General features: G+C 32.8%; 1 protein-coding gene and 1 long non-coding RNA gene across 2 annotated transcripts in view; one reads left to right on the forward strand and one right to left on the reverse strand.

The window, feature by feature from the left end:
* Positions 1–401: 401 nt before the first annotated feature.
* On the reverse strand, positions 402–28,397 carry LOC136271597 (uncharacterized). Its single transcript, XR_010709538.1, has 4 exons — positions 28,252–28,397; positions 25,036–25,138; positions 6,272–6,394; positions 402–2,201 (listed from the first exon to the last, which is right to left on the reverse strand). It is a non-coding gene; the product is annotated as an uncharacterized lncRNA (long non-coding RNA).
* A 41,008-nt stretch (positions 28,398–69,405) lies between these two features.
* LOC117686352 (uncharacterized) overlaps positions 69,406–72,089 on the forward strand; it is a 7,478-nt gene continuing 4,794 nt past the window's right edge. Inside the window, exons 1-2 of the mRNA XM_066072500.1 lie at positions 69,406–69,885; positions 71,848–72,068. Of these exons, the coding sequence (XP_065928572.1) occupies positions 69,406–69,885; positions 71,848–72,068 (701 nt within the window). The remainder of the gene's footprint in view (positions 69,886–71,847; positions 72,069–72,089) is intronic.

Raw genomic sequence — 72,089 nt, forward strand, 5'->3', positions numbered from 1 at the left:
TTAGTGTGATGAACAGTAATGTACCGTAGGTAAATGTACTAAAAATATCTACTTTTAATTTCCTTAGTCCGTTTCCGGTCCTGAGACAAAATCTTTTCCTCAACGAGATACTATAACTAACAAAAACATGAACATACAAACTTTGAGGAGTGACAAAACAATGTATGAAGATATGTTTACTATGTTCTGAATGATCCGGCGTAACTTCCGGTCGTCACAGAAAGTACTCAAAAATTGACACCTCGACTTTTATTTTGTTTAACTTAGAAATAATTTCTTTGGAATTCCTTTACGAACAAGAGTTACTTTTAATTTCATTTAACACTACCGGTTGATCACACTCACCTGACTGATATATCTCAACTTTGCTTGCAGGGCAAACAGAAAACAAAAACAATTCATTAATAAAAGAATAATTAATTTTATTCAGCAATACACAATTTGTTGACTATATGGCATTATTTGTTATGAACAATTGGGCATTTGTGTATGAAAAAAAATCCAAAAATCCATTATTAAGTACAATAAATGGAACAAATGAAAAATAACAATATCATGCTGTCACGGTTAATCTAACAATTCGATGCGTCGTGAAGTTTTTCAAAGACAACAAACCTGCATATTTTGAAATTGTATACCTTTCCTCAGGTGTTATATGATTTTTCCAAAGAGATGGGTTATGTGTTACTTTTTTCGTATTTTTATACGCTGGTCATTGACACTGTCTTTACAATGATATGAACAATGTCCACACGTGTGGACAAGCAACTGACAAACATGGATTTCCTTGGGTATTCTGATTTAAAAAGGTTCAATGTCCATCACGTTTACAAAATAATCAATCATGGGATTGTAAATTGGTGTATATGAGTGACCCAAAATATTCCTGAACATTTATGTCCCATGAACATGATAATTAATTCAACAACAATACAAATCAATTAACAAAGTAATCAGTCACTGAGTCTGTTTTCCTTCCTGTGAGTGTTTCCGAGTGAAAAATGATAATTTGATTGGCAATGAAAATATTTTGGTTATTTTCCCTTTCATCAATTCCAACTATATTTCTTTCACGAGTATGTGTATTTTGATTAAAAATCCTCTAAATATTATGGGAGCATTACTTAGGACAGACTATGGATAATGTTTAAATATAACATAAAACTTAAAAGGCATACTTTTGCATTCTTATGCAATTAATCTATAGTATCAAAAATCATTGCATGAATTTTTGCATATAAATTGTCAATGAAGAACACAACTACATGTACCTGTATAATGACAGTTATAGATTATTAATTTCAAATACACATAATACAAGGCACCCTTCTTACTCAAGTAAATATTGTCTTTATCTTCTAAATATCATAATGATAATGATACAATCTTTCATTTTTCATGAATGAGAACATATTGACACATATCTAGCTACATGTTATCTTCACATCATATCTTATATATTTTGTCTGAATAAGAGGGACTAAAAGGCCAACTGTAGATGAAATGACGTTTAAGCATTATTGAGTCCAAATCCACACACAACTAGAGTAGGAAGAAAAATACATGTAATGGGGAAATATCTGAAATAAATAAAAAATGATTCAAATTTGGCTTTTCTTCAAGTTCGTCAAAATTGGAGGGAGCAAAGAGCCCTTCTCCCACTGCATTTTGCATCTATCTTAACAAAACCACCAACTCTTTGTAATGTACAAAATAAATTTGGCTGGAGTCAAAAACAGTTTATTAAATCTAAACCAAAAATCTATATTAAAAAAAAAAACCTATTTGCACAGGAACACTTAATCTATACTTGAATATGCATATCTACATATTATGTCCTTATTGAGTAATTTGATGGAAGTACAATTTAAAGGTCTCTGAGAGGAGTTGCAATGTAAAGGAAAGGACCTAGCATTACTTTACATGTATGAAATAGAAAAAGAGATGTTTCAATGGAAATATTGAATGTCATTCACATAAAAGTTTTAAATGGTTATGCAGTCCAGTAATGCATTTTCCGTAGGCGGTATTAAATGTTAACATTAGGGTTCATAGCTCTCGCTCTAATTTTTGTTCACCAACAAGGGACCCCACAAGGGACCCCTTGAATAAAAGCTCATCAAGTTGTCTCTCTCTGGTAAAAATTTCATGGTGTGAAGTCAGATTCGTTTTCTGGCAAAATGCGTCTGTATTGAAAAACTCTGAAAATAAAAGTATAAGTAGGAAATTTCACAGTTTCGGAAAGGGTGTACAAAAAACAATTTGAATTCTTTCCATCAAATGATAATTCAATTTGACACTTGCTTTTCAATTTTGACATGTGTCAAGCATTTTGATTAAAAAATGTCACATTAAATGCATATACACTCTGCAAGTACAAGAGCTATTTTGCTGAATGGCACTACTTTGTCCTACAGTTTTAAAAATAATAAAATGGATATACCCAATATGAAACAGTCATTGTGGTTATTTACAATTCTAAACTTATATTTTCACTCTATTCACAATACAGAGCCATGATATCAAATCTGGAAAAATTCAATACATTATAATGGATTTTGCAGCATCCATGATTTCTGAAGAAACAGTGAAGTCAAAATTTACATAAACAACATCTAGGTCATTGGCCCTCGATGTTCTTCATATCCCATATATTGAGAAAACGTTCATCTCAAGGATTAACACAAATGTAAAACATAAACATTCAATATTTTACCAAATTTATTTTATTCATATTCTTATTAAAAAGCTCAATGATGTCTGATTTTTTTAACTTTTATTTGCAGAATGTTAATTCTTTTTTTTTTTTGGAAGTTCCCAAATAGAAAAGTTTTTAAATATTTTGAAATAGGTAAAATAAAAAAAGTACCTCTGAATGTGTAATATTAACAGAACTTTTAATTCAGCCTAATTTCAGAAGAAATGCACCATAATTTTACCCCTTAAAGATATGTCATAGAGAAAAGTAAATTGCTAATAAGGAGGTTTTTTTTTTACTCTTGTGTATGGTTAACGTAGTAACTATTTACTTATATTAAGTGTGTCTCATTGTTGAGTTTTAATCTTTTATGCAGTTCGATTTCAATTAACATAGAGTACATGTATATAAAATGAAATGTTTTGGATTTAATTCTACATGTATCAAATACTATCCCCACAATTTGCATTTTCATGTCACAAGCACCAAATATTTAAAGCTCTCAGAGAGAGAGAGAGAGAGAGAGAGAGAGAGAAAGGGAGAAAGGGAGAGAGAGAGAACTGCACTTTTATGCACTACACATTTCTGCAACCTAAAGACCAACCTCCCTCAAACATTCAATATCAACCCCCGTATGCATCGCCAACTAATATATCTATGTTTTAATAGTAAAAATATGACAATAAAAATCGTCAATAATGAATATAATAAATAGATATGAAAAGATAAATAGATAAATTACCTGTAAATATCTACTTAAAATAATTACAGATAATTTAAACAAAGATAGGTTTTATGCATTAAGTTCTAAGCAATATGATAGGCTTTGACTTGTAAAAGTGTGAAAACGTACATCTTCATAGTTCTGTCACATGCATGACAGATTTTTTTATGCAGAGTCAAGGTAAAGTTTTAACATCAACCATTTAAAGACTGTCATAACTTTAATACAAAATGCATGATGTTGAAAAAGTTCATTCAGTTATTGATATACAATAACATACATTTCGCTCCGACAAAAAGTGATTGGGATGAAGGTTAATTAAATGATTTGTTCAACATTTGTTCAAAATCATGATTGGTTCTGAAAATAAAAATGACAGAATATTTTATTTGTAATGATTTCCAGCATTAAAGTACTATTTGTCATATACTAAAATTTGATAGTTTATTTATTAGTTTATTGATTATCATGACAAATCTATTTTACATTATAATTAAAACATTTATTCATTAAAGTTTATATTTCTGATATTTTTATCAATCTGACTTTTCTGCAAAGTTGCATCTAAATGTCATTAGCAGAATTTTAAACATGACAATCATGTGTCAAAGTGTACACAGAGATCATAAAATCTAATAAGAATCCTCAATTCAATGTTGTTACATGATATTGTGTAAAATATGATTTGTATCGAAGATTTGTGCGAAAAATTATTCTTTAAACAATTCATGAAAGTATTTCTTGAATTGATCCATTAAGTGGCACTACCTGCAGTTAATTACTGAAGAAAACAAATGAGCCTTACTTTTTGGGTGTTGATTTTAATCAACTCTCCTATGCAGTTACTCTGGCAAACCGAAAGTGAAACACTGTTTGGACCTAAGCACAAATCATCACTGCTGACAAGACTTAGTTCTTGAAATCAAAGTAATGTATGCTGAAGCATTGTTTTTTAAGGAAACTTATCAATAAACACTTTGAAAATAGTCATATTTTATGAAATATTAACAACTAAGATATTTTAATAGTCTCATGTATTCCTACACCAGAGTTTAATATAGCCTCATTCAACCAAACGCTCGGATGTCTCTGCAAATCTCTGACAAGCAGAAAGACTCTCTTGCTTGTCGGAGATTAATGGAGACAGCCGAGCGTCTGGGTGAACGAGACTAGAGTTCGATATCAATAGTGCTTGGATCCATAAAATCTTTAGAATTGCTTCGATTACTTATACATAGCTTGAAATCTTTCTTTAAATATTACACAACATGATGCATATGGGGTTTCTCGAAATTCTTGTCAGAAAAGTCTAAAATTCATATATATAATAAAAAAGTGCATAATTCAAATACAGACTAGAAACTAATTGCCATTCAAGATAAGTTGATTTTAAAATTAATGATAATCAGTAAAATAAACTCCCGTCAGTACTTCAGTACTTTGATTATTCTTTACTAGAAATTAACCTATTTTTCAAACAATTAAGGAAGCTGACTTTAGTTTTCATTTCACATGTATATGCACATTCTAGTAAAATACAATGTATTTATACCTTTTATTAATTTTTTTTTCGACATAATTTCTGAAATTGAACACAATAAACAAAGATAGATAAAAATATTAAGAATTTTTAAGGAATTCTTTCCTTACAAACAATTTTTCCTTTCTATGGTAGAAGAGTGTTGCTGTTAAGCTTTCATGACGTTAATATAAAATGAGGCTTTGTAGGAGATAACATATCAAAAACTAAAAATTGTACCCAGTTCAAATTTTACACACATAATAATGCTTTTTGGGGTTATTTTGCTTAATTTTTCAATGAATGCACTACATCAATCTACATTTGTAATACTCCATATTTATAGCAAAATTTGGTGCAATTTTACATTTTGAGATAGCTGCCACTAAGCACCAGATTGTAAAATTTAGTATTTTTTTTATATGCGAGTTAAAAAATGATGTGAACTTATGACATATTTCTATTTGAGGATAATTGTTACAGAAGTATCTTTAAAATTTGATTAGAAGAGCGTAAAATGACAGTATACATTTATATAGGTAAATATACCTGAATTTTGAGATGGTTTCCCCAAAAATTCCAGATGGTCAATTTTCTCAAAACTTTGCAAATAACCTTTAATTGGCATTAATTACATATGGTTGAAAAATAAGGAGTTTTCTTTTATTCAAGTTTAATGTCAAAAACAAAATACCAAACCCATTAAGAAATTTTTTTCAAGTCATTTTTTTAAGAAAGAGGCGTTGTACTGTATCTTTAAGTATTTCTTGGAAAGACACAAATTATGTCAATCTTTTTTTGATTAACCATAAAATGTACATTTTTACATTAACTTTGGGTAAAATGGAGCAAAGACCTACTCATGTGAAAATATTTTATTTTGAGTAAATTAACATTTTTGTCCATTTTTTGTCAACAGCAAATTATTTAATTCTTTTATTTTAGATTTTTTGCAAATTGATTTAAAAGAAAACTTTGTCATCATGGAGATGTATCATCTTCATTAATTAAAATTCATAAATTATAATAGGCATTTGGCTCACTTCATTTGCCCATATTCTTATGTTTCTTTCATTGACAACTTAAGAAAGATTTCTTTGCTTAAAGTATGAAACTGAGATTTCTTAACTTCAAATATTGACATATATTGAATGCATTAAAGAAGATGTATATACATGTATACGCTGTACAGATATGTAATACATACAAGAAATAGAACCTATATTATTTACTTTTCTGTTTAAATTATATTGCAAATACAGTTTCTTAAAGTTCCAGCAATTTAAATTGTAAATCAATTCATTATTAAGAATTTTTGTGGCATTATTACCTTCAAATTGTAGACATTTTTCTGCTCTTCAACTTAAGTACATTTCCCATTCTTTATGCAAATTTCATGTACTGCTAGGATTGCAGTAGGCATTGAGAATCTAACCCATGTCTCAATAAACATCTGTCAAAACAACAATGAAAAATATAAGTACATATGTATAACTGATATGTAAACATTGTAAACACAGTATCAATTTGATTCTCATTATCTCATGAATTTAGCACTGCACTCTTCTATTTAGAAAATCACTTTATAAAGATATTATATATGTCCTCTGAACATTGTTATGACATAGAAATTAAGTATGAAAAATTCTTTCAAATTGAAAAGGCAACATGTTTTTTAATATTGAAGAACAGGTAATCTTTTGAAAACTAAGGCTTCCAAATAAAGAAAGTATCTAATAATATATCAACAACCGTTAAATTCATTTTTTATCAGACAAAACTAAAAATTATCCTTGTTTAAAAAAATGTGAACTCAAAATCAGTTTGAACCTTTTTATTTAGTTCTCACATGAATTTCAATAGCTTCATGATAACTGAAATAAAATGACACTTTGTGTACACAGGTTTTTAGAGGGTCAGTTACGTATACATGATCTAATATTGTTCCACCCTCTGTTGTGTAAAAATGCACTAATTGCATAAATCCCATTGATTCTAAGAAACTCTGTATGGGTCCTTGCATTTTGGCATCTTCATTCATGTCACCTATAATAATCAAGTTGCAATAACGTCTCTTAAAAAAATCCACCACTTTTTGTAATGTGTCAAGAAAATTGTTCACAGGCAGTAAACTGGGCCGGTAGAGTGTAATGATCGCAATGTCTTCCTGATGTATTTCTATAGTTATTCCCTCTATGTTCTTGTATTCCAAAGCATTGATCAAGACTGTCTCCTTTGTTTTCTTTTTGTACACTCCAACCCCACCACCTTTTGCTTTCCTCAGTCTTGTCATCAGATCTTCACTATCATCATAACACTGGTTACGAACAACATGGTGAAAATCAAAGCCTGAAATTTCAATATCTTGAATGTCCTCCTCTTCTTTCAACCATGTTTCAGTTAAACAAACAAAATCTGCTTTCATTAATCTGCTGTCGCAATTTATCTCCTGAAAGTGTCCTCTCAAACTCTGAACATTGAACAAAAGAATTGTTTTGTAATTTCCATATTTTGCTACATTGCATTTCCAGTCTTCATCTAAAATGTATCTCTCCATACTATTAAGAGCTAATTTCACATCTAAATCTGCATATATTTTTTTCTGTAAGACACTTTCATCATTAGTCTCAATGAATAGACCATCTTTTGAAGTTACGCGACTGATTGCTACGTATGCTTGCCCAGGAGAAAAAGTGCGATCTAAATTGACAACAACACTTTTGGTAGTCATGCCCTGAACTTTATGTGCTGTACATGCCCACGAGAGTTTTAGTGGAAATTGATGTCTGACAACACTCTTCACATTTTTTTCATTTATCTCTTCTTCCACTCTTTTAATTGGGACCACATTCCCATTGGGAGTCATCTTTCCTTGGATTTTACCAATATTTGCACTATCAAAGATGACTTCAACTACTTCTACTGCATTTACAGGCTGTTTGCTTTTAAACACAAAATTTGCAATATATCCCATTGCACCATTCACTAGTCCATCCTCAACACTTACATTTCGTGTTAGCATTACTCGTGCATTCACAGCTAAAAGTAATGAAGCAGAAAGGCCATCAGTTCGGGAACTAGTCAAAGGTTTGTCACGTAAAGTTAATTTTCCTGTTGTCTTGTCTTTCTGATAATCATCAGCTTGCACTTCTATTAATTGTTCACAATTCCTATGCAACATTTTGAGATTGTATTCATTTGCTTCTTGGTTTGTAGAATAAACATGTAAAACATCATCTGGTCCTTCTCTAATGCATTCTTGAAGTGTTGACAAAGCATCATCTGATATAAATTCTTCAGATGTCCTAATGCGCAGTGAATTCAAAACAGTTGCAAACGCTTTATCTTCTCGTTGTCGCATAATTTCATCCAACTCGACAATTTTAAAAAAATCAAGCCAGTAATCAATTGGATATGAACCATTTTCTTTATACAACCTCTCATCTTTTCGTTGTTTGACAGGTGGAAGTTGGTAGAAATCTCCAACTGCTATCACAGATACACCACCAAAAGGTTTTTTACATTTTTTGATTTGGACAAGTCGTTCATGAATATAAAACAGTAGCCTTTTGTACACCATGGAAACCTCATCAATCACTAAAATCTGCAAATACTCTAATCTTGTTCTTATTCCACATAAACTTTGTTCCTTCAAGGGTTGATATGGAATTGGTAAAGCTTTTGATAAAGAAAAAACATGATGAATGGTATTTCCTCCAATATTGAATGCTGCTGTTCCTGTAAAAGCTGTCAAAATCACAGATATTGCATTTGGGGAAGGCAAAGTTTTTTCAAAGAGACGAGATGCTTCATAGTGTATTGTCTTTATCAGATGGCTTTTTCCTGTCCCTGCTCCTCCAGTTATAAAAATGTGCATAGGTTCTATATTCTCTCCAGACACTTTTTTAATACACCATTCATGAACAGCATAAAAAATCTGCCTCTGTCTCTCATTCAAACTGCGCAGTAAGGGAAGCATCTCTTTTCTAGTGTTTTGGGTTTCTCTCAAATGATAAACAATGTCTTCAGAACCACTAATTTCAACTTCGTGTGTTACTTCTGATTCTGTATTCTCTGTTTCCTTTGATTTTTCATTCAAACATTGTCTTCGATTTAATTCTGATTCTGGACATAAATTTGCCCATGCATCTTCTGGTTCACCAAGCATTTCTAAAGCATCCTGAGCATTTTCAATATCATCCTCATTCTTTGAGAAGTAATTATGATTGCTATCCACAATGCTTTTCACTCTTTCTAAATCTCTGTTTGAATTCACTTTGACATATCCATTTTCATAAAAAGTCTGGTACAAATCAAATCCAGGTGGTTTCAATTGATTCAGATTGCGGTATGGAAGGAAAAGTTGTAGGCGACACTGATAAAATTTTTCAGGTGCATTGTCACGACTAAACCTTGGGTAACGTACAACAGCTGGTTTCCCTCTGCTCCTCTTTTGAATATAACCCTTTCCATTTCTCAATTCATATACACCATCCTTTTTGCCCTTTGGAATCTCAGATTTACTAAGTACTCTGTATTCTGAACAGAATTCAGCAAGACACATTTCATGGAAAAGATTCAACTGAGGTCGGTTTTCATACCTTTCCACAATATTTGTCATCCATAAACTGTTTTCTTCATCATCATCATCATCATCATCCATAATCACATCATTTTCACCAATTTTGACTTTCTTGTTGTTTGTTATTTGTCGAAGAGGCTTACTCAGTCGAGTTGGATTTTCTCCCACAGGAATGAAATTGACTTTTCTTGAACTCTCCTTCATTTTAAGATTGCACACCCTGTAAACTGCTTCCTGTGCACTAACTTCTCTATGATTGAGATAAGCTGACCCTACTCTCTTAATGGTGTCATGTGCACTCAAATTCCCCTCTGCTGCTTCTATTTTAGTTTGCTTAAGTAACATTCCCATTTCCCTTTCTGATTTTGAAATATATGAGATAATATAGACAATGCAGCTGAAAGGGTCCAATACATATTGTATGTCCATGTTAGCATCCCAGCTTTTGAGGAGGCATGGATTATATTGATTTGTCCACATTTCTGTTGGATTTCTTTTCAAAATACAAGTGGTTTTAGAGGCCAATACTCTATGTGCTTTTTCATATAAATCCTGTGATAGCTGCATGTTGCTGAATATTTCCTCTGTTGTTCTACACATATTAGCTTCATTAGTTACTTCATTCCATACCTTCAACAAAATCTCCTTTGCCTGTGGACAACTTAATTCATTACCTGAATCATCCAAATTTTGTTCCAGTTGTCTTGAAATGAATGAACGCTCAGATGGTGGTCTAGGAAAATTGAACCTACACTCTGTTCCTTTTTTTCTACACGATTTTGAGTGACTTTTGCTATGTTGTTGTACATCCAGTACAGTTTGTCGAAGTTCTTGGTCAGTGTCTTCTGATGGTAGAGCACATGTGATATGCCTATCAATAAATTGACAAATACTCTCCTCACTGTCTTCATCTAATTTTGGGGCATTCTCAACCCAGTACAAGCAATGCATATGAGGAGAACCTCTCTGCTGAAACTCAACTCTTACAAAATAATCTACAATATTTCCAATCGGTTTTGCTGGGGACATAATTACATTTTTCTGGAAAATATGGAACCTATGTTCAAACATCCTTCCAACTGTAACAGGATTGCTCCTCAAAATTTCACTTTTCTCAGTCCAATCTAAATCAGAGGGATTTCTGTTGTCATTCATTTGTAACATAATTGAACTCAATATTTCATTCCACCTGAATTCTGCAGCGGAAAAAGAACAGAACCATGTTGGAATTCCAAGTTGTCGAAGCATTGCAAAAAGATCTTTTTGTGCAGTTGACCAATAAGCAGGTGTTCCCCTAATTGGTTGCATAAATCGCAGGGCTTCGTCACTCCTGAGCAGTTTTGCAAGTACAACAGGATTTTGTAACATTTCTGTAGTGACTGGTATCCCTCCATCAAGTTTTGATACAGACTTGCGAATTGAAATTTGTGTTTTCTCAATGACCTGATTCAATTCAGATAGATATTGACAAAAGAAAATGTAATTTGTATCCTTTGCAAATCTATTATCTGCATTCATCAACCTGTTGTTAAAATATCGAGAAAGTGTTATCCTTACATCTCGACTTTCATTCCATGAATATTTTCCAGTTGGAAATAAGTGGGGAAATGTCTTTGCTTCATTGCCCTCCTCTTGCAACATTCTTACTGGATTTTGTCCTTCACCTGGAGCTATATTATAAACATCATCAAAGTAGTGATCTAGGACTTCTTGTGCAATATCAACAGGTTGTAAACAAGTATCTGTAGCAATTTCTTCAATTTCATTGTTCTGTTCTTCAACTATTTCTTCATTGTCAAAAACCTCTGGCTGGCTGAACAACATACTCTGGTCATTATCTTTCTCCCATGTTCTGTTGATTTCAACATCATGATACCACTGATTGTTTTCTTTCAGGTAATTGAGGGCTATTCTAATGTGATTTGGGTTTACAAACTGATATTCATAATATCCCTTGTAGGACAACTTTCGCTTGAGCTTAACTCGTAACAAAAGATTTTCATTTCCATCCAAAGGCAAACTGCTCGTTTTCTTTATGTTTGATGGCACACATACAACAGGTCCATGTACATTTTGTTGGCCACCTTTTGGAAGCATTGTCACTTTCATGAAAGGTATATGTAAAGCAATAAGATGCTGTTCAAGAGTATTTAAGCTATTGAGTTCTGGTGGAATATCTTCCAAACACATTTTGTTAAAGGCTGCTTCAGCAGGAACATTTCCATTGAGAATTTTTCTATGGCATGTAAAACAAATCCAGGTACGTGATTTGGGACAATTCTCAAAACACGCAGATGTACAGCTATGAACATATTTCTTATCAATGCACAAATTTGCAACCTGAGCTGCTTTAATACTTTTTTCATACATTTCAAATGAACATCCTTGTATCTGGTTTTCAAACAAAAGACGATGGCAGCAGCAACATGTATATTCCGGTCCATGTCTAGTGCAATTTTTAAATGATTTCACCACTTCATCAGTATTTTCAAGCATTTTGTTCAGTGCATTTCTTTGTTTTTTCACAGAAACTTTTTTCTGTATCTTTGTTTCTGCATTGGAATGATATTTAACTTTAGCAGCTGTTTTTACATTTTCTTTATGTTGTTCATCTGTTTTATACTTCTGTACACTTCTTTGTTTGACTTCCTTTTTGAACGACTGATCTGTTTTATATTTCTGTATGCTGCTTTGTTTAACTTCCTCTTTGAATGATTGATCTGTTTTATATTTCTGTCTGCTTCTTTGTTTAACTTCCTCTTTGAATGATTGATCTGTTTTATATTTCTGTCTGCTTCTTTCCTTGACTTCTTCTCTGTGTAGCTTGTTTGTTTCATACTTATTTTTGCTTTTTTCTTTCATCTTTTCTTTGTGCAGCTGGTCAGTTTTATATCGTTGAACACCGATTTGTATTAAATTGTCACGATAGTGTTCATCATTTCTGTATCTTTTCTTTGTATCTACAATGCATTTTCTTTTGAAGTCTAAGTCTGTCTTGTACTTCATGTTTTGCTTGTGCAATTTATTTTCTTTAGCACTAACATCTGACTTTTGAACTTTGTTTCTTTCATTATGGAATGAAACAGATTCTCGTTGTTGTCTCTTTCGGTTTTTATCTGCAAATTTCCTACTGTTTTCCTTCAAACATGATAGTTTCTGTGATGTTGTTGCGGACACATTTTCTCCCAAAGTAATAGACGTAACAACATTATAATGGTTCTGATTCTTATGATCCAAATAAATGCCTCCCAATGATGTCATGTTTTCCTGTGAATCTACCATTAACCCAGAAAAAGTAACCCATTTATTCTCCGAGTATGTATGAATTTCAGTTTTCAGTAAATGGGACAGTGCAAGAATCTCTATTTCCGTTGCCCATTTCCCATCCATGGTCATGTCTGATGTAGAAATGTGGTTCTCAATAGAAGTTTGACCTGGCCTTAAGAATGATGTGAAAAGCAACGCATTTTCCAACAGATGATAACATACTGCTAAACGTATCATGTGATGATAGTCTTGCTTTCCTGTTAAACAGAACGAGATTGCTCTGAAGAAACAATTTCCATCTGGCTCAACTGGTACAGTGGTCATAGGCACCGTTATTTCCTGTCCATACTGATGTTGATTTTCACATTTCTGCATTGAATATGGTATTCTTAAGATTTCACAATGTCTTTTCTTTTGTTCATTAGAAAGAGGTAAAAATCTAATCTGATGCTGCTCACTCCCAACAAATTCTACTTCATCATCATTATCTTTTACACCAGTACTACTAATACTGCATTCAAACTCTGCAGGTTTCTTCACTTGATATTTTTCATCACTGATTTCCAATTGTTTTTCAATACCTTCTTCTATACCCAATGAAAGCTGTGTAACTGAGCATTGCACTCCAGTTATTTCACATTCAACTGCTTGAGAATAACCCATTGACAAAGCAAGAGACAAGACATGATTACATACATCTTGTACCGATTCATACAATACTCGTGTACTTCTACCATTTACACATTGAAATCCTGCAGATGACCTTGAGTGGGAATCAAATGTAAACAATTTATAGTGGCATTTCCCAATCAAAAATGTATATCCGCCAAAACACACAAAACAACCATCATTGTCATCAAGGGCTATTAGAAGTGCATCTAATATCTGATAGGCATTGAAGTCATCATAATTCAGCTCTACATCTGCCAAGTTAATCAGACTTGGTAAAGACTCATTTGCTTTAAACTCAAACATTCTACCAAAGCATTCAAAAAAGTGAGGCAATTCATTTACTAAAAGGTATCAGTTTGCAATTGTTGAACTAAACTGTAGATAGGAATACATTTCATCTCCTGTTGCCAATATCTTGTTCATATCTTCAGATTGCCATTGCTCACAATTCTTTAATTTATGGTATGCCAATGCTGTTAAAGAATTTGCTACACACTGAGTTCCAGCATTTTCACCAAACATTGGATCCCCCTGATGAAATGAACCTTGCACAGACAAGTTGACATTTTTTGAACATTTATCATAACTTTCTTTACCAGTAACTTGTGTAGTACTAGCTTTTCTATCACTATTCAGTTTATTTGCATTCATACATGTATTACCAATTTTTTCAACTTGAAATTTCTCTCCTTTTGTGTTATTTGTTTCACTTCTACCAATACATGCATTATAGTCCTCCACACGTATATCTATACCATTTCCATCATATCTTTCTAACTTTTCTGTATATTTCTTTGATTTCTCTGAATATTTCTTTGATTCTTCAATATTTTTGTTAGTTTTCTCTATATCGCCTTTGTTTTCCTTAATATCGCCTTTGTTTTCCTTCATATTGCCTTTGTTTTCCTTTATATCGCCTTTGTTTTCCTTTATATCGCCTTTGTTTTCCTTTACATTGCCTTTGTTTTTCTTTATTTTGCCTTTGTTTTTCTTTATATTGCCTTTGTTTTCCTCTATATTGCCTTTGTTATGTTCCTCTACGTGCCTTTCATCTTTTTTTAATGCCTTGCTGACCTCTTCCCTCTTGGAAGGTATCAGCTGCGCCTGACCTGCTGAATCTGACATCATCCAGATGTCTGATTCAGATACTCTCGGTGGAGTACAAACCCACGCTGGGGAGTCAGGGGATGCTACCTTGTCCTTTGTGACAATCAGACGACTTCCCCGAGGAGGTGACAACCTCGGGGCTGAGTGCATTCTCTCACAAGGAGAGGCCTGCACCCTGGCCATGGGTTTTTCCTTAACAGGAGGTAACCCATTAGAACCTTGCCCAGGAGTACCCAAGTCAGCAGGAGACTCTGATCTAATCTCATCTTGAGGGATATCATCCTGTCTCTGTTGCCTTTTCATCAACTTCTGTTTCACTCGTTCCTTTCTTCCAGTCAAAGACTTTCTCTTTGGCATCTTTAATACTAAAAAAGAACACTTAAACATGTAACACAGCTACAAAAATCATTTGAAAAATGTCCTATTACGAATTAAGACATTACCAATTTTTTCTTAGACCTATGGGCTACATTGCTCATCTGATAGCACTTACTTTCATGACTGATTCAACTAGAGGTACTGTGAGCAAGCTCACAATTGATACCCCCCGCTAAGATAAAAATCATAATGCGTGTATTTTTCCAATTATAAAAAATATTGGATGAATCTATTTCACAGTACATTATCTATAAATAACAACTGCTCTATTTTTTTAAAACTGCTGGTCATAAGCAATATTTGTGTAAAGTAAGAACATTCAATGCTTCTCCATAAGAAAGATAATGACCGGACACGAATTTTGCACTTTTTCTGCCAGTGACCTTGACCTTGCCCAAATGACCTTGGGTCAAAGTCATGACACACCCTTTGGTCCTAAGCAATATTTGTGTGAAGTTAGAACATTTAATAATTCTCCAAAAGAAAGATAATGACCGGACACTAATTTTGCACTATTTTTTCCCCAACGACCTTGACCTTGCCCAAATGACCTTGGATCAAGGTCATGACACACCCTTAGGTCATAAGCAATCTTTGTGTGAATTAACAACTTCCAATAATTCTCCTTAAGAAAGATATGGACCGGACACAAATTTTGCACTTTTTCTGCCAGTGACCTTGACCTTGCCCAAATGACCTTTGGTCAAGGTCATGACACACCATTAGGTCATAGGCAATCTTTGTGTGAAGTAAGAACTTCCAATAATTCTCCATAAGAAAGATATGGATCGGACACAAATTTTGTATTTTTCCTGCCAATGACCTTGACCTTGCCCAAATGACCTTGGGTCAAGGTCATGACACACCCTTAGGTCATAGGCAATCTTTGTGTGAAGTAAGAACTTCCAATAATTCTCCATAAGAAAGATATGGACCGGACACGAATTTTGTATTTTTTCTGCCAGTGACCTTGACCTTGCCCAAATGACCTTGGGTCAAGGTCATGACACACCCTTAGGTCATAAGCAATCTTGTGAAGTATGAACTTCCAATGTTTCTCCATAAGAAAGATATGGACCGGACACGATTGCACAGACAGACGGACAAGGTGATTCCTATATACCCCCTCAAACTTCGTTTGCGGGGAGTATAATAAAATATTGCAATACTTTAATAAGTCAAATACAAAAGTATCTGTATTATTTAGCAGACAAGCATTTTGTAAATTCTCCCCCAATTTTACAAATTCAAATCCACTGAAGAGCCGATTAGGCGAAAGCACTTTCGATTAAATTTGAGAAAAATGGAGTATTGTGTAATCGCCTGCTAAAATCATTTTTCTGTATCGTTACATGGTCTATACCAAGGATTAATTCGTTTATATATAATCTAAGCAGATTTGATCAAATCCAACCAACCTTATATCCTGGTGAACTTGCTGTATATTACTTATTTTTACATTTAAAAAAGACAAATCATTTAAAACTGTTAAAATTACATATTTTATGTTTACAATAATCCAAGTCACAAGCAATAAGTGCTTGCTATGATCATTGTGGCGTCATCGAAAAGTTCATACAGAATTAACGTTTTCGCTTTTCTATAAGTTCATATAAGGAAACAAATTTGCAAATGTAAAACTAAAAAATTACAAATCGGGTCAATGTGCGGTCAGATTGATACTACCAAGCTGCCCCATTGTGGCCCCATCCTACCCCCCGGAGTCATGATTTTCACAACTTCGAATCTACACTACCTGAGGATGCTTCCACAAAAGTTTCAGCTTTCCTGGCTAGATGGTTTTTTAGAAGAAGATTTTTAAAGATTTCATAAAAAAATTTCAATGATTCCTAATTATCTCCCCTTGTAAAAGGGTGTGGTCCTTAATTTTCATAACTTTGAATTTTGAACTACATTTGTTGGTAGTTTCATTTCTAGGCCACAAAAAGGGGGAAAAAATAACATAATAAGAATTTAAAGCAGTAACTGAAATAAAATTTTGCACGGCATTGATAATTTAGATGCTAAAATGACGATTTCTAACCAGTAAAATGTATATGTCTCATATTATATATCTTAGATGAATGATTACATATTTTATAAACTATTCAGGAAAATATTGTGATGCCTACTAATCATTAGACTTCAAGTTTTAAATAGTAACTTGAACTTTGCTTAAGGGTGCACTGTGCCAAGTTTGGTTGAAATTGGTCCAGCAGTTCTGGAGATGTTGAAAATGTGAAAAGTTTACAGACAGATGGACGGACAGACGGACGACAGACAAAATATGATCATAATAGCTTACTTGTGCTTTCAGCTCAGGTGAGCTAAAAGGCAATTGCATGGCTGGATATTTAGAGGTGCTGGCAGGAATGAAAATCTTAACTTAAATTGAATATATTATAAATATACATGTACATATACATTCTCTTAATTCTGTCTGTTGCAGCTGACTGGAAAAAATTACAAACTTTTTATTTTATTTCAAACCAGGTAGTTAGTGTATATAGTGAATCTTATCATCTTTTCTAAATGTTGTTCTTTAGTTCAATTTCATTATAATTGTTATCACTGTCCCAAATAAGAATTTCAAATACAAGACTATCATTCCAAACATAGATGTAAAGTTGGAGGTTTTGATATTGTGACTGCTCAAATAGCTAAAACATGTTGACATGCTGATATTTTAAAATAAAGAATTTGAAGTAGAGTCTGTTGCAGTTCTTATTGTCTCTCCCTGCAACTTAAACTTAACCCAATCTGTCAAAACATTCATTTTGTATAGGAACTGTAAATTCATTAATTGTTGCACTGCAGCACATTTTATAATCTTATTTCAATAGATCAGTGGACTGTGTAAAATGCATTGTACCCCTATTTTTGTCTAGTTTTGCTAGATTATTTATCATCTAATTTTTTTTTTTTTTATTTAAACAGTTTATGAATGAACACCAAAATTGTTGTTATTTATTCTTTTTTATATAGACTTAAAGTGCAAAAAAATTATGTATATAAATCTATCAATAAACATCGAAAGAACTCAAATTTTGATGAAAAAAATACTGCAATACATATCACAATACATATCTAAATATCGCAATATATCAAAATACCCAGCCCTAGTTATAAGATTAACTACCAATCAGTCATGGTATAAAAAAATGTATGTAACTTACAAACGTGTACCCATATTTTTTTATGTCATCCAAGATTTCTGCCTGAACATTAACTTGCTCTACACTTTCCGCCATGACGTTAATTACTCAACCCGCATTTTTTGGGCTCCCGTTCTGTAGAGTTCTTTCCATCAAAACTTCAATCTGGTAAAATTGGCCCAATTTTAACTACTTTTTTTGTATTAACTAAAGATGCCGTTTCAGGGTATCTAACAACAACTCTATACATGATGAACTCGTCCTACATTCTCCGTTATGTCGTTAATTAGTCAACCTGCGTTTCTGATTGCTCCGTTCTAGACAGTTCTATCCATCAAAACTAAAAGCGCAATTTCAAGACACGAATTGGCTCATTTATTCAACATTTGTTAAATCTCAGTATGTATACCCTAAATGAATTCCCAGTACAAATGTAAATATATTCACTTTTAACATATTTATTTAATATTATTTCATTGCAAGTATATATTTTGATGCAAACTTCCACTAACTTCATTCGCCAAAGTGTGTCCACCACGTTACTCTTATTTCTGCTATTTTGGGCTGATTAATTGACAATGAAAATAGATTTTTAATTTATGTTACAATAATTATTTATCAGGTAAAATTCAAATATAGTTTAGAAACATCATCTCACTTATATTGAACGAAATACCAAAGGTGTAAGCAGTTACTCTGGTGCAAGCATTCCTTGATTTATTGGCAAAACTTCTTAATTCATTAGCATGCATATATATATATATATATATATATATATATATATATATATATATATATATATATATATATATATATATATATATATATAAAAGAAGAGGCCCAGGGGCCACATCGCTCACCTGAGCACCAATTGCTTAAATTCTGATCCAATTAGCATTACAGTATCAAAATATCTTGACAACTGAGTACAGTAGATCTTGCTAAAAAAAATTGAAAATCTGCCAATTTTAATCCACGTCTTATTTTTGGTAAATACCATGCCCCTTTTGTTGTTGTACCTGTAACAAAATTTTTCTCTATTCCTATATACCCGCCCCCTCCATTTTGTGGCCCCCACTTTTCTCTAGGGAATCATGGTTTCATCAAACTTAAATCTGCATAACCTGTGCTTTCACACTAAGTACCGAGTTTTGGACCGGAAACTTTCCCAGAATATTTTTAAAGATTTTCTCTATATTTCCTATGTAAAAATTCAAACCGCCATCATGGCCCCGCCCTACCACTAGGGACTGTGATTTTGCAAACTTGAATTTACACTACCCGAGGATGCCTCTACACAAGTTTAAGCTTTTCTGGCCAAAAAGTCTCTGAAAGAAGATTTTTAAAGATTTTCTCTATATATTCCTAAGTAAAAATTTATCCCCCATTGTGGCCCCACCCCCAGGGACCATGATTTGAACAAACTAGAATCTACACTATCTAAGGATGCTTCCACTTAAATTTGAGCTTTCCTGGCCTAATAGTTTTTGAGAAGAAGATTTTTAAAGATTCTCTCTATATATATATAAACTTGAATCTACACTATCTGAGAATGGTTACACACCAATTTGACCTTTCTTGGCCAAATAGTTTTTATAAGAATTTTTTTTAAAGATTTTCTCTATATATTCCTAAGTAAAAAATTTAGCCCCCAATTGTGGCCCCACCCTACCCCCGGGGACCATGATTTGAAGAAACTTGAATCTACACTATCTGAGGATGCTTCCACTCAAATTTGAGCTTTCCTGGCCTAATAGTTTTTGAGAAGAAGATTTTTAAAGATTTTTTCTATATATTCCTATGTAAAAATTGATCCCCCAATTGTGGCCCACCCTACCCCTGGGGACCATGATTTGAACAAACTTGAATCTACACTATCTAAGGATGCTTCCACTTAAATTTGAGCTTTCCTGGCCTAATAGTTTTTGAGAAGAAGATTCTTAAAGATTTTCTCTATATATTCCTATGTAAAAATAGATTCCCCAATTGTGGCCCCACCCTACCCCCGGGGACCATGATTTGAACAAAACTTGAATCTACACTTCCTGAGGATGCTTCCATTTTAATTTGAGCTTTTCAGGCCTGATGGTTTTTGAGAAGAAGATTTTTTAAAAATACCAAAAAATTGTCAATAATTCTCAATTATCTCCCCTTTAAAGAGGGCGTGGCACTTTATTTGAACAAACTTGAATCCCCTTCACCTTGTGGTGCTTTGTGCCAAATTTGGTTGAAATTTGCCTATTGATTGTTGAGAAGAAGATGAAAATGTGAAAAGTTTACAACGACGACGACGACGACAACGACAGACAACGGACAAATTGTGATCAGAAAAGCTCACTTGAGCCTTTGGCTCAGGTGACCTAAAAAAGATCATGATTCAGTCGGCTGGAAAAGGGACATGAAAATATAATTTGGTCCCTATATCAGTTTTGTTCTTTTTTTGCTCCGTAACTCCCAATGGGGTACATAAACAGGTCAACAAAGTTACGGTCAGCTGATTTCCTATCTAGGCATTCAGGTTGCACAGACTTCTTATTGCATTGCATGAACTTTTACATTGTACTAAGTAGTGATGGGCAATCGGACCAAAAACCATAATCGATTATCGGAAATAATCGGACACATATATCGATTAATAATCGATTATAATCGTTATTTTCATCCATATTGTTAAAAGTGCATGGCTTACTGAGTATTTATTAATAAATACACCAGTTTCAATTATTATTTATTAACCTTCCTTTGATCACAGATAAATAAATCCGAATTTAAAGTCATGGAATTTAGTTCATAATGTCTCCAAAAAAGAAATGCTTTAAAACCTATTAACTATTGACACTCTCTCTATATATATGTGGTTACTAAAACTAGAGGCATTATGGGAACTAATTCAATATCCTATAATCTTCTGCAGTTTTTGTAGAGATTTAATTGAAATCACACTAAGCTTGATAATTACAAAAATCTGTGAATGTATTTGAATATTGAAATGCAAGAGTATTTTTCTAGAGGCGTGCAATTTTTACACTGTTTGTGACATGCTATCTAACTTGATTTTGTTAGGAGGGTTTATTTTTAAATCTGTAAAACATTGTAAACTCCGAGATACTTGACATTGTAACTCCTGAGGATTGAAAAACAAACCGATCTCCTTTATTTGTCAGAGAATTGTTACTGTTTCCATACACGCAATCAACTACCGCCATTTTGTTTTTCTTGTTTATAGATCGGGTTTGACATCCAGAAAATAAAATCTGAACCAAAACTAACCAAAATCCGGATTTTTTTTCTGTTAGCGATGTCGGCGACTTGTATTTTGAAATCGATTAGTAGCATCGTGGGCCTCAGAGCGATAGATAATCGATCATCGGCGACAATCGTTCCATCACTAGTACTAAGTAAAATGTTATAAAGAATAAATGAAACTACAATCAATAAAACAATATATATATACACACTGTGACTTTATATATATATATATATATATATATATATATATATATATATATATATATATATATATATATATATATATTTTTTTTTTTTTTATTTTTTTTTTGCAGAGATAGTGCTGCCTTATTTCACATGCACATCAAACACGTTTAGTACATAAAGAGTAGTTTGCATATTTTTAAAGATTGGCCAGCAGCAGTACATCCAACACAGTAGATAAATGACAGTTAATCTAAGAAAGTTAAAACATTGTTTTCATCAGTTTATACAAAACACTCCGTTTCTTAAATCCATGCGGTCATTGACATTGCTCAATCTGCCAGAGTGTGTGGTTGTGCATGTGTGATGTTATAACATAACACAGGAATACATTCAACAATTATCAGGGATTTTTTAAATATGTGTGCCTGGATTTCAGTCTGTCTTGTTTAGTCGTTCATAGTATATTTCTTACCAGTGGAGTGGTTAATTGTTACATTATTTTTGTCCAAAGGTGTTTCTACAAATCATTTGTCCAATGTAACGTGTTCAGGTGATTGAAATACCTGAATGGGGTGATCGAAGCATGAATAGTGCTATCAAACTTATATAGGGGGTGTGTAGATATGCGCAGAACAATAGAAATCGATAGTCAGAGATCAAAGGAAAATAATGCGTATTTATGAATTTAAGTCAGCTTCAACACCGCTGCAGATGTGTTCAGAATGTTTTCTTTATCGTTGCTAAGTATGTAATAAAGCCAGAGGTGCTGGAATGAAAGTTAACGAGACTTCCCCGAGATTTGTTCAGTTTGTTCTTTGATGATAATTTGTTTAAAAATGTAACTCTAAAATTAACAGTCGTCATTTAACAGGAACTTCAAATCATATTGCTACGAAAATAAATCCTACCATATAGCATTACATGTACTAAACAAAGTGTGAGGTAAAGTTTTAAGCATCTGCAGTTATTAATTGTGCAGAGAAAATATTACAGAAATTTACTACAGACAGCCACACAAAAAAGAAAAACAGTGCATTTTCTTTAGAGCAGAGATATATAGATTATTACATGCCAAATTTTATATTGCATCCTATATTAGCCCGAGGTCGCTGTATATCAGCCCAAGAGCTGTTAGGCTTCAGAGGGCTGATATACAGCAACTAGGGGCTAATAAAGGATGCGATATAAAAATTGCCATGTTATGATTTGTATATCATATAATTATAGAAAATATCAAAGAAACAATAAAAACATCATGAGTAAAATGATTATTGATTACAATTCGCTCCGTGTCTATATATTCCACCTCTAATAAACTTCACTGGAATTTTAGCGCCAGCTGTGTGTATACCAAGTTGACGTCAACGTTCTATTTGACGTCATACTCAAAGATCGGAGTTGAATGATGCATACCGAACTCTACGTCATAATAGCCGATGATTAATGGAAAGGGGTGTAATATAACATCCGAAGATTGCTAGAGAGGGGTGTGATATAAATGTTATATCACACCCCTAGGGAGGAAATTTCGAAAATGGTATATTTTCAATAAGTATACGATATGGGCTTTGTTCATATATATAACAAAAGATTGTGACCTCAGTACCATGATTATAACAAAATGGCTCACAGTAAAATTTTGAATGACCATTAGAAATGCCATACTAAAGTATTGTAAACACTAACAAGATATTTGTGAGCCAACGCTCTCTAGTAATTACCCCTGCTCTGATGTGAATATACAAAATAAGCAAAATCAACATTTAACAGAAAGGTGACTTCAAATTGGTACACAAATACCATGCCTAAAGAGAGAATGTGCTAAATTTGAAACATATCTGTGATTAATTCAGAAATTTTTGACTAAAATTTGATTGAAAATATTTAAGCTAAAAATAAATAAAGTTGTCATTTAACAGGATATTGACGTCCGATTAGTACAAAAATGGATCCCACTATATATATGGCACGCACGTATTTATGAATTTAAGTCAGCTTCAACACCGCTGCAGATGTGTTCAGAATGTTTTCTTTATCGTTGCTAAGTATGTAATAAAGCCAGAGGTGCTGGAATGAAAGTTAACGAGACTTCCCCGAGATTTGTTCAGTTTGTTCTTTGATGATAATTTGTTTAAAAATGTAACTCTAAAATTAACAGTCGTCATTTAACAGGAACTTCAAATCATATTGCTACGAAAATAAATCCTACCATATAGCATTACATGTACTAAACAAAGTGTGAGGTAAAGTTTTAAGCATCTGCAGTTATTAATTGTGCAGAGAAAATATTACAGAAATTTACTACAGACAGCCACACAAAAAAGAAAAACAGTGCATTTTCTTTAGAGCAGAGATATATAGATTATTACATGCCAATTTTTATATTGCATCCTATATTAGCCCGAGGTCGCTGTATATCAGCCCAAGAGCTGTTAGGCTTCAGAGGGCTGATATACAGCAACTAGGGGCTAATAAAGGATGCGATATAAAAATTGCCATGTTATGATTTGTATATCATATAATTATAGAAAATATCAAAGAAACAATAAAAACATCATGAGTAAAATGATTATTGATTACAATTCGCTCCGTGTCTATATATTCCACCTCTAATAAACTTCACTGGAATTTTAGCGCCAGCTGTGTGTATACCAAGTTGACGTCAACGTTCTATTTGACGTCATACTCAAAGATCGGAGTTGAATGATGCATACCGAACTCTACGTCATAATAGCCGATGATTAATGGAAAGGGGTGTAATATAACATCCGAAGATTGCTAGAGAGGGGTGTGATATAAATGTTATATCACACCCCTAGGGAGGAAATTTCGAAAATGGTATATTTTCAATAAGTATACGATATGGGCTTTGTTCATATATATAACAAAAGATTGTGACCTCAGTACCATGATTATAACAAAATGGCTCACAGTAAAATTTTGAATGACCATTAGAAATGCCATACTAAAGTATTGTAAACACTAACAAGATATTTGTGAGCCAACGCTCTCTAGTAATTACCCCTGCTCTGATGTGAATATACAAAATAAGCAAAATCAACATTTAACAGAAAGGTGACTTCAAATTGGTACACAAATACCATGCCTAAAGAGAGAATGTGCTAAATTTGAAACATATCTGTGATTAATTCAGAAATTTTTGACTAAAATTTGATTGAAAATATTTAAGCTAAAAATAAATAAAGTTGTCATTTAACAGGATATTGACGTCCGATTAGTACAAAAATGGATCCCACTATATATATGGCACGCAAAACCAAATAGTGTGTTAAAATTTCTAGCACCTGTGATGAATAGTTGCAGACTTATTTTTTGTTACAGACAGACAGAAAGACGGACAAACAGACACACAAGGATAAAACAGTATACCCCCTTCTCCTTTGTAGAGAATTGCCAAAAAATAACCATGCCCCTTATAGTACCATCTAAACAATGTTTTGCTAAAAATCTCTTAAAAATTGATTTGTTAGTGTTTACCTTATTACTGTTCACAGCTTCACAGCAACCTTGATTTTCTATAGTGTTCTCCTTGTTCTTGACAAGTAATCCTCCTGGGTTACAAGGCAGAAAGTGCTCTGCTCTAAAATTACAAAACAAAACAAAGTTCTGAATATATATACAGGTGAATCTCGATAACTCGAACTTCAGGGGACCATGATTAAACTTCGAGAGATCAAGAGTTCGAGAGATCGAAAGTTTAAAAAAATCCAGAAATTTTGGTTCCGGTCATTTTGGTTCTAAAATTATAGTAGCCGGAAATTTATATTAATTTTATAACATGGAAGGATAGTCTGACATGATTTCAATCGTATTTTCTGCTACATTACTTCCATTTAAACAATACAGAACTTACATCTGTGGTTATTAAGTGTATTTTTTCACGTTAAAAAACTTTTAAGCATATTATGTTTTCTTAATCATTACGTTTATTTTAAATAAAAAGCATTTACCGTTAATTTTAAATAAAGAGCATTTACCGTAACATTCACAAGTTGTTAAAATTAATAGATCACTTACAAATTACCTATCTACCCTTTGAAAGAAGCAAGGGGTAGTGTCACTTACGTAATCAACCAATTAACACTACCACGCTAGCCCCCAGGAGTTCACTCAACCATCCAGGTAAGGTCCACGCGAAGCTATAATTATACGCTTGATCGGCCGCGTGTGTACACAGCAACAACTTCGAGTTATCAAGAGTGAAAAACAATAAAATATGTATAACGGGACCAAGGTTTTACTTCGAGAGATCAAGAACTTCGAGAGATAGGAGTTCGAGAGATCAAGAGTAAATTTGCTTAGCATATTGTGAACATTAAAAATTTACAAATAACAAAACAAAATTGTGTCAATCCCTCCTCTCAAATTTAAAATTCTGCCTTTTTGACCGTTTTTACTGCCTCTTGATCAGGCTTAATTTTCATATTAATCAATAATCATAAATGCAAGTACAATATTCTGCTGAATAAAGAAACTACAGGTGAATCTTGACAACTCGAAATTCAGGGGATCATGATTAAACTTTGAGAGATCAAGAGTTTGAGAGATAAAAAGTAGTTTAAAAAATCTGGAAATTTTTGTTCCAGTCATTTTGGTTCTAAAATTATAGAGGCGGGAAGTTTAGGCCACATAAAATTAATTTTTAGATGTTCATCTCCGTCCCCCCTCTGAAAATGGCCCGCCCCAATGCATTTTTTATTTTTTGGAAGAAAAAAAATTGTGGGAAAAAAAAGCGGGAAAAAAATTCAATACATTTTAATAGCTGCCTTAACATGTGGATTACTGTTTGATTCCAGTCATGTTTGTTATAAGGATACAAATGTCTGCATGAAATGTTAAGTCAAAATAAAACGGAATTAAAAGATTTTAAGTGGCTTTGTGTACCCATATTAGCATTAACAATTGAAAAGAAAAGAGCTGTTGTTATTTCTAGAACAAGAACAGTCATTCACTTGATGACAATCGAGAGACTATTGTTGTGAATTTGATAAAACTTTGATTATGAAATTAGGCCCAAGAAAAAAAAATGGTTGTTTCCGCTTTCTCGACACCCTAGCCTAATACAGCCAACTCAAAACTTTTTTGTAACGATCTTTGACTGAGGATCGTTTAGTCTGGTTTGAAAAAAAGTTTACTCAAAATTTAGGTCACAAAAAAGCTTGTAGAAGTCTCTTTAACTCAAACATTTTATCTCCCCTTTAAAGAGGGCGTGGCCCTTCATTTGAACAAACTTGAATCCCCTTCACCTAGTGGTGCTTTGTGTCAAAATTTGGTTGAAATCTGCCCAGTGGTTCTTGAGAAGAAGATGAAAATGTGAAAAGTTTACAACGCCAACGACGACAGACAACGGACAGGTGAGCTAAAAAGTAGCAGGGGGTCTGGGGTCTTGCTTATAGCTACATTGTGTTTAAATGCAATGATAGCCGGGTAATTAAGGCGTTATAGGCGGGGGAATTTCCCGCCTCCCAGGTCTTAGAGACAACCCTGTTAAAATTTATTTTTAAAATCGTCCAAATGTACTGCGTAAATATCTTGGGACAGACTATATATATAAGCTAGTAGCCAATTTTTGTTAGTACATTGTACCCTTGCCCCCACTTTTGACATGAATACAGATTTATTGTCAGTCCCAAGTTATTGCTTCCATCACATTTTGATGATTTTTAATAAAAATACACATACCTGCGAAAGGTGAAAGAAGTACAGTTGAAATCGATGAAATGGAAAATATCCAAGATATCTTCATTGACAAATTATCTCTTTTAACTCATAGTTTACAGGAACGAAAGCAAAATTCTTACGGAAATTTATAATGGAAAATGTTTATCTTTTTACCATTCGGATCTACTAGGGACACCTCACGCAATTTTTTAACATTATCATCGAGGTTTATTAAAGGCTGATGCAATGCAAAATCTCTGTAGACTCTAGACTATTTTGGGTTGTATATTTAAACCTGAAGTGGTTAAGGAGACGTTTCAAAACAGATAATCTGGACACTTTTCAAATTAGTGGATGTACGTAGTTTGAGCATAAAGGTATTTATTATTATCGAAATATCAACAAAAAGTGGTGGAAGCAAAAACTCGGGACAGAGTACGGGTATAGACAAATTGTACATGAATATTAGCCAAGATGCTATATGTATCTACCATGACAGTTCTTGAAATTATAGTTCATTTCTCATTGATAACAATTATGTACTGTAAACAAATTTGTTTCATCAATCAAATATCCGTCAAACTACAATAAGGAAAAACTAAAAAAAAAAATATGTGTTATTTAATGATATCTATCAATTTATTACTTTACGACATCCAAACTTAACGTATGGTTTTCTATAAACAATGATACATGCATTTCCTTATTTTGTATGAGATAACACCAGTTTAACCCCCCCCACCCCCACCCCCAATATTATGAGTTTATAACACTACTGTACTGCAGTACAGGGCCGTTGTTCTGAGTCTCATCACCCCAAACAAAAAATTCAGCAATCATTGGAAATACCATTATTAATCATAACCTTAAATTTGGAGAAAATGTCCAAGTTCCTTTAACACAGTTAAAATATCAACTGAATAGAGAAGATGCGTCTGTGATCACAGTCTACAATAATTGCTGTACAAAATCATCTATTTTTTCAAGGAAATTTTAATGCAAAAGAAGTCGTATCAAGTGCATTATACTTACCTCGTAATGTGTAAATCTCTTCAAAGATGATAATAATAATCAACGAGCCCAGAAATCTTTCGGGTTGTTTCTAACTTACTATGGTCAGTAAAACTAAAAGTTCTCTCGCAGCAGACGCAGACGTGTGCACACTAGCAACGACGGAAAAACGTCACAAACGGTGCCTCTTTATTTCGATCCATACGTAATTCAGATCGCTGAAATACCGCCCTATCACATCATCAGGTTCATATTTTGACCTCTTTTCGCACGATTTTAAAAAAATAACTAAATAGATAACTTTCAATGATAATATAAAACACAATTATCTATTTGTTTGTTTTTTTCCTTGAGGTAAAAGTCAGAAACGAGTTTCTTTTTTATCCGGCGTTACTTCTGATCCTCTCTTTCAGACCTTATATATGACATAATCATTTTTATACTATCAGAATTTGCAAAGAGGTTTTACTCCGGTAACAGTATTTTTCAAGATACTGTCCATCCTCCATTCACCCCCGAGTCCCCCCCCCCCCCCCCCCCCGAGAATAAAATTCAGGGAGGACCACAGGTGAAGATTTTTTCAAGTTTTTATAAAGTGATATACAATGAAAGATACATCTCAGATTCTCATATATACTATATTGTAATTTCAAGTCCGTCATATATTCTTATCGTGTATTTTTTTTAAATTCTGAATAACCGCAGTCAGTGGCGGATCCAAGAATTTCATAACACGAAAAGGAGTCCAACAGAAGATAGAATGTCTAGCGGACCGTTACATTTAAATATTATAACTGTGATTCTGCGGAATAGTTTTATTTTTTATAGAATTATTATCATGCTTATTTTGATGAAAAAAAAAATAAAAGTAAATTTGCAAGTAGAAATATATTTTCTGCCTTTAAAAAATAGAACATGGTTTTTGTCTCACTCGTAAATGTAATGTAAGTCAGACTGTGGTGTTAGGCGCGTTTTTATTAACACTATAATCTATTCGGAAAATTCCGGAGTTTTCCATTGTATGAAGATGGGTATACTGAACATACTGAAGACCTGAACCAGTAAAGACCCGAATGACATGAAATTTTATATAAATGATATATTTAAATTTGTATGTTCTGCGTCAAATAAAATGACTTTTTGTGTGTATTTATTATATTTCCATGTGAAATGTGGTCGAAAGAAATGAAATGCCATCCCTATCCATTATTTACACAAAAATATGAAAAACCTAAAAATTTAAAATGACCTGCAAATATGAGCTGACCTCATTTATTTTTAATTCTTTTGAGAACCTCATGCAATTCAATAACCATGATATTATCTTCATATACTAATGTGTAGATAAGATTTACAATTCCACTTAGGAAAAAAATATCCGGCTTATTTTTTGCCTTTAAAATTGTGCAGTTTCTACCGGATGAGCATCATATGTACCTTTAAAATAATCCATTTTTTATTTTAATATGTGGTCCCTTGAAATCATATCATAGGCGTCGGAACCGGGGGGGGGGGGGGCTTAGCCCCCCCCCCCCCCACTTTTTTTGCAAAGTTATACCTAACCATTAGAAACATAGCATGATAGAGGGTTCAGCCCCCCCCCCACATTTTCTCGCAGGAAAGATTATTGTTCATAAATTAACCTTAAAAGATTGAGAAGTTGGATTCAGAAGCATACTAGCCCCCCCCCTTCCCCCCCCCCCCCCCCCCCCACGGATTAGGAATTTCATGATTTTGGGAAAAAAAATTGGGTAAGTAAGGTATTTTTTCTTTTGTAAGTATAGGTATACCCCCCCCCCACCCCCACGGATTAGGATTTCCATGATTTTGGGAATTACTTTTTTCTCAATATTTTTGAGGATTAGTCTAGCCCCCCCCCCCCCACACTTTCAATTTGCTTCCGACGCCAGTGCATATAAACTAATGCATTAAGTTTTGATTCAATACATTGCAATAAAAAAGTTTTGAAATACATAATCTCCACGAGAATAATGATGAGCTGAACTTTGTATTTGAATAATGTACAAAATTAATCAATGTCTAAGCCATTACTTCATAATATGGCAATGGTCATACAATGCGCATGCCCGCTTACAGTAACGAACTCGATTCTTAATGATAATAGTAGAATGTAGAACTTCAAAACTTAATATTAAAATAAGCCATTAAAATTAGTACAACCAACTCGTTATTTTCTTTTCTTTTTTGTCGTGTGTTTTTTATGTAAACAACCAGTGATGATTCATACAACAATCATATTTTTTGCAGCCCATTTGACGCTTGCGTCAATATGTTTTTTCTTTCATTTATTCTACATGGAATGAATATATTAGTATAAAATCTTGAATAAATTTTACTTCTGGTGAGATATCTCAAATGTCTGTAGATAGATTTTTACAAATTTGATGCCAGCGGGATTTTAGTCACTGTAAGTGATTGAAACACGAAGCTTAAACGAATGATAGATATTTTATTGAGGATGTGATCCGGTTCTTACCGGAAGGGTTAAAACAAATCATATTTTTAACAAGTTTAACTGACTTTCTTTGGTGTTTCATCTAGCCTGGTAAACAGTGATGTACTTTAGCCAAATGTATTAGAAATAACAGCTTTTGTTTTTATCAATCACTTCCGTTCGTCCGTTTCCGATCCCGAGACAAAAAATATTGTTTCAACAAGATCTCAGATTTGGCAGAGACGTGAACAACCAAACTTTGAGGGAAGACTGACTTATGGTTGTACAAATGTCTAACATGTTTTGTTTGGTTCGGCGTTACTTCCGATCATTACAGAAAGTGCTTAAAAATAATTTCTTTTTCATTCGCGTTGTTTTACAAGGAACTAATGTCTGGATATTTCAATCACAATTAGTATCATCTCAACTATTTTTTCTATGTGAGAGAAGCAATGTCTTACAGTTAAATTGAACAACGTTTATCAAAACGGAAGACCTTTTTGTTGCTTTTGCAACAAGAGTCTAGTTAAGGTCTTCCGTTTCCAACGGAAGACCTTATAGTGATTGTAATTAAGGTCTTCCGTTACAACGGAAGACCTTATAGTGATTGTAATGTTTTTTATTATTATTATTATTATTTTTTTCCCCTTTTTTGTCCACAAGATTTCTCAGAGATGGCTGGATGGATTTTCTTGAAATTTTCAGGACTGATAGAAAACGATAATATCTCTAGGCGTTTTTTTCATTTTTTCAAAATTCACTTCCTGTCGTCGGTTTTCTGTCCCGCGACAAAAAGCTATGGACAATGAGATCTCAGAAACGATAATGAGTTGAACCTCCAAACTTTGAGGGATTATAGACCTATAGCTGTAGATGTGTTTAAACTATTTTGTTTTGTTCGTCGTAACTTCCGGTCGTCACCGGAAGCACTTCAAAAATAACTATTTTTTCGCATAAAATTCATTTTCGATAAAATAAATATATAAGTATAATTCTATGCATAGGTTATCTATGCGATGTTAACTCAACAAAAAATGTCGACTTCCGGTGAGATATCTCAAATATCTCAGGTAGCTTTTTTGAAACACATTTTGTACAAACGAGATCTCAGAAACTATAAGTGATCAAAGCACAAAACCTTCATGGATTATAGACATTTGATTGAAGATGTGTTTAACCGGTTTCGTTTTGTCTTCCGTCACTTCCGGTCCACACAGGAAGAGTTCAAACAAATCGAGCTGTTTATCAGTTTAACTTATTTCCATTGATATTTGTAGTGTGCTGGATGAGAAATGAAGTACAAAGGGCAAGTTTACAAGATATATTAAATACAATTTAGATTGAGCACTTCCGTTTGTCCGTTTCCTGTCCCGCGTTGGAAAAGCTTGTATCAACGAGATCTCAAAAACGGTAAAGACTTGAACATCCAAACTTTGTGGGATGATAGACCCATAGCTGTAGATGTGTTCACACTATTTTGTTTTGTTCGTCGTAACTTCCGGTCGCCACCGGAAGCACTTCAAAAATAACTACTTTTTCGCATAAAATTCTTTTTCCATAAAATAAATATATAAGTATAAATCTATGCATAGGTTGTCTATGCTATGTTAACTCAACAAGAAAATTCGGACTTCCGGTGAGATATCTCAAATATCTCAGGTAGCTTTTTTGAAACACATTTTGTACAAACGAGATCTCAGAAACTATAAGCGATCAAAGCACAAAACTTTCATGGATGATAGACATTTGATTGAAGATGTGTTTAACCGGTTTCGTTTTATCTTCCGTCACTTCCGGTCCACACAGGAAGAGTTCAAACAAATCGAGCTGTTTATCAGTTTAACTGTTTTCCTTTGATATTTGTAGTGAAGTCGATGAACAATTAAGTAGAAAGGGCAAGTACAAAAAAAATATTAATTACAATTTACATTGAGCACTTCCGTTTGTCCGTTTCCTGTCCCGAGACAAAAACCTTGATTCCTGGAGATCTCAAAAACGGTAACGACTTGAACGATCAAACTTTGTGGGATGATAGACCTATGTATGTACATGTGTTTACACTATTTTGTTTTGTTCGGCGTAGCTTCCGGTCGTCACCGGAAGCACTTCAAAAATTTGTTTTATTCATTTTACATAAAATGAAAATATCAGTATACAGTCTTACATATGTCATCTATATAATTTTAAATTGGCAAATAAATTTTACTTCCGGTGAGATATCTCAAATATCTCTATGTAGCTTTTCTTTTTACAAATTTGATGTCCGCAATATTTTCGTCATTGTAAGTGATTGAGACACGAATCTTTCATAGATTGTTTGATAGAATTTTGATTGGGGATGTGTTTAACGGGTTTAATTTTGTCAACTGTCACTTCCAGTTCTTACCGGAAGGGTTCAAACAAATCCTGTTTTTAACAAGTTTAGCTGACTTTTTTGGAATTTCATCTAGCCTGATAAACAGTGATGTACATTAAGCAAATGTACGAGAAATACCAGCTTTTGTTTTTACTAATCACTTTCGTTCGTCCGTTTCGGTCCCGAGACAAAAAATATTGTTTCAAAGAGATCTTAGATTTGGCAGAGTCGTGAACAACCAAACTTTGAGGCAAGATTGACATATGATTGTACAAATGGTTAACAATTTTGTTTAGATCGGCGTTGCTTCTGGTCGTCACAGAAAGTACTTCAAAAATTGATTTCTTTTTCATTCTCGTTGTTTTATATGTAAGTATCGTCTGGATATATCATTCACAATAATTATCATATCCATTTTTTTTTCTATGTGAGAGAAGCAATGTCTTACAGTTAAATTGATACATGTATATCAAAACGGAAGACCTCTTTGTTGCTTTTGCAACAAGTGTCTAGTGTTTCTTATTAAGGTCTTCCGTTTCCAACGGAAGACCTTATAGTGATTGTAATGTTTCTTATTATTATTATTATTATTTTTTTTGTCCGTTTTTTGTCCACAAGATTTCTCAGAGATGGATGGATAGATTCTCTTAAAATTTTCAGGACTGATAGAAATTGATAATATCTCTAGGCGTTTTTTTCATTTTTTCAAAATTCACTTCCTGTCGTCCGTTTCCTGTCCCGCGACAAAAAGCTATGGACAATGAGATCTCAGAAACGATAAAGATTTGAACCTCCAAACTTTGAGGGATGATAGACCTATAGTTGTAGATGTGTTTAAACTATTTTGTTTTGTTCGTCGTAACTTCCGGTCGTCACCGGAAGCTCTTCAAAAATTATGCTTTTACGCATTTAATATATTTCTCGGAGAATTGAAGTATAAGTATACATGCTTACATATGTCATCTATCCGATGATTAATAAACATAAAAATTCTACTTCCGGTGAGATATCTCAAATATCTCATGAAGCCTTTTTTAAAATAAATGTTTGAACCCCGAGATCTCAGAAACTGTAAGTGACCAAGACACGAAACTTACAGGGATGATAGACATTTGATAGAAGATGTGTTTAACCGTTTTTATTTTGTCGACCGTCACTTCCGGTCCACACAGGAAGAGTTCAAACAAATCAAGTTTTTTTAAAGTTTAACCCGATTTCTCAGAGATGCATGGATGGATTTTCTTGAAATTTTTAGGACTGAAAAAGAACGATAATATCTCCAGGAATTTTATTTTCATTTTTTCAAAATTCACTTCCTGTCGTCCGTTTCCTGTCCCGCGACAAAAAGCCATGGACAATGAGATCTCAGAAACGATAAAGACTTGAACCTCCAAACTTTGAGGGATGATAGACCTGTTGTTGTAGATGTGTTTAAACTATTTTGTTTTGTTTGTCGTAACTTCCGGTCGTCACCGGAAGCACTTCAAAAATTATGTTTTTACGCATTTTATTTCTTTAACACAAAATTGAAATATAAGTATAAGCGCTTTCATATGTCATCTATCCGATGATTAATAAACAAAAAAAATTACTTCCGGTGAGATATCTCAAATATCTCAGGTACTCTTTTTAAAACAACTATTATTACAGCGAGATCTCAGAAACTGTAAGTGATCAAGACACGAAACTTACAGGGATGAAAGACATTTGATAGAAGATGTGTTTAACCGTTTTTATTTTGTCGACCGTCACTTCCGGTCCACACCCGAAGAGTTCAAACAATTCAAGTTGGTTAAGAGTTTAATTGTTTTTGTTTGACAATGTAAGACAAATTGATAGCCAATAAAGTCCTGTTGTGTAATGGTTAAGAAATACTTACTTTCATTTTCATCAAACACTTCCATTTGTCCGTTTCCTGTCCGGAAACAAAAAACCTTAATTCCTAGAGATCTTAAAAACGGTGACGACTTGAATAATCAAACTTTGTGGGATGATAGAAGTATGTATGTACATGTGTTTCCACTATATTATATTGTTCGGCGTAACTTCCGGTCGTCACCGGAAGCACTTCAAAAATTTGGTTTTTTTTCAAATATTATTCATTTTACATAAAAAGAAAATATCAGTATATAATCTTACATATATCATCTATATAATGTTAAATTAGCAAATAAATTTTACTTCCGGTGAGAAATCTGAAATATATCTGTGTAACTTTCATCTTTACAAATTTGATGTCCGCGAGATTTTTGTCACTGTAAGTGATTCAGACACGAAGCTCTCTTGATTAATAGAAATTTGATTGGGGATGTGTTTAATGGGTTTAATTCTGTCAACTTTAAAAACCGGTTCTTACCGGAAGGGTTCAAACAAATCATGTTTTTAACAAGTTTAACTGATTTTATTGGGTGTTTCATCTAGCCTGATAAACAGTGATGTACGCTATGCAAATGTATGAGAAATACCAGCTTTTGTTTTTATTAATCACTTCCGTTTGTCTGTTTCCGGTCCCGAGACAAAAACTATTGTTTCAAAGAGATCTTAGATTTGGTAGAGCCGTGAACAACCAAACTCTGAGGAAGGATTAACTTGTGATTGTACAAATGGTTAACATTTTTGTTTAGATCGGCGTTGCTTCCGGTCGTCACAGAAAGTACTTCAAAAATTGATTTCTTTTTCATTCTCGTTGTTTTACATGTAAGTAACGTCTGGATATATCATTCACAATAATTATCATATCCACTTCTTTTTCTATGTGAGAGAAGCAATGTCTTACAGTTAAATTGATACATGTATATCAAAACGGAAGACCTTTTTGTTGCTTTTGCAACAAGTGTCTAGTTATTATTATTTTTTTTTTTTCCTTTTTTTGTCCACAAGATTTCTCAGAGATGGCGGGATGGATTTTCTTGAAATTTACAGGACTGATAGAAAATGATAATATCTCTAGGCGTTTTTTTCATTTTCTCAAAAATCATTTCCGGTCGTCCGTTTCCTGTCCCGCGTTGAAAAAGCTTGTACATTCGAGATCTCAAAAACGGTAGAGACTTGAACCTCCAAACTTTGAGGGATGATAGACCTATAGTTGTAGATGTGTTTAAACTATTTTGTTTTGTTCGTCGTAACTTCCGGTTGTCACCGGAAGCACTTCAAAAATAACTATTTTTTCGCATAAAATTCATTTTCGATAAAATAAATATATAAGTATAAATCTATGCATACGTTATCTATGCGATGTTAACTCAACAAAAAATTTCGACTTCCGGTGAGATATCTCAAATATCTCAGGTAGCTTTTTTGAAACACATTTTGTACAAACGAGATCTCAGAAACTATAAGTGATCAAAGCACAAAACTTTCATGGATGATAGACATTTGATTGAAAATGTGTTTAACCGGTTTCGTTTTGTCTTCCGTCACTTCCGGTCCACACAGGAAGAGTTCAAACAAATCGAGCTGTTTATCAGTTTAACTTATTTTCATTGATATTTGTAGTGTGCTGGATGAGAAATGAAGTACAAAGGGCAAGTTTACAAGATATATTAAATACAATTTAGATTGAGCACTTCCGTTTGTCCGTTTCCTGTCCCGCGTTGAAAAAGCTTGTATCAACGAGATCTCAAAAACGGTAAAGACTTGAACATCCAAACTTTGTGGGATGATAGACCCATAGCTGTAGATGTGTTCACACTATTATGTTTTGTTCGTCGTAACTTCCGGTCGTCACCGGAAGCACTTAAAAAATAACTACTTTTTCGCATAAAATTCTTTTTCCATAAAATAAATATATAAGTATAAATCTATGCATAGATTGTCTATGCGATGTTAACTCAACAAAAAAATTCTACTTTTGGTGAGATATCTCAAATATCTCAGATAGCTTTTTTGAAACACATTTTGTACAAACGAGATCTCAGAAACTATAAGCGATCAAAGCACAAAACTTTCATGGATGATAGAAATTTGATTGAAGATGTGTTTAACAGGTTTCGTTTTGCCTTCCGTCACTTCCGGTCCACACAGGAAGAGTTCAAACAAATCGAGCTGTTTATCAGTTTAACTGTTTTTCTTTGATATTTGTAGTGAAGTCGATGAAGAATTAAGTAGAAAGGGCAAGTACAAAAAAAACATTAATTACAATTTACATTGAGCACTTCCGTTTGTCCGTTTCCTGTCCCCAGACAAAAAACCTTGATTCCTGGAGATCTCAAAAACGGTAACGACTTGAACGATCAAACTTTGTGGGATAATAGACCTATGTATGTACATGTGTTTACACTATTTTGTTTTGTTCGGCGTAGCTTCCGGTCGTCACCGGAAGCACTTCAAAAATTTGTTTTATTCATTTTACATAAAATGAAAATATCAGTATACAATCTTACATATGTCATCTATATAATTTTAAATTGGCAAATAAATTTTACTTCCGGTGAGATATCTCAAATATCTCTATGTAGCTTTTCTTTTTACAAATTTGATGTCCGCAATATTTTCGTCATTGTAAGTGATTAAGACACGAATCTTTCATAGATTGTTTGATAGAATTTTGATTGGGGATGTGTTTAACGGGTTTAATTTTGTCAGCTGTCACTTCCGGTTCTTACCGGAAGGGTTCAAACAAATCCTGTTTTTAACAAGTTTAGCTGACTTTTTTGGAATTTCATCTAACCTGATAAACAGTGATGTACATTAAGCAAATGTACGAGAAATACCAGCTTTTGTTTTTCATAATCACTTTCGTTTGTCCGTTTCGGTCCCGAGACAAAAAATATTGTTTCAAAGAGATCTTAGATTTGGCAGAGTCGTGAACAACCAAACTTTGAGGAAAGATTGACTTATGATTGTACAAATGGTTAACATTTTTGTTTAGATCGGCGTTACTTCCGGTCGTCACAGAAAGTACTTAAAAAATTGATTTCTTTTTCATTCTCGTTGTTTTACATGTAAGTAACGTCTGGATATATCATTCACAATAATTATCATATCAACTTTCTTTGCATGTAAGAGAAGCAATGTCTTACAGTTAAATTGATACATGTATATCAAAACGGAAGACATTTTTGTTGCTTTTGCAACAAGTGTCTAGTTAAGGTCTTCCGTTGGAAACGGAAGACCTTATTGTTTTTGCTTTGTTTCTTTTCCTCTATTATTATTATTATTTTTTTTTTCTCCCACGTTTTCTCGAAAACGCTTCAGTCGATTTTGATAAAACTTTCAGATCTTGTTTATGACAACATTTGTAAGAAAAGTACGTGGGATTTTTTTGGTCGTCACTTCCGGTCCCGAGATATTAAAGATTTTATGTTTTTGCTTGTTCACGAGTTTTCTCCAAAAGTATTTAAGATAGAACTTTCAAATTTTCAGAGATCGTAGAGAGTGAACGGCCGCAGTGTACTACGCATATCCGAACGTCTGCCGTCACTTCCGGTCGTCAGCGGAAGGAAATGAAAAACCTTAATTTTTAAATTTTTTGAACTTGAATTTTTTTTATGTTACTATTCGATAGAGACACTCTAAAAACCTCTGAATATGAAATCTGTTTTAAAATCGATCCATGCATTCTCGAGATTTTGGGCTCCAAAGTTCTGAAGCGAGAGTCCGCGTAGCTCAGTCGTTAGAGTGGTGGACTTGTGTCCAGGCGACCCGGGTTCAGTCCCCGAGTGCCGATTATTTGTTCTTGCTTAACTGTGTTTTGTTTAACGATTTTATCTTTATAATGATGGATTTGAATGTTTTCCGTTTTCTTTTTGTCATAAATAAAAATAATAGCGGCTTTTTTTCAGTACAAATATAGAGCTCTTTTCTGTCAACTGCTCGCTAAATTCGGACGATTGTCGCATTGCCGGCATCAAAGACATGCCGCCGAAGCACCCCTGCAGTTTGACCGCATTAGAGTTCACTGGATCGCTTTGCCGGCATCAAAGAAATGCCGCCATTTCAATGATTGTATACACACAACATTTAGCAATGCACCAACGTTTTTAGTATTTCACATGGCTTAAAATGAAAGGTTGTTTTGTATTTATTCAAACATTTAGATATATACATGTATTCATGTATACATGCGTTTATTGACAAATGTTGCGTTTATATTGAATTCCTCAACACTAAAATCTCTCTCTCTCTCTCTCTCTCTCTCTCTCTCTCTCTCTCTCTCTCTCTCTATAAAAGATCTACTACAGGTAACATGGAGTAATGAGGCTAGAGGCTAATGTACATTTGACGTCAAAAAAAGTAAATACGTATTTTTTTCTAGTTACGGGATATTGTCTACGGATGTTATTTTTTGAAATTCACTGTTCAATGATTTAATAACAAATCTATTGACTGTCTGGGATTTAAAAAAACCGATTTTTATTATCAACTGAATGCTTAACATTGGTCATTTAGACATAACACTTGGGTATCGTTTGGATTCGGGAAAATGGGGAATAAATAATCTTACTATATTTCTAATGATGTAGGTTATTTTATTTGCTGACTTACCAGAATTTTTTATTATGCAGTTATTGTCGGCAAAGAAAAACTTGAGACAAAAAGAAATATAATACATATGAAAAAGCAGATAAAACAATTATAAATTTCTTTATCAAATCAGAGACGTAAATGTTATTTATGTCTCTGATCAAATCGATTTCTGATTAATCTCTCTCTCTCTCTCTCTCTCTCTCTCTCTCTCTCTCTCTCTCATCATACATATGTAGTGTTTAGCATGTAAATGTTATGGCATTTTATATATTTTATTTCTGAAAACTTTAAAAGTAAAAAGTAAATCCATAAATTGCGTTTGATGTAAGATTTTAAAAGATTATTGCAAATGTTTCTCGACTTGTTGCAATACTGCTGTTGTCATAGGCAAAATCCCATCGTGAGCTCTGGACCGGTAAATGTCCGAGTAAAAATAAACTGGCGACTTCGAGAGAATAATGCGTATATCTCCCCTATTGTAAGACCCATCAAGTTATATTTGTTGGACTAATAGTCATACAATAATTGCTGTATCTAGAAATGAAACGGAGGCGTGACGAGTGCCCGCAAGGGCACGAGGTCACGGCCCCGTTTCATTTAAAGATACAGCAATTATTGTATGACGATTGGTCCAGCAAATGATTTGTGGCACGCCTACTTTCACGAGCTGCATTTTTCGCGCAGCATTTCAGTTTGGACCGCTTTGACAGATGGACGTAGATTTCCTTGAGGATGAATTCAAAATTGAAAAGATCGACGACTTGACATCATCTCAAGTTTGTGACGAAATGGAAGCTTTCGACGGATTACTGAACATGAGCGTTACGTAGACGCTTGCAGAGTACGAAACAGAATTGGATCATCTCCGAGTGTTCCGTTGATCCGGAAACATCTGCAACTGCCCATAGTAAAGAGGAGCCCATGAGCAAGAGGCCTAAATTCCCGTTTGGATAATTTAAAAACTGCAACGTTACGTTTCAGTTTTAAAGTATAGTTAGTAGCCAGATAGGTTGTTAAACTAAACAAAACGTATTTTTTTTTTCATTTTTGTTGTTGAATTTTATGTTGTCTGTGTTAAAAATTACACAAGAACGTTCAGCAGCAGTTCAGGTGTTTATGGAGAAGAATTTGAGTTTAGAGTTGTTTTGAAATTGATTAAAGCATAAGTTTTGTGGAAGTTTGCTTCTTCTTTTTTTCAGTGTACAATAATTCAAAAATTATTGTACGGTACTATCACCATGCCTTCTTTCATACAGAACAATAACTTGTAAATTCTAAAGTTATTGTACGGTGATAAGCCACGCCTACTCGGGTGAAAGACAAGTATTGGAAATTATTGTACACCAGTCATCAAAGGAAAAACGCCGCATAAGTGCCACAACTTAAAATTCGGCAGGAGTGTATCTCAGACATTACTTTTATGAAAAATACATGCACGTTGCGAGTGTTTTAAAGATTAATTGATTTTTTAGGATTTTGAAGCGAGCTGGTAGTTTTCTATCTGGGTCAGAGTTCGACCTCTTTCTTTATGTATGGTTTCTTTGAAATTAATGTTGAAATGGGCTTGGCCCCTGTGCAGCCACGTAATATTTCTGTTGCATGTATATTTCTTTTTTTCCGTTTAGTCTGAATCTACGATAGCGTGTGAACTACTTATGAATGTTAGAACTGTGGAAATTACTGCATCAAATTTTTACCGAATAGATTTACGTGTTACTGATTTCGTTAATTCTACATTTATAAAGATTCTATCAATCCTGCTGAAATAAAACAGTCAAACATAATAGTAAACGACACGAACAAAAATTCTCAACACTGAAATACATGGGTAAACTGCATCAGTCATTGTTTTAGGACTTCCCCTAATAGTTGTTACACGAATCCGAGATCCACACCTCAAAATTCTATTTTCGATTTATTTACGACGAAAATCAAGCTCGGGTCTTTTCACCCCCCTCCAGACAAAAACACGCGTCAATATTTCAAATGACCTCGCACTGTTACCAAACCTAAATAGTCAGACATCTTACACTTTGTTTTTCATCTCATACAAAAACTTCTCCCGGGCGAAAACGCCCCAAATTCAAACACAAATTCGGGAATTATTTCGCGTCAGCCATGTTTTGAGACACCTGCAAAGGCTGTGTGTTCTAATCTCGCCGGAGCCAAGATTTGTTCTTTCTCTCTATTTCTTTCTCTGCTTTTTATTTAATTTTCTAACTAAAATAATCAACATAAAAGGGTTGTTGGACTGTAGTACAAGTTGAAAAACACTCTTCAATTAAGATTTAGACAAATACAGTCTTTTATTATTAGGGTCTTCCGTCTTCAGCGGAAGACCCTTCTATTCTTATTGTTATTAGGGTCTTCCGTTTACAAAGGAAGGCCCTCTTTTTTTCTTCGGTTTCTTTTTATTACAGGTTATAAGACCTGTTATTAAGTCAATAGACCTCTTATTTAATATGAAATAAAATGGGACTGGTCCTTAAAATTAAGGATCCTACAGGTGTATAATCCTTCATCCATCGCTCTTTTAGATCACATCTGCATTTCCTGATATGTTTCGTTGATGAAGATAAAAGGCAAGGTCATTTCCTCTTCTAAAAATCGGACGGAAGACCTCCTCGTTGCTCGCAACGAGATCGTGTCTAGTTATTATTATTATTTTTTCCCCCTTTTTCTCTCGTGAATTTCTCAGAGATGCCTTGATGGATTTTTATAAAATTTTCAGGAATGACAGAAAATAAAAACATCTAGAGGATTTTAATTAAAAATGTTCTAAATTCACTTCCGGTCGTCCGTTTCCTGTCCCGCGACAAAAAGCTTGTCACCTCGAGATCTAAGAAACGGTAAAGACTTAAACATTCAAACTTTGTGGGATGATAGACCTATAGCTGTAGATGTGTTTAAACACTTTTGTTTTGTTCGTCATAACTTCCGGTCGTCACCGGAAGCACTTAAAAAATATTTTTTTTTACGCATCAATTTTTTTGTCAATAGAATAAATATATAAGAATAAATCTATTCATAGGAAATCTCTGCGATGTAATATCAACAAAAAATTTCTACTTCCGGTGAGATATCTCAATTATCTCAGGTAGCTTTTTTAAAACACATTTTGTACCCGCGAGATATCAGAAACTATAAGCGATCAAGACACGAAACTTTCATAGATGATAGACATTTGATTGAAGATGTGTTTAACCGGTTTCATTTTGTCTTCCGTCACTTCCAGTCCATACCGGAAGAGTTAAAAAAAAAGAGCTGTCTATCAGTTTAACTGTTTTCCTTTGATATATTTTAGTTAGATAAATGAAAAATAATGTACCAAAGGCAAGTATACAAGAAACATTGAATACAATTTAAATTGAACACTTCCGTTTGCCCGTTTCCTGTCCAGAGACCAAAAACCTGATTTCGACGAGATCTCAAAAACAGTAACGACTTGAACAAACAAACTTTGTGAAATGATAGACCTATGTATGTACATGTGTTAACACTATTTTGTTTTATCCGGCGTAACTTCCGGTCGTCACAGGAAGTACACCCAATTTTGATATTTTTATCATTCACAATAATTTTCGTATCCATTTTTTATTTATGTTAGAGAAGCAATGTCTTACAGTTAAATTGATACTTCTATATCAAAACGGAAGACCTTTTTGTTGCTTTTGCAACAAGAGTCTAGTTATTAAGGTCTTCCGTTTCCAACGGAAGACCTTATAGTGATTGTAATGTTTCTTTTTATTATTATTAAGGTCTTCCGTTTCCAACGGAAGACCTTATTGTTTTCGTTCGGTTTCTTTTTCCCTATTATTATTAAGGTCTTCCGTTTCCAACGGAAGACCTTATTGTTTTCGTTCGGTTTCTTTTTCCCTATTATTATTATTTTTCTTTTTTTTTCTTACAAATTTTGTGCACGCGATTTCTCAGAAACGACTCGACCGATTTTCATGAAACTTACAGATATAATAGATAGTGATCGGAACCTTATAGGTTTTTTATTATATTGATGACGTCAGTTCTGTTTTTGAGATATTGACGTTTTAGCGATTTTTAGAGGGGTGGCTTGTTCCTCTAACTTCTCCTAAACTATAAAAGATATCGAGTTCAAATTATCAGGGATAGTAGACAAAAGATTATAGATTTGCAATTTTATTGTCATTTTGATCTGGCTTAAAAGGCGTTGAAGCTCGCCTGGACCCGAAAATTGAGTTTAAAAAAATGTCGTATTTTTTCTGGTTTTCTTTGTTTATCTCTTTACTGAAAAATATTTTGTTAAGACATGTAATGTAAAAAAGGTTTATATTTACTGGACCTTTCATTCGATATCAAGAAAAAGGGGTTGGCCCTTCAAATTAGGGGACCAAAGGGCTCTAAAGTCTTTAATCTGTAGCCCTTTATTGAGAGATATTTTGTGATCGGTTATAGAAGCAAATGTGTTTATCTTACAGTTATGTATCTAGGCAATGTAATGATTTTATCATGTGTCACGTGATTAAGGGTTTTTAGGGGCCAAAAGTCCAAAATTTTGATCACCCATATCTCAGAAAGGAAAAATATTTTGAAATGCAGTACAGAAGAAAAGTTGTTCAAAATGATGTTCTCAACAAAATGCAACCTTCAAAATTTCGTTAAACGGCCCCTATAAGGAGATTAGGGATCGGCCCCTAAAACCTTTTTTTCTCATATGTCTCCAGAACGGTAACGAATTTCTAAACACTTGTTTAACACAATTTGTTTAGAATTAAATGACCGTTCATCTGATATCAAGAAAAAGGGGCTGGCCCCTCAAATTAGGGGACCAAAGGGCTCTAAAGTCTTTAATCTGTAGCCTTTTACTGAGAGATATTTTGTGAAATGTTATAAAGGCAAATATGTTTATCTCACAGTTATTTATCCAAGTAATGTAATGATTTTGTCATGTATTACGTAATTAAGGGTTTTTAGGGGCAAAAAGTCCAAAATTTCGATCACCCATATCTCAGAAAGGAAAAAATTTTGTAATGCAATACAGAAGAAAAGTTGTTCAAATTAATGGTCATAACAATATGCAACCTTCAAAATATTGTAAAACAGCCCCTATAGGGAGATAAGGGATCGGCCCCTAAAACATTTTTTCTCATATATCTCCAGAATGGTAACAAATTTCTAAACACTTGTTGAACAAAATTTGTTTAGAATTAAATGACCTTTCATATAATATCAAGAGAAAGGGGCTGGCCCTTCAAATTAGGGGACCAAAGGGCTCCAAAGTCTTTATTCTGTAGCCCTTTACTGAGAGATATTTTGTGAAAGGTTATAGAAGCAAATATGTTTATCTCACAGTTATGTATCCAGGCAATGTAATGATTTTGTCATGTATTATGTAATTAAGAGGTTTTAGGGGCCAAAAGTCCAAAATTTCGATCACCCATATCTCAGAAAGGAAAAATATTTTGAAATGCAGTACAGAAGAAAATTTTTTCAAAATGATGTTCTTAACTAGATGCAATCTTCAAAATTTCGCCAAACGGCCCCTATAAGGAGATAAGGGATCGGCCCCTTAAACCTTTTTTTCTCATATATCTCCAAAACGGTAACGAATTTTTAAACACTTGTTGACAAAATGTTTTCAGAAATAAATGTGCTTTCATTTGCTTATAAAATTGTCAGGAATGACTGAAAGTGGCGCTTAAAATTGTGCGTCTGATGACATCTTTCTCGAATTAATTGGATGATTTTTAAATTTTTTGAAAAGTTTAAATTGAACTAAATCGTGTTAAAATGACCTCAGACTAATTTCAAAACATAATATTTAGGTTACGATTACAATTCTGCGTCTGATGACGTCTTTCTCGAATTGATTGGATGAATTTAAATTTTTAAAAAAAATTTTAAACTCATTTAAATCGCGTTAAAATGACCTCAGACTAATTTTTAAACATGATATCTAAGTTGCGCATTCAATTCTGCGTCTGATGACATTTTTCTTGAATTGATTGGAGAAATTTTAAATTTTTCAAAATTTTTAAACTCATTTAAATCGCGTTAAAATGACCTCAGAATAATTTTAAAACATGATATCTAAGTTGCGCTTAAAATTCTGTGTCTAATGATTTCTCTCCCGAATTGATTGGATGAATTTTAATTTTTTTAAAAATTTTAAATTTAATTAAATCGTATTTAAATGACATCAGACTAATTTTAAAACATAACATCTAAGTTGCGCTTACAATTCTGCATCTAATATTTTCCTCAAATTGATTGGATGATTTTTAATTTTTCTGAAAATTTTAAATTTGATATAATCGTGTTTAAATTACATCAGACTAATTTTAAAACATGATATCCAAGTTGCGGTAAAATTTTTGCGTCTAATGACATTTTCTCGAATTGATTGGAGATATTTAAATTTTTTTAAAAATTTTAATTTTAATTAAATCAAGTTGAAATGAGCAGAGACTTATTTTAAAACATAACATCTAGGTGGCGCTTAAAATTGTGCGTCTGATGACATCTTTCTCGAATTAATTGGATGATTTTTAAATTTTTTGAAAAGTTTAAATTGAATTAAATCGTGTTAAAATGACCTCAGACTAATTTCAAAACATAATATTTAGGTTACGCTTACAATTCTGCGTCTGATGACGTCTTTCTCGAATTGATTGGATGAATTCAAATTTTTAAAAAAAAATTTAAACTCATTTAAATCGCGTTAAAATGACCTCAGACTAATTTTTAAACATGATATCTAAGTTGCGCATTCAATTCTGCGTCTGATGACATTTTTCTTGAATTGATTGGAGAAATTTTAAATTTTTCAAAATTTTTAAACTCATTTAAATTGCAATAATATGACCTCAGAATAATTTTAAAACATGATATCTAAGTTGCGCTTAAAATTCTGTGTCTAATGATTTCTTTCCCTCATTGATTGGATGAATTTTAATTTTTTTAAAAATTTTAAATTTAATTAAATCGTATTAAAATGACATCAGACTAATTTTAAAACATAACATCTAAGTTGCGCTTACAATTCTGCATCTAATATTTTCCTCGAATTGATTGGATGATTTTTAATTTTTCTGAAAATTTTAAATTTAATATAGTCGTGTTTAAATTACATCAGACTAATTTTAAAACATGATATCCAAGTTGCGGTAAAATTTTTGCGTCTAATGACATTTTCTCGAATTGATTGGAGAAATTTAAATGTTTTTAAAAATTTTAATTTTAATTAAATCAAGTTGAAATGAGCAGAGACTTATTTTAAAACATAACATCTAGGTGGCGCTTAAAATTGTGCGTCTGATGACATCTTTCTCGAATTAATTGGATGATTTTTAAATTTTTTGAAAAGTTTAAATTGAACTAAATCGTGTTAAAATGATCTCAGACTAATTTCAAAACATAATATTTAGGTTACGCTTACAATTCTGCATCTGATGACGTCTTTCTCGAATTGATTGGATGAATTTAAATTTTTTTAAAAAAATTTAAACTCATTTAAATCGCGTTAAAATGACCTCAGACTAATTTTTAAACATGATATCTAAGTTGCGCATTCAATTCTGCGTCTGATGACATTTTTCTTGAATTGATTGGAGAAATTTTAAATTTTTCAAAATTTTTAAACTCATTTAAATCGCGTTAAAATGACCTCAGAATAATTTTAAAACATGATATCTAAGTTGCGCTTAAAATTCTGTGTCTAATGATTTCTTTCCCTCATTGATTGGATGAATTTTAATTTTTTTAAAAATTTTAAATTTAATTAAATCGTATTAAAATGACATCAGACTAATTTTAAAACATAACATCTAAGTTGCGCTTACAATTCTGCATCTAATATTTTCCTCGAATTGATTGGATGATTTTTAATTTTTCTGAAAATTTTAAATTTAATATAATCGTGTTTAAATTACATCAGACTAATTTTAAAACATGATATCCAAGTTGCGGTAAAATTTTTGCGTCTAATGACATTTTCTCGAATTGATTGGAGAAATTTAAATGTTTTTAAAAATTTTAATTTTAATTAAATCAAGTTGAAATGAGCAGAGACTTATTTTAAAACATAACATCTAGGTGGCGCTTAAAATTGTGCGTCTGATGACATCTTTCTCGAATTAATTGGATGATTTTTAAATTTTTTGAAAAGTTTAAATTGAACTAAATCGTGTTAAAATGATCTCAGACTAATTTCAAAACATAATATTTAGGTTACGCTTACAATTCTGCGTCTGATGACGTCTTTCTCGAATTGATTGGATGAATTTAAATTTTTTTAAAAAAATTTAAACTCATTTAAATCGCGTTAAAATGACCTCAGACTAATTTTTAAACATGATATCTAAGTTGCGCATTCAATTCTGCGTCTGATGACATTTTTCTTGAATTGATTGGAGAAATTTTAAATTTTTCAAAATTTTTAAACTCATTTAAATCGCGTTAAAATGACCTCAGAATAATTTTAAAACATGATATCTAAGTTGCGCTTAAAATTCTGTGTCTAATGATTTCCCTCCCGAATTGATTGGATGAATTTTAATTTTTTTAAAAAATTTAAATTTAATTAAATCGTATTTAAATGACATCAGACTAATTTTAAAACATAACATCTAAGTTGCGCTTACAATTCTGCATCTAATATTTTCCTCGAATTGATTGGATGATTTTTAATTTTTCTGAAAATTTTAAATTTAATATAATCGTGTTTAAATTACATCAGACTAATTTTAAAACATGATATCCAAGTTGCGGTAAAATTTTTGCGTCTAATGACATTTTCTCGAATTGATTGGAGAAATTTAAATTTTTTTAAAAATTTTAATTTTAATTAAATCAAGTTGAAATAAGCAGAGACTTATTTTAAAACATAACATCTAGGTGGCGCTTAAAATTGTGCGTCTGATGACATCTTTCTCGAATTAATTGGATGATTTTTAAATTTTTTGAAAAGTTTAAATTGAATTAAATCGTGTTAAAATGACCTCAGACTAATTTCAAAACATAATATTTAGGTTACGCTTACAATTCTGCGTCTGATGACGTCTTTCTCGAATTGATTGGATGAATTTAAATTTTTAAAAAAAATTTTAAACTCATTTAAATCGCGTTAAAATGACCTCAGACTAATTTTTAAACATGATATCTAAGTTGCGCATTCAATTCTGCGTCTGATGACATTTTTCTTGAATTGATTGGAGAAATTTTAAATTTTTCAAAATTTTTAAACTCATTTAAATCGCGTTAAAATGACCTCAGAATAATTTTAAAACATGATATCTAAGTTGCGCTTAAAATTCTGTGTCTAATGATTTCTTTCCCGAATTGATTGGATGAATTTTAATTTTTTTAAAAATTTTAAATTTAATTAAATCGTATTAAAATGACATCAGACTAATTTTAAAACATAACATCTAAGTTGCGCTTACAATTCTGCATCTAATGATATTTTCCTCGAATTGATTGAATGATTTTTAATTTTTCTGAAAATTTTAAATTTAATATAATCGTGTTTAAATTACATCAGACTAATTTTAAAACATGATATCCAAGTTGCGGTAAAATTTTTGCGTCTAATGACATTTTCTCGAATTGATTGGAGAAATTTAAATTTTTTTAAAAATTTTAATTTTAATTAAATCAAGTTGAAATAAGCAGAGACTTATTTTAAAACATAACATCTAGGTGGCGCTTAAAATTGTGCGTCTGATGACATCTTTCTCGAATTAATTGGATGATTTTTAAATTTTTTGAAAAGTTTAAATTGAATTAAATCGTGTTAAAATGACCTCAGACTAATTTCAAAACATAATATTTAGGTTACGCTTACAATTCTGCGTCTGATGACGTCTTTCTCGAATTGATTGGATGAATTTAAATTTTTAAAAAAAATTTTAAACTCATTTAAATCGCGTTAAAATGACCTCAGACTAATTTTTAAACATGATATCTAAGTTGCGCATTCAATTCTGCGTCTGATGACATTTTTCTTGAATTGATTGGAGAAATTTTAAATTTTTCAAAATTTTTAAACTCATTTAAATCGCGTGAAAATGACCTCAGAATAATTTTAAAACATGATATCTAAGTTGCGCTTAAAATTCTGTGTCTAATGATTTCTTTCCCGAATTGATTGGATGAATTTTAATTTTTTTAAAAATTTTAAATTTAATTAAATCGTATTAAAATGACATCAGACTAATTTTAAAACATAACATCTAAGTTGCGCTTACAATTCTGCATCTAATGATATTTTCCTCGAATTGATTGAATGATTTTTAATTTTTCTGAAAATTTTAAATTTAATATAATCGTGTTTAAATTACATCAGACTAATTTTAAAACATGATATCCAAGTTGCAGTAAAACTTTTGCGTCTAATGACATTTTCTCGAATTGATTGGAGAAATTTAAAAATTTTTAAAAATTTTAATTTTAATTAAATCAAGTTGAAATGAGCTGAGACTTATTTTAAAACATAATATCTAGGTGGCGCTTATAATTGTGCGTCTGATGACATCTTTCTCGAATTAATTGGATGATTTTTAAATTTTTTGAAAAGTTTAAATTGAATTAAATCGTGTTAAAATTACCTCAGACTAATTTTAAAACATAATATTTAGGTTAAGCTAACAATTCTGCGTCTGATGACGTCTTTCCCGAATTGATTGGATGAATTTAATTTTTTTTTTTTAAATTTAAACCCATTTAAATCGCGTTAAAATGACCTCAGACTAATTTTTAAACATGATATCTAAGTTGGGCATTCAATTCTGCGTCTGATGACATTTTTTCTGGAATTGATTAGATAAATTTTAAATTTTTCAAAATTTTTAAACTCATGTAAATCGCGTTAAAATGACCCCAGAATGATTTTAAAAAATGATATCTAAGTTGCGCTTAAAATTCTGTGTCTAATGACATCTTTCCCGAATGGATTGGATAAATTTTAATTTTTTTTAAAATTTTTAATTTAATTAAATCGTATTAAAATGACATCAGACTAATTTTAAAACATAATATCTAAGTTGCGCTTACAATTCTGCGTCTAACGTCATCTTTCTCAAATTAATTGAATGATTTTAAAAATTTTTGAAAATTTTAAATTTAATTAAATCGTGTTTAAATGACATCAAACTAATTTCAAAACGTGATATCTAAGTTGCAGTTAAAATTTTGCGTCTATTGACTTCTTTCTCGAATTGATTGGATGAATTTTAAAATTTTTGAAAGTTTTAAATTTAATTAAATCATGTTAAAATGAACTGAGACTAATTTTAAAACATAATCCTTAAATTACGCTTACAATTCTGCGTCTGATGACATCTTTCTTGAATTGAGTGGATGAATTTTAAATTTTTCAATTTTTTTAACTCATTTAAATCGCGTTAAAATGACCTCAGACTAATTTTAAAACATAATATCTAAGTTGCGCATACAATTCTGCGTCTGATGACATCTTTCTGGAATTGATTGGATAAATTTTAAATTTTTCAAAATTTTTAAACTCATTTAAATCGCGTTAAAATGAGCTCAGAATAATTTTAATACATGATATCTAAGTTGCACTTAAAATTGCGCGTCTAATGACATCTTTGTCGAATTGATTAGATGATTTTGATTTTTTTTTAAATCTTAGATTTGATTGAATCGTGTTAAAATGACATCAGAATAATTTTAAAACATGATATTTAAGTTGTACTTAGAATTCTGCGTCTAATGACATCTTTTGTCGAATTGATTGGTTGATTTTTAAGTTGTTTAAAAAATTTAAATTTAATTAAATCGTGTTTAAATGACATCAGACTAATTTTTAAACATGATATCTAAGTTGCGCTTAGAATTCTGCCTCTAACGACATCTTTCTCGAAATGATTGGATGAATTTAAAATTTTGTGAAAATTTTAGATTTAATTAAATCATGTGAAAATAAATTATTGGACGGAAGACCCACTCGTTGCTCGCAACGAGATCGCATCTAGTTATTTTTCTTTTTTTTTCTTACAAATTTTGTGCACGCGATTTCTCAAAAACGGCTAGACCGATTTTCATGAAACTTTCAGATCTGATAGATAATGATCTAAACCTTATAGGTTTTTTATTATATTGATGACGTCACTTCCGTTTTTGAGAAATTGACGTTTTAGCGATTTTTAAAGGGGTCGTTTGTTCCTCTACGTTCTCCTAAACTATAAAAGATATTGAGTTCAAACTTTCAGGGATAGTAGACAAAAGATTGTAGATTTGCAATTTTATTTTCATTTTGATCTGTCTTGAAAGGCGCCGAAGCTCGCCTGGACCCGAAAATTGAGATGGAAAAAACGTCGTATTTTTTTCTGGTTTTCTTTGATTATCTCTTTTCTGAAAAATATTTTGTTAAGACATGTAATGTAAAAAAAGTTTCTATTTACAGGACCTTTTCTTTAAAATCAAGAAAAAAGGGCTGGCCCCTCAATTTAGGGGTCCAAAGGGCTCCAAAGTCTCTAATCTGCAGCCCTTTACTGAGAGATATTTTGTAAGAAGTTATAGAAGCAAATATGTTTATCTCACAGTTATGTATCCAAGCAATGTAATGATTTTATTATGTGTTACGTAATTAAGGGTTTTTAGGGGCCAACAGTCCAAAATTTTGATCACCCATATCTCAGAAAGTAAAAATAATTTTTAATGCAATACAGAAGAAAAGTTGTTCAAAATGATGTTTTTAACAAAATGCAACTTTCAAAATTTCGTCAAACGGCCCCTATAAGGAGATAAGGGATCGGCCCCTAAAACCTTCTTTCTCATATATCTCCAGAACGGTAACGAATTTCTAAACACTTGTTTAACAAAACATGTTCAGAATTAAAAAACCGTTCATTTGATATCAAGGAAAAGGGGCTGGCCCCATAAATTAGGGGACCAAAGGGCTCTAAATCCTTTTATCTGTAGCCCTTTACTGAGAGATATTTTATGAAATGTTATAGAAGCAAATATGTTTATCTTACAGTTATGTATCCAAGCAATGTAATGATTTTATCATATGTTTTGTAAGTAAGGGTTTTTAGGGGCCAAAAGTCTAAAATTTTGATCACCCATATCTCAGAAAGGAAAAATATTTTGTAATGCAGTTCAGAAAGAAAGTTGTTCAAAATGATGTACTGAACAAAATGCAACCTTCAAAATTTCATCAAACGGCCCCTATAAGGAGATAAGGGATCGGCCCCTAAAACCTTCTTTCTCATATATCTCCAGAACGGTAACGAATTTCTAAACACTTGTAAGACAAAACATGTTCAGAATTAAAAAACCGTTTATTTGATATCAAGGAAAAGGGGCTGGCCCCATAAATTAGGGGACCAAAGGGCTCTAAATCCTTTTATCTGTAGCCCTTTACTGAGAGATATTTTGTGAAATGTTATAGAAGCAAATATGTTTAACTTACAGTTATGTATCCAAACAATGTAATGATTTTATCATATGTTTTGTAAGTAAGGGTTTTTAGGGGCCAAAAGTCTAAAATTTTGATCACCCATATCTCAGAAAGGAAAAATATTTTGTAATGCAGTTCAGAAAGAAAGTTGTTCAAAATGATGTACTGAACAAAATGCAACCTTCAAAATTTCGTCAAACGGCCCCTATAAGGAGATAAGGGATCGGCCCCTAAAACCTTCTTTCTCATATATCTCCAGAACGGTAACGAATTTCTAAACACTTGTAGAACAAAACATGTTCAGAATTAAAAAACCGTTCATTTGATATCAAGGAAAAGGGGCTGGTCCCATAAATTAGGGGACCAAAGGGCTCTAAATCATTTTATCTGTAGCCCTTTACTGAGAGATATTTTGTGAAATGTTATAGAAGCAAATATGTTTATCTTACAGTTATGTATCCAAGCAATGTAATGATTTTATCATATGTTTTGTAATTAAGGGTTTTTAGGGGCCAAAAGTCTAAAATTTTGATCACCCATATCTCAGAAAGGAAAAATATTTTGTAATGCAGTTCAGAAAGAAAGTTGTTCAAAATGATGTACTGAACAAAATGCAACCTTCAAAATTTCATCAAACGGCCCCTATAAGGAGATAAGGGATCGGCCCCTAAAACCTTCTTTCTCATATATCTCCAGAACGGTAACGAATTTTTAAACACTTGTTTAACAAAATTTGTTTAGACTAAAATGACCGTTTATTTGATACCAAGAAAAAGGGGCTGACCCCTCAAATTAGGACCCCAAAGGGCTCTAAAGTCTTTAATCTGTAGCCCTTTACTGAGAGATATTTTGTGAAATGTTATAGAAGCAAACATGTTTATCTTAGAGTTATGTATCCAAGCAATGTAATTATTTCATCATGTGTTATGTAATTAGGGGTTTTTAGGGGCCAAAAATCCAAAAATTCTATCACCCATATTTCAGAAAGGAGAAATGTTTTGAAATGCAGCATAGAATAAAAGATGTTCAGAATGATGTACTTACATGTAACAATGTGCAATCTATAAAATTTCGTTTAACAGAGATAAGGGATCGGCCCCTAAAACGTTCTTTCCCGTATATCTCAAGAAGGGTAACGAATTTTTAAACAGTTAACCCCTAATAAGGGTTTTGGGGGGTCAGAAGTCCAAAAGTCTGATCACCCATAGCTCAGCAAGGAAAATTATTTTGAAATGCAATATAGAAGAGAAGATGCTCAAAATGATGTAATAAACCATGTGCAACCTTCATAATTCTGTTAAAATGGTCCCGATAAGTAGATAAGGGATCGGTCCCTAAAATGTTCTTTCAAAGATAAGTCAAATACGGTAAAATAATTTAAACACTTCTTGAGAACAAAATGCACTTGAAATATATAATGACCTTTCATATGATATGAAGAAAAAGGGGCTGATCCCTCAAAATACGGTCCCAGATGTGTCTAGAGTCAATATCTATAGCTCGTTACTTGGCCGGAAATATTTTGTGGTAGGTTATATAAGCCAATATTTTCATCTAACAGTTGTGTACCCAAGCAATACAACGATCTTCTCGTGTGTTACGTATTTAAGGGTTTTAAGGGGTCAAAAGTATATAAGGGGTCTCCTCGAAAACCCCCGCTTCGCCTCTGTTGACAATGGCTTTCTCAGGGTGTCAGTTTTAAATACTGCCTCTCAAACGGGCAGTAGTTATATAATTTACTCTAATTTTGACATTTAAAATTGGTAGCCAGGGTTTCTTTGTTTTGTTTATTTAGTGAAAGGTTTATTATCAACACAAGTTGATGCTATACACACATCCACTGGATTTCAATTAGCAAACCGACGATCAAACACGGATCCAGAAGAATGGGGGTAGTCCCTTTGAATATTTGCGGTTTCCCGGGGGTTGGGGGTATTTTCGGTAATTTTACAATGCGAATTTAATAGATTTGAATTCTCTTGAAAGTATTATTTACTTAAATTATTTATTAAAGACCCAGGAAATAAGTAGCGCCTTACAATTTACCTGGTCTGAACAAGGAATACGTTGCTACAGACTTGCATATTATTTTAATAGACCTAGGCTCAATTTAAGCCTTTGAACGCAGGTATTACATCAGTAACAGCCGATCTGTAAAATTATGCGTTCCCATTTTGATGTTTGCGTTCTGCAAATATTTGAGGGATATGAAGATTTTTTTTAATTTACACATATATCTAAATAATTAATCAAATTTAAGGTGAGTATCCCTCTGATAAGAGAGATAACTTCTGTAGAAAATAATCTCACTTCGTTTCTATTGACTCACAATTATTAAGGCATGTAGCAACAAGGGAGGCGGTGCTGAGCCCCAATTCATTTTAGAAGGCTTCATTTATTTATATTCAAATTTAGAAAAGGAATATTTGAACGGAGTGAACTGAACATCGACTTTTAGCAGGGGGACAAAAAGTAAAGAAAACGTTTGCAAAAAATTGCAAGAAGCGAATCATATTGATCAAATTTTAATGAGGCAATATCTGCATGAATATCCCCCCTCCCCCATATGGAATAATTTTAAAAAATAAAATAAAAATAAATTTTATGTACTAGTTTGAAACTTATAACATTTCAAATGTTTAAAATTGAATAAGGGTTTTCTATTCTGAGAGAACAGATATGGGACAACAAAAATTGAAGATAAAAAAATATAACATTTTATTCAAGACAATATATCCCTATATTATAGAGAACATATCAATTACTGGAAGATCATTTATTTGATCCCCTTTTTGTGTTTTAATAAAATTTTCTGGTTTACATTTAAAGCATTTCTTAAACCTACATGTATGGATCCTTTTACTATTATCTTATCCAAATTAAAAAACAGAAAACCTTATCTGAAAAATTAGAAACTGTGGCAACTTACCATGCACTGTATGTAAAACATGTATGTAAAACCTTCAATAGTCGATGATAAAGAAAGGTAACTCTTGCTGATTGAAGCAATTTTTGTTACAAAGCGCTATTCTGAACTAAAAAGCAGCGGTTAATTATCTTTTAATATGAATTGGCAATGTATATAACTATATATTATTTTCATGTACAGGTAATATTTTAAATTTTATAATGCGATGGTAAAAGTTTGCTTTTTCCAATCACTATGTCTAGTTTTCTAATATTATGATTAGACACATTATCAATTTTTGAAAAATCTAGCAGCGTTTCATCACTTCAACTTTGTTTCATTTAAATCTATTGATCTTGACTTTGATGAAAATCAATATGAATTTTTTTGAAAAATATATGGTAATATTAATAGCAGAAGGATAAATACATTGTAGCTACCTAATGTAAAACATACATCGAAAATTTATCGTGCGAGTTAATATGTTATATCAGTACATTCGGCAAACATCGGCCGATTCCGTAACCTACATGAGATGATTTACGAATCAGTCGAGGTGTGCCGAGTGAAAAATGATGTCATTGTCTTTAATTTAGAAAAGATAGCGTCGGTCTGGAGAAACTACGCAGCTACTTTACACTTTTGGGCATCGTAGAATTGAGAAGTCAAGAAGAAGCGTATCCGAATCAATATTAAGCAGAAGAGATAGAGGCAAGATTGAGCAACATTAATCAGCAGAAATACACGTCTCGATTCCAGTGTATATTTAGGTCGTGACCTTTTTGATCAGTGTGCAGCGTAAGTAAAATTAAAAACATGAAAGTTCCATGGGTCTGATTTCATAGGCTAATGACACTGACATGATAACAAAATAGCCTTCTTGGTCTTTTAAGAGGCAAATGGATACGTATATGCTAGAAGTGATTGTTGATGTCTCGAATATTGGTTTATGCGTGTAAATATAGAATGCATTGCATAAAGTTGGCCTATTTGTTGATCAAATGGTGTGTAGGATGCCAGTTCCGATTTTTATGCTGAAGTTTGAATCATGCTTAATGATTAGGTCAAGCATAATCTCTTGATTAAGATATAAAACTTTAAAATGCTTTATAGGCAATAATAATGCTATTTAGAATAGTTAATTTCACTTATTTCTTCATAGATGATTTATTTCAGCATGCAAATAAAAATCAACATTAAGCAGTTTAGTGCACTTAAATTTGTATAGATTTTGGGTTATTGATTCATGATCACACAATTACTTCAGGCATGTAGCATCGGGAAGGGGGGGGGGGGGGTTCTGGCCTCCCCACTTTTTCTCACAGCAACAATTTTTTAAAAATTTACATATAAAAAATTGAATTATCATTGAGTTCCCCCCCCCCTCCCACTTTTTTGGGAGTATGTAAAAAATGATATAAGGAAATGAGGTGTGAAATTGTATACTACACCAAAGCCCTACCTGTGAAGAGACAATGGATATAGAGTACTCAAATTGATAGGTAATTTTTATTTGATAAGATTGTACATTTAAAGTTGATTTCCAACAGCAAAATCAGATTATTGAAATGATGTAAATGGCGGGCAGGCGACTATCAAAAGGGTACCCCTATGGTACAGATAACTTAAATTATTGGTAATTTATGATTCAAAGTACTGAAGAACTGACGGGAGTTGATTTTGTCGATGTTTATTTATTTTAAAATCAATGATATGTTATTTGGCATGACAAGTACATGTATACGTAGTTTCTAATTTGAATTACGCATATTTTTATAATATGAATTTTTGAACTTTTTCGACTAGAATGTCGAGAAACTTCCATATGAATCATGTTAAATAATATTTAAAGATAAAATTAATTCAATCAAACTATGTATCAGTGGTAGAAATATTTCTCGAAAATTGTATGGATCCAAGCAATTATTTTATATTGAACTCTAGTCTCGTTCAACCAAACGCTCGGCTGACACCGTAAATCTCCGACAAGGGTTTACGGAGACAGCCGAGCGTCGAGTTGAACGAGACTATATTGAACTCTGGCGTAGGAATACATACGACTACAAAAAATATTTAAATTGTTCGTACCATTTAAAATCTGACTATTTTTAAGGTATTTATAAATAATTTTCGTTTAAAAAAAAATGCTTTAGCATACATTTCATCGAATTCATCAATTATTTTCAAGAACTAAGTCTTGTCAGGAGCAATGATTTGTGCTGAGGTCCAAACACTGTTTCACTTTCGGTTTGTCCGCGTGACTGCATAGGAGAGTTGATTAAAAATCAACTCCCAAAAAAGCACTAGCTTTTGAACTTGGCCATTTATAATTCATATACATGTTGGGTACCCCTTTTTACAGATAATTCCCCCAAAATTTTAAAGATAAGAAGTTGATGCTTTGCAGATCAATTGTACATCTATTGGAAATGTGCATATTACTTGGATTTTGATTTTTAATAATAAATGAAAAAAATGTTACCTGCTGAACTCAGTTAGGCTAAAGGAAATTAATAGTGCGTTTCCTTTTCCAGCTTTTAAAAATACAGGGTATGTAGGTAGGAAAAATATTTTATTTCAACATTTTACTGTTTTATTTTCAACTTTGACAAAAACGGTATTGAGAAAAACCAGGGTTTACAGGGCTCGACATTAACGCTTCTGTGGTACCAGTTAAAAAAATATACGGACAAGTGAATTTTGCTGGCCACTTGTCCGACTGGACAAGTGCAATTTTATGTAAAGAAATCTCCAACATTTTAAAAAGAAAAATAAGTTTTGTGATAAGTTTATTGTTATAAGTTTATCGTTTAGTTATTTTGAATTTGGATCCTGACATCAAATTGCAATGCAATTGAGTTACTCTTGATCGGGATTGTACAAATTAAAACTCTAGGGTATGATAAGCCGGCATATGTAGTTGTACACCCTGGTTTAATTTTTCTCATTTAAGGTTGGCCAACCACTTTCAAGGGGGGGGGGGGTCAAAAGGGTGTTGGGTCTGATATAGAACCTTATGGGAAAAATTGTAGACTTTATTGTAAATGATTATAACTTGAAAACGGACAGAGATAATTACTTAGGGTTTTCAGAATCAAATATTGACTGTTATAGGCAATATATGGAGTTTATTAGATCTTGCTCCTGGGGTCATCCCAACCCCCAGGAATTAGAAATGCCAAAATATCTTGAAAACGGTTGGGATCCCCACCCCTTTACCATATATATTCTTGTTCTTTGTGATAAGGGGCATCAAATGGTATGTAGGTCATGGGCTCCAGGGGTAGTCCTGACCCCCTCAAACAGGAAGTGCCCAAATATTTTGAAAACGGTTGAGATTCCCACCCCTAAACCATATATATTATTGTTCTTTGTGTTAAGGGGCATCAAATGGTATGTTGGTCATAGGCCTCGGGGGTAGTCCTGACCCCCCTTAAACAGGAAGTGCCCAAATATTTTGAAAAAGGTTGAGATCCCCACCCCTAAACCATATATATTCTTAGTCCTAGTGTTAAGAGGCATCAAATGGTATCTAGGTCGTGGGCCCGGGGGTAGTCCTGACACCTGTTGAACAGACAATTTCCAAATATCTTGAAAACATTTGAGATCCGCACCCTTAAACCATGTTTATTCTTGTTCCTTTGGTCATGTCGGTTCACGTGATATACAGTGAATGACTCCTTTGGAACCTCATAAAGTTTCTCAAATGAAAATATTTAAGTATTACTCTTTTTGAGGCGCATCGCTATCAGCGATATAACCTCATTGCTGTCAGCTCACTTCTCTCGGCTTATATACAAGCGGCGTCATAGAACTCAAGTATCAATGTGCCAATAAATATATAGTGCCGTTCTGATTGTTACGTATTTTCAACCAGGAACATATTTTCGGTATTCGTTTTAAAAATATCAACAAATCATTACAACAGATATCTCCTTTACACATTGAAAAACATCAACATCAATGAAAGAACAAACAAAGATTAATACACAGATGAGATAGACAGGCAATCCCTGCAATGCGATATACGTACGATGGGGACAGAGGACCAGTCTACCGATGTGATAATTTGCATAAGAACAGTTGTACGAACTGTTCTTATGCAAATTATCTCATGGGTTGACTGGTCCTCTGTCCCTATCGTATGTATATCGCATTTAAAATTTAAAAGCGGCGACGTTAATTGTTCGAATATCGGAGGTTAAAAAAGTAATAATTTCGTATATAAAATATTTATATTAAAATGAGAGTAAGTGGCTGTCTTCCTATAGCTAGGAACAGATTTCATATTTTATCACTTAATAAAACGAATAAGACGATGTCAGACTGAATGAGGAAAAGCACCCCACCTTCCCCATGTAGAATGGCGATATTTAACAACTTGTACTGATGTTTTAGCTATCTTCAATGCGATGCGCCCTTCAGGCCTTTGATTTTCTGTAAAGTTTGACCCATGTTGGTGCTCCCTACCCCCAATGATGGCTTGTTTGTTTGGGAGACTTTACAATTGCCCTGATTATAATTACATCTTGTTCATTAAATGAATTTTTAAAATGTATCCAAGTCATGCTTATCTAGATTTTGGGACTAGCAAAGATATTGAAATGAAATTTAGAGGCAAGTAAATTGACATAAACTTCTATACCAATAAGTTCCTTAGAAAATTATTATGAAATGAGGAGATTGGCAATCACCACACCATTTTCTCCATGGAAAATCACAGTTCAGAAATTATTCCATATTTGGCCGTATTAAATACACTAGTCTATAAAATGCACACATGCATAAATAACATTTCAACTTATTTTAACTTATTTTAAGAGTACTTTGATTATGATAAGTAATTTGTGATGTTGACTTGGAGGTCTTAATCATGCTACATCTATTAATAGCGTCTGTAATGGTGGATTAAATGGAGACGATAAATACAAATGCAGCTGATTTGGGAAAAACTAAACAGTTAAAATTGATGTTACATTGCCATTTTATAATTGTTTTTAAATGACTCGACACCCCAACTTCTACTTTTCATGACAATACATCAACATACCAATTTTAGCACATTGTGAAAAAGTTTATATCGCTAATTTTTAGCACACCTGAGCTGAAAGCTCAAGTGAGCTATTCTGATCACATTTTGTCTGTCGTCCGTCTGTCTGTCTGTCCGTCTGTAAACTTTTCACATTTTGAAATTCTTCTCTAAAACCAGTTAACCAAATTCAACCAAATTAGGCTCAAAGCATTCTTCTGGAAAGATGAATATTAATTGCAGAAATGAAAGAAAAATTTTCATTGAAAGCGGAGAAAACCTCAAAACTGTAGTAAAAAAAAAGGGGGGGGGTGCATTTTAAAAAATCTTCTTCTCAAGAACTACTGAGGCAAATTCAACGTGATTTAGCATGAATAATCCTTATGGGAAGGAAAATATAAATTGCAAAAATTATGGGTTAATTCTGTTTCAAAACTGAGTTATTACGAAAATAATAAGAAAGAAAAGGCATGTTTCAAGCAATTTATAGCATCCATGAGTCTTGGTAAAATGGGTAGGCATGACCAGGCCAGGGAAAAACAAAAGATTGATAGTTATTAATCTGCCAATCTCATTAAAATTTCAAAATATTTACTGACCAGTATATTTGTACTTGCTGTAAATATTGCTGCAAAATAATGCATAATTGGAATTGACAATTGCCAATCTGCCCCGGCTTTTATTTTGCCCCGGCCCGGGTTTGCTTACCCATTTTACCAAGACTCGTATTCCATAATTAAAAAAAAAACAAAAAAAAACTGAACTTTATTTATTTTACAACGATTGATAAACAAGTTCTACAACTTATATTAATATCTCTCGTTGGCACGGATGTTAGCGCGAGGTGGTCATTGGTGTGGGACGAAGCCGGAGTACCCGGAGAGAACCCACGTGTCCAAGCGGGCGACCGCCATACCCTATCACATACTACCTCTGTCGATCACGGGGATCGAACTCGGGTCGCAGCAGTGAAAAGCGAGTGCATTGTCCACTACGCTACCTGGACACCTTGCATTCCATAATTCTAAAACGAGGTTCTTTGTTTAAAGCAGCCATGACACTTTCTGATAAACGGGTCGATCTGACAATGATGAATTTGTTTGTTGTGCAACAGTTCATGTATGAAGGGAATCTTTGAAACATGCAAAATACATTGGTGCCGATTTTATGAAGTAAATTGAGGCTAAATATTTCAATGCGTTGACAGTTTTCACATATGACCGTGGTGTTAGCTTGTTGTGATTTTCGTTTCGTTTTCATTTATGCTTTGCGTTAACCTGGGAACTGTCGCTTGTATTTCCTGATTTTTACGTATCAAATCAAACAGAGACTTCGGTAAATCAAACAGTTTACTGTTTACCTGCGCAAATTAAGCAATATCTGATGTTTTAAGAAAGAACTAAAATGCAATTTAATCAGGCTATCGGTAATTCGGTATCATCTTTTGCGTAATGGTAGAATAATGCAATATGTTTTGTTGAGATGCTCAGCGTTTTCTCGAGTTTATTCAGTTTAAATAGAGTTTAATATCGCTGACGGAAATATGTAGGTATATACATGTATATGATTCATTTTGAAAAATAAATTGTGTTTTTTATTTGTTATAGTGCATGTTTCTTGTGTTTAATTGTTTACAATTTCTATTTACTTACCATATTTGAGTGTTAAGCTTCGAATTATAAGCAAGATACAGAGATTTGCTCACAATTCCAGTCTTCATGACAATTTTTTTTCAGCACATGCCCTTCGGGCATGTAAACTCATCATTTTATCCCAGCCCATTCAAATTTTTACATGCCCAACTCAAAATTCTTATATTGACCGGTACATGTTTGGTGCAACCAAAATAAATAAATAGCTAAAGATGTACGTCTGTATATACATGTAACTACTCTCTGGAGCCCCCTCTTTATACAGGGAAAAATGTGAAGTGTGAGTAAATAAAAACAACATCGTTAAAACAGTTTCCATAGTTTTTGAATAAAAATGAAAATAATGGGTGGGCCAAAGTAAATTTGAGTGATGTGCCTGTCAATACGGTAACATTGATTTTTATAGCTCTTTAACATGTCACATGGCAACATTTTTCATTCCAGTGTATTCATCAATCAAGTGTGAGTAAAGTTATAAAAGTCACGAGTTTACACGAGGTAAACAACATTCATTTAATTATAATGGAGTAGACAAATTAATAGTTGAATATTTTTAATTTGACAAATTGAGTGCATTGAGGTGCAATTTTCTTCTTCATATGTAGGATTTTTTTTAATAAAATACAATAGCTATTATATTTTTAAAAAAATACAATAAATAGTAAGTAGTTGAGGAAAAAAATGTACCTTTATGCTCTCATATATTTTGATCGCTTTATTAAGTGGAGGAGGGGGGCAGAACGAAAATACAGGGAATTAGAAGTTATATATAACAGTGTACCCCTACCAAATATTTAGTTCTATATCTTGCATAGGATTTTCTTATTTTGTGTAAAAACTGTATTTCATGAAGGTACAATGTCAAAGATTACGTGTATGCAAAAATAAGTGTAAAATTCGAATACTTTACAATATTTATTTTTCTGTTATTTTACCGAGGGCCATATGGCACAGTATTTTTGAACACCCATTGTTGCTCAGGTGAGCTGTTTTATATATCTGTGGCGCAGTGGGTATTGCATATTGCATACCAACCTGCAGGTCCCGAGTTCAAATACTGCAGGGACTTTTATTTTCATGAACAGGGGTAAAATGTTAAAAGGTAGATTTTTTCCCCAAAATTTGAATTGTTTCAGTCATTTTCAAGTCGATCGCATGCTAGAAATCCATATCTTTAAGTAATGTAGAAGAACAAAATATTATTTTAGTTTATCGCTTACATTTTAATTGCAGACTATGATTGATGGAGAAAAAAAATTGATATGTTAATTTATTTGTTATCAGGTACAGTTTCCAAAATAAATGTAAGTGATAAAGGTACCTAGTGACTTTTTTGCCATAAATAAACATGATAATGCAGTTGGTTTGGTCGAGCATTTTAGTTCGCACATGGATTGAATTTATTTGTAAACAACTATACCATAAGTAATCTTGTTTCAAACAGGAATTGAAATGAATAAAAGTATTATTTATTATTATAATCAAGGACACCAGGGGAAGGGGGGGGGGCACAATGGGGAATGAATTTTTACTTAGGAATATAAAGAGAAAGTGTTTAAAAATCTTCTTTTCAAAAACTAGTAGGCCAGAAAAGCTCAAATTTGAGTGGAAGGATCCACAGATAGAGTGGATTCAAGATTGTTTAATTCATGGTTCCCGAGGTAGGGTGGGGCTACAATGGGGGATGAATTTTTACATAAGAATATATAGAGAAAATCTTCTTCTCAAAAATTATTAGGCCAGAAAAGCTCAAATTGAAGTTGAAGCATCTTCAGATAATGTAAATTCAAGTTTGTTGCTTAAATCATGGTCACCAGGGAAAGGGCGAGGCCACAAGGGAGGATGACCTTTTACATAGGAATATACAGAGAAAACTTTAAACATATTCTGGGAATGTTTTCTGTCCAAAAACCAGTAACCTGTGTGAAAGCAGGGATAAAGGTGGGGGGGGGGGGGGGTTGTTATATAGGAATAGAGAAAAATCTTCTTACGGGTACAACAACAAAAGGGGCTTGGTATATACCATAAAAATCCATGGATTTTTAATTTTTTTAGCAAGATCTACTGTACTTGATTGTCAAGATAATTTGATTTTGATTTTATAATGCTAATTTGAATACTGATAAGGCTATTGTTGCTCAGGTGAGTGATGTGGCTCTGAGCCTCTTGTTGTACCAATAGAACCTCTTAATTTTTTTAATGACTTGACTGGATGAATTTAATTCTAAAATTCCAACAAATCTGCTTAAAAATTTATATTTCATTAATTTGTAGTATTTATCATATTAAAACCACAAATTACATTATCTCCATTTATAAAGCTTACATATTTGTGCCATAAAGAATTGCTATAATACTTAAGCAGTATTGTTTCAATATCTCTTTCGCTGTAAGATACTGCCTTTGAAACTTTGCCAATAAAATACAAAAAACAACATAACAATCTTTAAGACAAGAATTAAAAAAAACTTAAATAATGCCAAAAAGTTTGTAAAAAGTTGAAATCCAAAGCCCAAGTTAATCCCTTAAACAGAAATAGGCATGATAACTTAAAAATGTTATCGATGAATTTTAAAGGTGAATTTAGGGTATATAAATCAATTATTTTTACCTGGAATTGTTAACTTTATCATATGCAATGAAATAATAATCGACTATTTAAATTTCTTATTAAAATGTTAATGATACCTATCAGACATAGGGTGATCATTTTAACACTAAAATGTTTTCTTTGATGATTCATGCAGAATATGAATCTGGCGACATTGCAATATTGGATTATGTAATTTTTTTCTGCAAATGATCACTAACTTAATAACCAGCATGAATCATCAAAGAAAGCAATTTATTGTTTATATTTACATATTTGTTTTAAGAAATTAATAAATCGATTGTGAAAAGTAAGTAAAATTCACTACATTACTGATAATATACATCAGGACGTTAGCAAAAATAAACATATTTTGTGATGCATATATTGTATGAGAATCACTCAATGGAAGCCTGAGTATTGCCAGCTACCACATAATACAATAGATACCACAATATATTAATGTGATACCTCGTGTATTACAACATAGTAGTAAACTATAAATAAACTGGTATCTATATAGATTCAAGTTTCCTCAAATCATGACCACTAGGGGGTAGGGTGGGGACACATGGGGGGGGGGGGGTCAAACTCTTACATAGAGATATATATAGAGTAAATCTCTAGAAGTCTTTTTCTCTGAGAGCAGTATCCATAGGTAATGTTCATTCAAGATTTCTCAAATCATAATCCCCAATAGATTGGAAGGGTGAAACAATGTCGGGGAGGGGGGGGGGGGGTGTCAAATGTTTAGGGAAAAATCTTTATCTAAAACTCAATTTGCTTCAGCAGAGCCCGGCTAAAAAAGCATTTTAAATATTCACAAAAGCTGAAATGTTAAGATATGTATTTTTACTTTCATCCTAGCATTATGACTTATTGCTGATTCTTTAAGATATATAGAGTTTGCTGCCTGGACTATTATTTGGCCTTTGAACGGGTTCACATTTTGATGTAGGAAAAGGTAGTAATGAAAATTAACCTAATATCCAAGAGGAAATTATACAAGATATGATTGTATTATACTACATTGTCCAGATGGTCTGTATTATGACTTTATTAAGTTAATTTAATGATACCTATTGTTACTTAGGTGAGCAATATGGCCCATGGGCCTCTTGTTTATGACATTCCATTTTCACTTAAAATGTTTATATTGCTTCACATGAACATATAATCTGTTAATCAGTTAGAGCTCTGCGCTTCCTTGCAGATTTTAACACTTGTTTCAAGCTACCTACTGATTGACCATAAGAGAGAGGGAGAGGGTTTATATTTTCTGTCTGTCTGAAAGAGACAGAAGTGTGTTTAAGTGTCACTAATAGTGTTTGCCTTTTCAGTTCATAAATCCACAATGCAGTTAATGATGTTTGACCACCCTTATGTTTGGATAGTAATTGAAATAGTTTTAATAAGGACCAATTAAATTGGAAAATTTACAAGCTCCAAACACATTTCATTCAAATACTGAAGCAATGTTCCATCAAAGTTTGTTTATTGCGGATAATATTTTAAAGTATTTGATAAAATTAATTCAAATTTCATTTTTCAAAAAATCAGTAAAAACAAAATAATTATAATGGTTAAAGGCGCAAAGTCAAGATTTTACTCTTAAATCCTCCACACCCCTCCCCCCCCCCCCCAAAAAAAACCCCTCTTTACATAGATTTTTAAAAATTGAGCTTTCTATGTTGGTTTAGATTTGTATAATGAATAAGCACTAAAAATTCTAAAATATTATTTTATTAAGATTGAAATATGAAGTCTAAATTTTTTATATCATTCATAATGAAAATACCCCATTAATTCTAAAAGCAAATCGATTTGAAGAATTCATACAATATGTTCAAAAGAGGTTTACATTCACATTTTAATGAAAAAATAATTTAATAAACAAAGAAAATACTATTATAAACCGGGTTTTCCAACGGAAAAATCCGGTTATTAAAATGGTGAAAATGGCGGGCGGGCGGCTGCCAAATGGGTATCCTCATTGTACGGATAACTCCTCCTACAGTTCTCAAGATAGGAAGTTGTTCTTTTGCAGATCAATTGTACATATATAAGAGGTGTGCATATTGCTAGGAATTTGATTTCCGATAATTTATCGAAAAAATACCTGCTTTTGAACTTAGTCATTTTTTGGCAAAATATTGCATATAGGGTACCCTCATTGTACGGATAACTCCTCCTACAGTTTTCAAGATAGGAAGTTGTTCTTTTGCAGATCAATTGTACATATATCAGAGGTGTGCATATTGCTAGGAATTTGATTTCCGATAATTTATCGAAAAAATACCTGCTTTTGAACTTAGTCATTTTTTGGCAAAATATTGCATATAGGGTACCCTCATTGTACGGATAACTCCTCCTACAGTTTTCAAGATAGGAAGTTGTTCTTTTGTAGATCAATTGTACATACATGTATATCAGAGGTGTGCATATTGCTAGGATTTTGATATCCGATAAGTTATCGAAAAAATACCAGCTTTTGAACTTAGTCATTTTTTGGCAAAATATTGCATATAGGGAACCCTCATTGTACGGATAACTCCTCCTACAGTTCTCAAGATAGGAAGTTGTTCTTTTGCAGATCAATTGTACATATATCAGAGGTGTGCATATTGCTAGGATTTTGATTTCCGATAAATTATCAAAAAAATACCTGCTTTTGAACTTAGTTATTTTTTGGCAAAATATTGCATAAAGGGTACCCTCATTGTACGGATAACTCCTCCTACAGTTCTCAAGATAGGAAGTTGTTCTTTTGCAGATCAATTGTACATATATCAGAGGTGTGCATATTGCTAGGATTTTGATTTTCGATAATTTATGAAAAAAATACCAGCTTTTGAACTTAGTCATTTTTGGCAAAATATTGCATATAGGGTATCCTCATTGTACGGATAACTCCTCCTACAGTTCTCAAGATAGGAAGTTGAACTTAGTCATTTTTTGGCAAAATGTTGCATATACATGTAGGGTACTCCATTTCACTGGATAAGGGTTGACATGGATTATGGATACAGTTTACATAAAAGAAAACCCGGTTTGCTGTCACATTGACAGCTTTTCACTTGTTATTGATTTTCATGAAAAGAAAATTGATTAAAATTTTGCCATTAAATTACTATCAACAATATATAAAGAAGTTCATGGTAATCTCCCTTCATGATTTTTATGAATTAGTTAAAATGTAGAGCTTGCTATTGTTTTAATTTTGTAGATCCTTATTTGGACTATTTTTAATCGTTATCCAAACATAAGGCTTGCCATACCCCAGTAGCTGCTTTTATGGATTATTTTTAAAAACGACAATGATAAACTCAGTGACACATACACATCCTTTTGTGTTTTCCTCTTGAAAGATAAACATAAAATGCGGGTATATGTCTTTTAATTTCTCTCATTTGTGGTCAACCATAAGTTAGCTCTACTGATTTATAAAAACATGTTAGGTTAGATAATTAAAAAGTCTGCACAGAAGTATGAAACACAGAATAAATATCTAATCATATTCACAGTTGAATAATTATTTACATTTTAAGAAGGCTCAATGGTCAACATGAGCAATCAGATCTAAAAAAAAAAAATGAAAGACGTGAATTTTTTATTTATGAATTATTATTAAATAAAAAAAACACCATAAACTTTGACGATAAGATATGAGTATTTCTATATGAATATTTCATAATAAAGATGTTTTAAAAGAGACCAATACCGTATAAAAATGGTCACGACCATCCAGTCCTCTAAAGTGTAAGTGGCAAATCGTAAAAAATGGAGATATCAATTTTGTTTTATGAATTATATTATTAACAACACTAAAAGATTCAAAACTAAAAAAAGTAATTAGATTGATATTGTCGGCTGTAATCGATGACATTACAATTTCTAGTACTGTCGAATCATTTATATTCGTGGGGTTCAATGTTCGTGGGTAGCTCAACATTTTCCTGCTTCATGTGGACGCAATTTCGTTGGTAGTGGATCATTTTAATAAATATTAAACAAATGATTGTATACATGTTCATTGGGATGTAAATTCGTGGGGCAAGGGTTACAAATGTACCATTGGTCCCCACAAACGATGATGATTCCACAGTATTCGACTCGACTACAGATTATTGTCAATTCTACAGTATATTAAAATTGCTTTGACTACAGATTTTTGTCAACTAATTATAGTCAACTTACCGTTACAGTACATTATGATTAGTTAATACAATTATCTCATGCCTAAATTTTAATTAGAAAGAAAGTCAATAATGTAGAAGTTGTTTTGAAAACTTTAAATTTTAGGATATTTTTTCAGATGCCAAAGAGAAAAGCTGTTAACACTCGACAAAAGCGAGAAAGAAAAAGGGAGAGAATGAGACAGAAGAGACGCAAATCTGTTTATGAAGATGCCCAAGACGATCAGACCTTGACAAAGTCCTCTGTTCCTTGCGGGACAGAGGAGGAAGCTGAGGCAGCTTCTCCCGGTAATTTTCCGGGGCACGGTTCTATGGGGTTTCCGCCTAAAGAGGAAAAACCCCTGGCCAGGGTGCAGGCCTCGCCTCGAGTGAAAATGCATTCACCTGCCCCGAGGTTGCCATCTCCTCGGGGAAGTCGTCTGTTTGTCCACGAACAGGACAAGGCACCGTCCCCTGACTCCCTAGAAAGGGTTTGTGCTCCACCGAGGGCACCTGGACCGGACACCGTGCACGTGTCTGGACCAGCAGGTCAGGCGCAGCTGGAAACCTCTATGTATGGAGGGACCAGCAGGAAATCAAAAGATGAGGGCAACTTGAGGGTAAACAAAAAGGAAACTGAAAGGAAAACAAATAGAAATGAGAATGAAAACTATGAGAAAAATGTTATTTCAGATAAAGATATTGACCAAAACAAGAGAGAAAGAAAAACTGGTCAGTTATTGCAGAAATCATGTAAAACAGGTAACTATGAATCAACTTATTCAGTACAGGGGTCATTTCATCAAGCTAATCCATTGTTTGAAGACAATGCTGGAACTCAATGCGTTGCAAATTGTTTAGCAGGATTGGCCTTTCACAAATTTAAAAATGCAAAGAATTGGACTACACAAGATATGGATAGAGTGTTAATGACAGGGAATGAGTTGTATTCGTATTTGCAAAAGAGCTCATTAATTACTGAAAGATATTTGCTTGTGGAAGAATTACCAGAACTGTTTGAGTGTTTTAATCGATCGTACCAATTTCATGCAAAAGAATCACTCGCAAGTGTTGTTATGGCTGATGATGAATTGAACTATGCAGAATTTAATGCATTACCTCTAGATGAAGCTTTGCAGGTTGCTCTTGCGGATACTGATGGTTGCTTTGTTTGCTTTGGTGGTAACACCTTTTTAATAGGTAAAACAGAAAGTGGATTTTTTGCTTTTGATTCTCATTCAAGGTCATCTAATGGGATGTTAAGTATGTTTGGAAAAAGTACAAGGGTTTTACTTCAAAATGTAGGTGAAGTATATTCACACATACAAAATCTTGCTCTTTCAATGAGATATTCAAACAGCGTTGAATGTAATTTGACTGGTGTGTCCTGCAAAATGAACTCTATTGAACATGACAATATCAAGCTAGAGAACGGACACTATTCTGGTGAACAATTTGAAAGCCCTATGTTATTAGAAACAACGAGTGTTGAAACATATGATCAAAATGATGATGTTGTGTTCATTAGTCAAGAACAGTTTCAGTTCAGTTTTTCCCCATTGAATTTAGGCAGCAAACAACATCTTTGCCAAAAATTGAATGTCCCTTACATATCAAGCAGAGATTTAATTGATATCCAATGCTCCAGAACAAACATTACTACACCAAGGCTAGAAAAAGAAATCTTAGGAGATGGAAACTGCTTTTTTAGAGCTGTTTCATTCAGTCTAACAAACTCTGAGGGTTTTCACAATGTAATGCGCAGCGCTGTCTGTAAGCATATGATGGAAAACAAACAGTTATTTCAACCATTTGTAGATGATGAAGAATCTGTTGAAAGTCACATTTCTTCTACACAAATGACACAGGAAAGTACATGGGCTACTGAGGTTGAAATATTTGCTACAGCTCACTTACTGAACAGCGATATATACACATTCTCTGGAGGGAGATGGATAAGATTTGCAGTGAATGATGTAGAACCCGGTGACCAAAATAGAACAGGGGCACTTTACTTTAATCATCACCAACAAAACCATTATAATGTTGTGCTCTCGGTTAATGAAGAAGAGTTGAACTTGACCCAAATGCCAATACTTAAAAGTTCACTTGAGTATGAAAAGCGATATCGAAACCGGACACGAATGCAAAAAGTTAGACAACAATCGTCAGAAGTACAAAAAAATCATAGTTATGCAGAGGTACGGAAAATCTCTTTGAGAAAAAAGTACCAGAATGACATGAATTTTAGAGAAAAAAAACTCAAAATAGCTGCTCAAAGATATTTGGATGATGAAGAATTTCAAGAAAATATTAGAAAGGTTAGCAAACAAAAGTATCATTCTGAAATTGACTGCAATATCAAAACAAAAGAAAGAAGCAGGGAAAAAAGCAAAATCAAATATCAAAAAGATCCTAACCATAGACAAAGAGTGAAAACGAGAATGGTTAAGGCATATGCAACAGATCAAGAATATAAGAATGCTTCCAAAAAGAGAAGCACTGACAAATATAGAAATGATGAAGAACATAAACAAAAATTAAAAAACAGAAGCATTGAAAGGTATTCAACTGACAAACAGCACAGAGATGACGTCAAAAGGAAAAGTATTCAGAAATACGAATCAAACGCTGAACACAGAGAACGAGTCAAAACAAACAGTAAACTGAAGTACAAGTTAGATGAAGTGCACAGGATTCACGTCAATACTGCAAGTACATTGAAGTACAGGGAAAATGAAAACTTCCGGGAAACAAAACTTCATGCAGCAGCTATGAAGTATGAAGAAGATGATTTATTCAGGTCAAAAAGGAAGGCTTCAAG

Source organism: Magallana gigas, chromosome 9, assembly GCF_963853765.1.
Source record: "Magallana gigas chromosome 9, xbMagGiga1.1, whole genome shotgun sequence".
NCBI lineage: Eukaryota > Metazoa > Mollusca > Bivalvia > Ostreida > Ostreidae > Magallana > Magallana gigas.